The 72,089-nt window shown below is 43.8% G+C and overlaps 1 protein-coding gene across 1 annotated transcript; it reads left to right on the forward strand.

The window, feature by feature from the left end:
* Positions 1-15,097: 15,097 nt before the first annotated feature.
* Positions 15,098-50,030, forward strand: LOC142203826 (neuromedin-U receptor 2-like). Its single transcript, XM_075274897.1, has 4 exons — positions 15,098-15,823; positions 27,166-27,250; positions 34,927-35,052; positions 49,771-50,030. Exons 1-4 carry the CDS (start codon positions 15,098-15,100, stop codon positions 50,028-50,030), a joined length of 1,197 nt encoding a protein of 398 aa, XP_075130998.1.
* The last annotated feature ends 22,059 nt before the right edge of the window (positions 50,031-72,089 follow it).

Below are 72,089 nucleotides of genomic sequence, written 5' to 3' on the forward strand. Positions count from 1 at the left end.
TCCCTCATATTAACTCCTGTGTGGCTCACATAAGAGTTAATAACATGTGTGACATATGGGGGTACTATATAATGAAGATATTTACTTATCACCTCCATATGTCTCACATATCAGTATCCCTTATGTAAAGCACACAGGGGGTTAATGTGAGGGACAGGATGGGGTTCACTGCTATTAATATGAGGCACATTGAGTTGTAACCTGTAATATACATGACCAGACTTTTTATACACAACTGTGGATAAGAGTACAGACCTATACATTTCTAAGGACCCATATATACAGCCATTCTTTTTGTGGCTGTGTATCTGGGCCAAATTGAAGAGCTGAAAATTATAGAGCAGGTCCTATATCTGTCCTATACATTCCCTATATCTGTCCTATATATACCCTATATCTGTCCTATACCTCGCCCTATATCTGTCCTATATATACCCTATATCTGTCCTATACCTACCCTATATCTGTCCTATACATACCCTATATCTGTCTGCATTTGTGGCCCTGTCAATTAATTTTTAATGTTTATATCAGTGAAAACCACATGCGTGCCACTTGTATGCAGAAGGCGTAAGGCTGAGGCCCCACGTTGCATAAACGCAGCGTTTTTGTTGCAGATTTTGCGGCAGTTTATTTCAACCAAAGAATCAACCATTTAGAATCTATATTATTAACTATATGTATAATATGTACTGTTTTAGTGTCATTTTGTGCCATTTTGGTTGGTGGTGTGCCCCGGGATTTTTTAAGTGTAAAAAGTGTGCCGCGGCTCAAAAAAGGTTGAAAATCACTGGTCTATAGCACAGGAGAGGGGGTCGGTCGTCTTTTTGCAGTAGTGAATGTAATTTGCGTGTGATTCCTCTAAGCATCTCCAGGTGGGGGTTATATGTGACGACCAGGGGCACCCGGTTGTTTTCCTGTTTGGTATTGTATTTTAATAACTCTGATCTTAGTATTCTCGTAACCCTGGTGATTTGGTTTTCAATTGTTCTTGGATGGTCACCCTGCCTCAAGAATGTGCTTTTGAGGCCCCCAAGGTGTTTGTCTCTATCTGTAGAGTTTGAGCATATGCGATGGTATCTGATGGCTTGGCTTTAGACAATGGAGTTTTTTATGTGTTTCGGATGAAAGCTATCCCATCTTAGGTAGATAGGGTGGTCAATTGGCTTCCGATACAGCAATGTTTCAATTTTGTTGTCCTGTATCTTGATGACTGTGTCCAGGAAATTTATTTCAGAGAAGCAGTAATTGAGCGTCAGGTTGATGGTGGGATGGAATTGGTTGAATTGTTCATGGAAGGTTTTCAGCTGTTGTTCAGACCCAGTCCAAATGATTAGGATATTGTCAATAAAGCGATAGTAGGCCCGGGGCCTGGTGGTGCAGGTGGATAGGAAGTCACTCTCAAGCTTGGTCATGAAAAGATTAGTGTACTGTGGCGCCATTTTACTCCCCATTGCGGTGCCAGTCTGCTGCAGATAGATGCAGTCACCAAAAGAAAAGTAATTGTGGGTGAGTATGAATTTTGTGAGTTTCACCACCGATTCAGCGTTCATACCTCGCTTTTCTATGAAAAACTGGCAGGCATTTACACCGTCCTGGTGTGGGATGTTGGAGTACAAGGATTCTACATCCATGGTGGCCAGGATGGTTCCCTCTGGGAGAGGACCGGATCGTGGAAGGTAAGTAACATAGCTTTTTTATGTTCCCTCACCAACCCTGGGCTTCCGATCATTATACTTGGGGGTCTAAAAAAGACCCGGAGTATAGCAATGATGTTTGTGGGGCCCAGAGCATCACTTACTGATCCCTGCCAGGATCGGTAAGTAAATAGGGCCCGTTACCAGCTGGAGTAACTCCAGGCGGCATCGGCCTATTAAAAAGAAAAAAAAAAAAGCGGTAGCAACTGTTGTTCAAATTGTTTTTTTTTTCAAGGCTACTTACCTACTTTCACCATATGTTGAGCCGAGACAAAAGGTAAAACACATACCTATACACACTAATATTCTGTGTCAATACTTTTGATGCATTTATTGACTCCTCTTTGCCATGTATGAACTCCCAGCATGGCCTGACAACCTCCAGAGGTTTCACTTCTGTGGGCGAAGCTCAGATTAAAGATCACTGAAAGATTTATACAGTTTACTTTATTTGGCAGAATTTTGAATCTTCAATAAAACACAGTACTGTTGTTCTAGTTCCATAGCTATATATTAAAAGCTCTGCTGAAATCTGGATAAAAGTCTTTCAGATTTATAGCTTATGATGGTTCCCGCATTGTAGACTTTGGAGTAAGAGACAATTCATTGCATAGAAATCAGCCTGAAGATATGAAGCTGCCAAACACTGAAAGTCAAAATGTATTTTTCTTGTAACTAAAGGAACAAACATAATCTGCTATTACTTGTGAAGGATCCTTTATTATGGTGGACAACTTGAGGTTCGGCTCACAGCTACTTTTAGTGACTCATATTCTGCTATGCGTTCATGTACACACGTCAGCAAGGACAAAGTAGCTATAAGGACAAAGTGCTGAAAATATACATACATCTATAAGAATTAAAGGGATTCTATTACAGATGAGCGAGTAGTGAAATATTTGATATTTGTTTCAAGTAGCCCCTCAATATTTGAATATTTGACCGAATATTGAATCCCATTATAGTCTATGGGGAAAAAATGCTCGTTTCAGGGGAAACCACAATTCGACTAAGGAGAGTCACCAAGTCCACATTGACACCCCAGGAAATGATGCCAACACCTCTGGAATGCAACTGGGACATCAGGGGAAGCATGCCTGCGTGCACCTAACACACCCAAGTCTCAGTATTACCCCACATCACAGCGTATCAACTAGACACTTTCAAAACTCAATAGAACATCTATGGAAAGTGAAAAAATACCTGGAAACCTTCTTTCCTCTACATTAATATGGACGGAAACACAAATTTAAACCTAAAGAAACATTAGCAAGCGCTCATCACAATCCCTGACCTGATAGTTGCGTTAACCAGGGTGCAGGGTACAACGCAGACTAGGCTTGAGTACCAGGAACAAGTATTACAAGGGCTAGTGGATAATATTTCCAGCTGCTTTTCCACCAGCCAGTCAGCCACTACCTCCAGTTGTGTTCATACCCAAGGGTCTTCCCTCCTTCCTCTCAACATGCCCAATCTTCCTAGCAGAGTCATTTCACGCTTGCCTCCTCCTAGGAGCTACCAGAATAATTTCTTTGTCCTGATGACCAGGAAATCCAGCTGGGGGCCCAGGCCATGGTCAAGCTACTGCGGATGCAATGCCTACTGGTGAGGGGCAGCCAGCACTGTGCTCATCCACAATCCCTGGCTTGATGGCAACGTTAAGCAGGTCTGCAGGGTACAACGCAGACCAAGCCCAAGCACCAGGAACAGGTATTACAAGGGCTAGTGGATAATGCTTCCAGCGGCTTTTCCAACAGACAGTCAGCCACTACCTCCAGTCGTGTTCATACTCAAGAGATTTTTCAACGTATGCGCAGAGGACAAACTGAGTGCAATTTGCACTGTGCAACTCAAAACTGAGTAAGGGCTCTGAGTAAAGCAACCTGACCACCTCATCCATGCACCATCATTTGTAAGGCAAGCATTGGGCTCAGTGGCAGAGAGCAAGCGCAGAACAATCGTCGGCCGGCGTTGCCGACACTGACTCTTCCGCTATTTCGAGTGCTGGCGCTGCAGTCCAGACCACCAGCCAGGACACCTTCACATCTGCCTCTGACACTTTGGGGACTTCACCCTCATTCTCCCCTTTTCCTGCCTCTGCTCCTTTTGCTTGCACCATCATACGCCTCTCCTCAGCAAATCTCCATCTCCCAGATGTTTGATCGCAGGCAGAAATACAACGCAACCCACCCACATGCCCAAGCCTTAAACGGCCACATCTCAAAACTACTGGCCCTGGAGATCTTGGCGTTTATGCTAGTGCAGACTCAGGCCTTCCATGACCTGATGGCAGCTGTGGCACCTCGCTATGCTGCCCCTAGCCGTCACTACCTCTCTTGGTGTGCCGTCCCCGCCTTGCGCCATCATGTGTCCCGAAACATCAGTCGGGCCCTAAGTTCCGCGCTTTGCTGTAAGGTCCACTAGACCACCGACGCATGGACATGTGCATGTGGTCAGGAACGCTGCTTCTCTATAATGACAGGCTGGGTGAATGTAGTGGAGGCTGGGCCCAGCTCGCAAACTGGGGCGGCCTATCTTCTCTCCCAGCCCAAAATTCATGCCAGGTTTTCTCAGAAAGCCTACTCCTCCACTGCAACATCGACCCCTCCTGCGAGCTGTAAACGCTGCAGCACTGGCGTGTGGAGACGTCTGCCGGTCGTGCTGAAGCTCAGCTTGGCCGACAGAAAACACACTGCCCCAGAGGTGAGGGATGCCATCCTAGATGAAACGGCAATGTCTTTCTCGCCGATCCACCTGGGCCCAGGCATGGTCCTGTGTGATAATAGCCGGAACCTGGTAGCAGATCTGGAGCTTTCCAAACTCAAACACGGTCCACACATGGCACATGTTTTCAACTTGTTGGTGCAAAGGTTTTTAAAAACCTACCCCATTGTGCCTGATATACTGGTGAAAGTGCGGCCATTTTCTTAAGTCTAAAGTAGCCGCTGCTAGCCAGAAAACATTCAGAGCACACTCCTGTCTTCTTCTCAGTGTTGAATGAAAGAGGAAGAGGAGGAGGATGAAGTGGCATTTGATGTCACTGTCGCACACGCGTCTAGTGGGAAAGTTCAGTTTGAACCCAGCTCTGGAAGAAGACACGTAGAGAGGTCATTCCTGAAGAAGATGGAGGTGGCGCTGGAGATTTCTCTCACAGCATTGGGGACACCCCAGTGCTGTTTGAGCGCTGGGGACCGCCCCCAGTGCTGAGAGACAACTCATTTGCATACAGACGAAAACCAGGATTTTTACCGAACGGCAGCGTGGAGAAGACATCTTAAGGCTATTCCTACGTGTGACCAAGAAAAAAATGTGATTTTTAACGATAGAATCCCTATAAGTTCAGCCTTTTATAGTTACAAACCAAACTTCAATTGATCCAAAAGCAACAGATTGTACATGATATCACTTCAATAGATCTCATCTGCAATACCAGATTCAACCCATAGTCAAATGTGTGCTGTTTTTGAATGAAGGCAGATGTGGATTTTTTTTACTCTTGGACAAGTTCTACAGTTTATATGAGTGAAGTATTATTTAATTAGGACTTGTCACCAGGCCAAAGAAGAGCAGCGGACATCACCAGTAGAGTGCCAGACATTGTGGGGGAGACCCAAAAAAAGCACAGTGCCTTGCAAAAGTATTCATACCCCTTGAACATTTTCACATTTTGTCTCCTTACAACCAATAAGCTAAAATGTATTTTCTTGAGATTTTAAGTCATCGACCAACACAAAGTAGCAGATAATTGTGAAGTGGAAGGATAATGATACATGGTCTTCAAAATTGTAATCAAATAAAAATCTAAAAAGTGTGAAGTGCAAAAGTATTCAACCCCCTTATATCAATACTTTGTAGAGCCGCCTTTCACTGCATTTACATAAGCAAGTCTTTTGGGGTCTGTCTCTACCATCTTTATGTATCTAGAGACTGAGTTTTCTGCCCATTTTTCTTTTCAATCAAATTGGATGGAGAACGTCTGTGAACAGCAATTCTCATGTCTTGCCACAGATGCTCAATGGGATTTAGGTCTGAACTGTGACTTGTTCATTCTAACACATGAATATTATTTGATCTAAACCATTCCACTGTAGCTCTGGCTGTATGTTTAGGGTCATTGTCTTGTTGGAAGGTGAATCTCCTTCCCAGTCTCAATTTCTTTTTCCGCCTCCAACTGGTTTTCTTCCAGGATTGCCCTGTATTTAGCTTCATCCATCTTTGCATCAACTCTGTCCAGCTTCCCTGTCCCTGCTGAAGAAAAACCTTCTCTACATCCTGATGTTGCCCCCGCCATGTTTCACAGTGGGGATGGCTTGCTCGGGGGGATGAGCAGTGCTATTTATCTGCCAGCGCTTTGCATTTAGGCCAAAAAGTGCCATTTCTGTCTCATCTGACCAGAACACCTTCTTCCATATTTGCTTTGCTACCACACAACTTTACTGGATAATTGATACAATAAAGCAACTGGTAGCTTCCACAATAAATGGAGGTACAAATCTTACCCAGAGGGCCACTAAGGGGCAAGGGGTAAGCCTGACCTTTGGTCTGTCTGTCTCAATGCACAGTTACATTAGGAACCATATGCAAGTTTCAAAGGAATATAGCAAATACAACATAGACGGTGCACTTTATATTTTAGCACTTTCCATTGGGATTCTACACCTGCAGTTCACCTTCTTTTCTGCTCTGCTCAGTTTTAAGTGCCCTCCATCCTCCCCTCTTTCTTGTATGGTACAGTCCAATAAATTTGTATGCAGCAAGGTTTGTTGCCTGAGATGGTAAATGACTCAACTGAAAAGAAGGATCGCATAAATTTTCATACAAAAAAGCAATACTGAGGTTCTATATACTGAGAAAATAGCTACATAAAGAAAACAAAAATCACCGAAGTGTCACTTTCATATATATATATATATATATATATATATATATATATATATATATACAGTCCTATGAAAAAGTTTGGGCACCCCTATTAATCTTAATCATTTTTAGTTCTAAATATTTTGGTGTTTGCAACAGCCATTTCAGTTTGATATATCTAATAACTGATGGACACAGTAATATTTCAGGATTGAAATGAGGTTTATTGTACTAACAGAAAATGTGCAATATGCATTAAACCAAAATTTGACCGATGCAAAAGTATGGGCACCTCAACAGAAAAGTGACATTAATATTTAGTACATCCTCCTTTTGCAAAGATAACAGCCTCTAGTCGCTTCCTGTAGCTTTTAATCAGTTCCTGGATCCTGGATGAAGGTATTTTGGACCATTTCTTTCTACAAAACAATTCAAGTTCAGTTAAGTTTGATGGTCGCCGAACATGGACAGCCCGCTCTCAAATGATCTGAAAACAAAGATTGTTCAACATAGTTGTTCAGGGGAAGGATACAAAACGTTGTCTCAGAGATTTAACCTGTCAGTTTCCACTGTGAGGAACATAGTAAGGAAATGGAAGACCACAGGGACAGTTCTTGTTAAGCCCAGAAGTGGCAGGCCAAGAAAAATATCAGAAAGGCAGAGAAGAAGAATGGTGAGAACAGTCAAGGACAATCCACAGACCACCTCCAAAGAGCTGCAGCATCATCTTGCTGCAGATGGTGTCACTGTGCATCGGTCAACTATACAGCGCACTTTGCACAAATAGAAGCTGTATGGGAGAGTGATGAGAAAGAAGCCGTTTCTGCACGTACGCCACAAATAGAGTTGCCTGAGGTATGAAAAAGCACATTTGGACAAGGCAGCTTCATTTTGGAAACAAAAATTGAGTTGTTTGGTTATAAAAAAAGGCGTTATGCATGGCGTCCAAAAAGAAACAGCATTCCAAGAAAAACACATGCTACCCACTGTAAAATTTGGTGGAGGTTCCATCATGCTTTGGGGCTGTGTGGCCAATGCCGGCATCGGGAATCTTGTTAAAGTTGAGGGTCACATGGATTCCACTCAGTATCAGCTGATTCTTGAGAATAATGTTCAAGAATCAGTGACGAAGTTGAAGTTACGCCGGGGATGGATATTTCAGCAAGACAATGATCCAAAACACCGCTCCAAATCCTCAGGCATTCATGCAGAGGAACAATTACAATGTTCTGGAATGGCCATCCCAGTCCCCAGACCTGAATATCATTGAACATCTGTGGGATGATTTGAAGCGGGCTGTCCATGCTCGGCGACCATCTAACTTAACTGAACTTGAATTGTTTGTCCAAAATACCTTTATCCAGGATCCAGGAACTGATTAAAAGCTACAGGAAGCGACTAGAGGCTGTTATCTTTGCAAAAGGAGGATCTACTAAATATTAATGTCACTTTTCTGTTGAGGTGCCCATACTTTTGCACCGGTCAAATTTTGGTTTAATGCATATTGCACATTTTCTGTTAGTACAATAAACCTCATTTCAATCCTGAAATATTACTGTGTCCATCAGTTATTAGATATATCAAACTGAAATGGCTGTTGCAAATACCAAAATATTTAGAACTAAAAATGATTAAGATTAATAGGGGTGCCCAAACTTTTTCATAGGACTGTATATATATATATATATATATATATATATACAGTCATGGCCAAAAGTTTCGAGAATGACACAAATCTTATATTTTCACATGATCTGCTGCCCTCTGGTTTTTATGTGTGTTTGTCAGATGTTTTATCACATACAGAAATATAATTGCAATCATATTATGAGTAACAAAAGCTTATATTGACAGTTAGAATGAGTTAATGCAGCATTGCAATATTTGCAGTGTTGACCCTTCTTCTTCAGGACCTCTGCAATTCTCCCTGGCATGCTCTCAATCAACTTCTGGGCCAAATCCTGACTGATAGCAGTCCATTCTTGCACAATCAATGCTTGCATTTTGTCAGAATTTGTAGGTTTTTGTTTGTCCACCCGTCTCTTGATGATTGACCACAAGTTCTCAATGGGATTAAGATCTGGGGAGTTTCCAGGCCATGGATCCTGAGCCATTTAGTTATCACCTTTGCTTTATGGCAAGGTGCTCCATCATGCTGGAAAAGGCATTGTTGATCGCCAAACTGCTCTTGGATGGTTGGGAGAAGTTGATCTTGGAGGACATTCTGGTACCATTCTTTATTCATGGCTGTGTTTTTAGGCAAGACTGTGAGAGAGCCGATTCCCTTGGCTGAGAAGCAACCCCACACATGAATGGTTTCAGGATGCTTTACAGTTGGCATGAGACAAGACTGGTGGTAGCGCTCACCTCGTCTTCTCCAAATAAGCTGTTTTCCAGATGTCCCAAACAATCGAAAAGGGGATTCATCAGAGAAAATGACTTTACCCCAGTCCTCAGCAGTCCACTCCCTGTACCTTTTGCAGAATATCAGTCTGTCCCTGATGTTTTTTTCTGGAGAGAAGTGGCTTCTTTGCTGCCCTCCTTGAGACCAGGCCTTGCTCCAAGAGTCTCTGCCTCACAGTGCGTGCAGATGCACTCACACCTGCCTGCTGCCATTCCTGAGCAAGCTCTGCACTGCTGGTAGCCCGATCCCACAGCTGAAACACTGAAACACTTTTAAGAGATGTCCTGGCGCTTGCTGGTATTTCTTGGGCACCCTGGAGCCTTTTTGCCAACAATGGAACCTCTCTCCTTGAAGTTCTTGATGATGCGATAGATTGTTGACTGAGGTGCACTCTTTCTAGCTGCGATACTCTTCCCTGTTAGGCCATTTTTGTGCAGTGCAATGATGACTGCACGTGTTTCTTTAGAGATAACCATGGTTAACAGAAGAGAAACAATGATGCCAAGCACCAGCCTTCTTTTTTAAGTGTCGAGTGGTGTCATTCTTACTTAATCAGGACAGATTGATCTCCAACCCTGTCCTCATCAACACCCACACCTGAGTTAATGGAGCAATCACTGAAATGATGTTAGCTGGTCCTTTTAAGGCAGGGCTGCAATGATGTTGAAATGTGTTTTGGGGGATAAAGTTCATTTTCTAGGCAAATATTGACTTTGCAAGTAATTGCTGTTAAGCTGATCGCTCTTTATAACATTCTGGAGTATAAGCAAATTGCCATTAGGAAAACTGAAGCAGTAGACTTTGTAAAAATTAATATTTGTATCATTCTCAAAACTTTTGGCCATGATTGTAGACCCATATGAGAACCACGTAAGTGAATATGTTGTATTCACAAGCAGAAGTCCTTCACGTCTTATTGATCTCCCTGTTGCCCAGCTGTAGATCTTAGGCTTTTGTAATGTAATAATTAAATTCTTGGTTAAGTATTAAGGTTTCTTCCATATTTCTGCTGTATATTTGGACAGAGATTGTATCTTGTTTGGAAACTTCCCAATGCAATTTATTTATCTATCTCGGAGGAATTGTTCAATTTCTTTAGAATTTAAAATGGAAGTTCTTTGGTAAATACCCCACTGGGCAGGCATTGAACTAGCTCACTGAATATAAAAGGGTGACTATTGAAGCAAAGAAAGGTGTACAGTGGATACGCCACGTGAAGTTGAATCCTGTCTCCTAAATTTTTTAAAAAAATTATTGCTTTTCAAACAAAATATAAAAGATGTGTAGAAATAAATACGTATGGTAAAGTCACATGATCTTCAAAAGTGTAAACAATTTAAAACTACGCTATTGTTCAGATGTGTCCATCCTTAACTTAGCTCAAATTTGTTTATCCCTTTTCCACCATCACCTTTTCTTTTTTCTATATTTCAGTTTTTTTCACTCCACCTTCCAAAAGCCATACGTCTTTTGTTTTCCGCTTTAAACAACTATATAAGGGCTAATTTTTGTAGGAAAAATGTGCTTCACAATAACACCATTTGATATCCCATAGTGGGAAGTTTTTGTTACCAAATTAATATATTTTTAATATATTTTCAAAACTTGTAGAAAATACAAAAAAATGTATAAAAAATTATATAATTCATTTTTTCCCCCCAAATTTTCACACCATTTAGTTTTTTTGTTTCTTTTTTACTTTTATTACTAGACCCTTCCAGGGTGTTTGAACCTTAGTGGTCTGAAAAGGGTTAAATAACTTATTTCTCATTAAACCAATTCAATATGCTATAGCAACATTCTAGGAAACCATACTGTATATATCACAAGCACTTACATGGCATATTAAGCACCTATCATAAGCACTGACATTCTGAAATGCATAGAAAAACCTCTAGGTGGCCACACATAGACACCTACAAAAAATCACTATGTTAAACAGTTTAGCTATATGTTGTATAGAAAATTGTTATTTTATGACACACGTTTCTGGACATGTTTACACGATTTGCACATGTATACACTATACTGTATGTAATCACTATATTCCTCCTTTGCTATAATCTATTACAGGGGTGTAATAATTATGGTTGCAGGAAATGTGACCAGGTGCACAGGAGTAAAAGGGCTGTCTGAAGCAGCACTATCACCTTGTTAAAGGGATTTTTCAATCTCAAGGATCCTATCTATATTGGTAGCTTATGTAAATTGAAGACTTTTCCTAATTATTTTGCTTTAGAAATGCTGCTTTGTTTTTCTGCGATGTGAACTTATACCTCCTATTGTTTACATAGCGTTTCATGGACCTGAGCGATCGGACAAGTGACATCACTCACTGCTCTGCTGGCAGAACAATCAGTTCAGCTAATTGCAGTTTGCTGATTAAATCGAGTCTATCTCTCTATGTAAACACACAGATAACACTGACTCCATTCTCTACAATCATCTGCATATTATCTGATCTGCATAAATATTGTTATACTTCATAGTGTTCTGTTCTGCAAACTGAGTGGGAAATACAGAAAGTGAGAAGAGACAAAAGGCAAACTGTTGAAACAGTGAGATGGGAAAACCCTTTTAAGATGTGCAGGCACAGAGCTGTGCTGAGATGGAATCTAGTCCAGTAGCAGGTCTGGAAATGAGGGAGCACCCCCCCCCCCTCCTCCCACTGCCTGATGCGGACGATCAAAAGAATAACCATACCATGCCGTGCCCCCCCTCCATTTCCCTGCCTCCCTCGGTCTTCAGTTTGGGGGGGGGGGGGGAGGCTTTTGATAGAGGGGCTAGGTTGACCACTGGTTGGGAAATTATCATCTCCAAGAGCTCAGAGCCAGCTCACAAGGCAGTATACATGATGCCACTGCAGTCTGGGTGAAGATCACCAACAACAGATTACAGTCTGCTCATACAACAATGTAGGGGAAGATTATCTATACGAAATTATAGCCTGCTCACACGAAAATATAAATGGAAGACCATTAAATAAAATCACAGCGGAGTGTAGGGGATGATCATATACAAACAGTTCATAGCACAGTGTAGGGCAGGGGTCTCAAACTAACGGCCTGCAGGCCGCATGCGGCCCCCCGAACAATTTTGTGCGGCCCGCACAAGCCTAGGGACGCCGAATCCGAGTTAAATACACTAGCCGCTACGTTCTGGCTAGTGGACATATAGGCGCGATGTGATGACGTCACATCATCACATCGCGCCTACAGGTCTATTAGTGAAACTGCAGAGCGCGGCGGGGAGCGTTGGATGGTGAGTATAAGTGTTTATTTGTGTGTTAAAGAGGACCTTTCACCATTTTGCCCACAGGCAGTTCTATATACTGCCGGAAAGCTGACATTGCGCTGAGTTCAGCGCACTGTCGGCTTTCCTGATCTGGGCCCGGTGTGAAGAGCTTACGGTCCCGGTACCGTAGCTCTTCTATGGTCATAAGGGTGTTTCTGACACTCAGTCAGAGACGTCCTTCTTCACAGCACAGCCAATCGCGCTGTGCTGTGAGAGCCAGGAGCAACTCCCCCCCCCCCCCCCTCCCTGATAATGCTCGTTTATGGACGAGTACTGCGAGCAGAGGGAGGGGGCGTTCCTCTGTATAATCCTCCTACAGTCACCCGTAAATTATATGTCCCCCCTCTATCTCTCCCCCAGTTTCATATACACCCTTCATCTGCCCCCAGTGTCATGTCCCCCTTCCATCTCTGCCCCCAGATTCATGTCCCTCCATCTCTGCCCCAAGATTCAGGCCGCTGCCGCTGGCTCCTGTGTCACATCGCGTCTATAAGCCAGGAGCCGGCGGCAGCGGCGAAGCGAGGAGCTGACACAGGTCAGCTCCTCGCTTCAGCTGCATATGTGTCAGCGAGAGAGACATGCAGCGGCGAAGCGACCTGTGTCAGCTCCTTCCTTCAGCAGCATATGTGTTCAACTCAGATCTGCATCCTCTGGACGCAGATCTGAGTTGAAATCGGGACATACCTCCCTCCAACCGGGACCGCGGGACATGTCACACAAATCGTGACTGTCCCATGGAAATCGGGACGGTTGGGAGGTATGCTAGGGCAGGGGTGGGCAATTAATTTTCCCATGGGGCCACATGAGAAATTGTAACGGTTCTAGAGGGCCATGTGCGCCGTAGCAAATTTAGCTACATCCACTTCTATGCTGACTCCGCCCATTCTCAGTCATCTTTCCATGTGCCCCCACACAGTATAATCCTCCTACAGTCACCCGTACATTATATGTCCCCACATTTTAATGTTCCCCTCTAAATGTCCCACAGTATTAAGTCCCTCTCCTGGTGCCCCAGTATAAACTAGCAGAAATTAGAGGGGACATTAAACTGGAGCAGCCGGAGGGGGACATTAAACTGAGGGCAACTAGAGGCAGACATGTCCCCCTCCAGCTACCATGGTTTAATATCCTCCTCTAGCTGCCCCAGTTTAATATCACCCTCCATCTGCCCCTTGTTTATTTTCCCCCCTCCATGTGAATTCAGTTTAACTGCCCCCTCCTGCTTGCATGCTGCGGTGCAGGAGGCATGTACAGTTTAATTCCTTGCTTAGGCCGGGTTCACATCTGCGTCCCGGGCTCCGTTTTGCAGGTTTACGTTTCCTGCATGAAACTGGGCAGGAGACGGAAACCTGCAGGCATTTTTCAAACTCATTCATTTGAATGGGTTTGAAAAGTGTCCAGCTGTGAGTGCCTGTGAGCATTTTATTCTGTGAGGACATATAATGTCACTACCACTGATGTGGGACAGGTTAATGTCTGAGGTGTCATTTGGGGGAGACAGTTTAATGTCTGGGGAGACAGATTATGTGTGATGCCACTACATTATACTACTATGCGAGGGCTACTAAGGGGAATTACACTATGTGGGGGCATGGGGTGTGTCTTAGTGGTGGAGATGGGGTGTGGGGCACTTATGAAACCTGGATTCTGCACTGACGGTCCAACAGATGATGGCTGATGGTGGGTGTCCTAGCAGCGGAAAGCTTTTTGCTAAAGCAGTCCCTTGACCATCCTCATGGTGGGACTATTGAAGGAGTGTCTTTACCTTACCTTACCTTACCTTATCTCATTAGCCAATTACAAAATGCTCTCTTCAGTCATAAAGAAGATGAAGCATCAGGTGGTGGCAATTCATTGTGTTATCCTTGTAGCAGAGGAACGGACAGATCCTCCTGAGTAAGATACTCCCTTTATGTCTAAAGACGAGGACACAGGAATACAGGACTCCCTCATTAACTCTGCATAAGAATTCCTTAATAGGGTATATAACATGGTTTATTAACCAGACAACCCCATTGAATATCAGACCAGGCGAACATAACATGTACAGAATAATGAGCTTAGTCAGTCTTTACATCCAGTATTCCCCGGTAACAATGTAATTAGCGCAGAACCTACGTGGTAGGAATTAACCCCTCAATTGACAGCTTTGTTGAACTGTAGTCAATGAAACTTTGTCATGTAAAGCGAACCACCTGCAACAGCTAAAGTCTCGTCGTCTCAGATTTGTGAAGAAGCCAGCTTCAAGTCATTGTGAGAATATTGAATAATCTCCAGCACCCAATGAGCGTCCTTCAGGGGAGGAGAAATTCTACTGAAAAAGCAGAGATCTGTGCAAGGCAACTGGTGTACAGTATCACAGCAGCACAAACTGGGAGTTGGGCAGCATTTTCCCATCTGAAGACTCAAGTCTTTGTATGTAAAGTACCTGAAAAGAAGATTTTTTTATTTTTTTTTATTTTTTTTTTTTTCATTTTTGTTGTTTTTGTGAAATATTTTGGACCAGGTCTTCATTTTTTGCTTTTATTTTATTTTTTTACTTTTAGTTCATTCATGTTCCACCTTTGCATTCTCTAGTCCTTTACCTTTATTTGTATTAGACCTGTCTGTATATGTACAGTATCTGTTATCTTGCCTACTTTGTTACATTCTATCATTTGTGTCTTTTATGTGTCACGTGTGTGTATCTTAAGTCATTATATTTACCTTGTATCCATCTTCCTTGTCTGCCTATTGTTTTCTGCCTATTAATTGCCTATTTGTTATTCCCATTGACATATGCAATTTATTATTGATTAGAGCCAAACTGATTCTAGCTTCTTGACCTTATCAAGCCATAGTCATGGATGACCAGCAGAATATCAATTTTACCTGGCCAGGTAATATTTTTTCTTCAGACCACTCTTTTCTGAGGTATCTAAACAGCACTGAAGAATACTTGGCATATATGTGTGGGCCAAAACGTAGCCGCTTATCACTGCCCATGACTCTGGTGTACGCTGTGATCTTCTTGGTGGGGGTCAGTGGCAACATGCTGGTGTGTCTGGTTATCTTAAAGCACCATAACATGAGGACTCCAACAAATTATTACCTGTTCAGTCTGGCTGTTTCTGATCTTCTGGTCCTTCTTCTTGGGATGCCTCTAGAAGTCTATGAGATGTGGAGCAACTACCCTTTTCTTTTTGGTGCTTGGGGCTGTTATTTTAAGACAGTTCTTTTTGAAACGGTATGCTTTGCTTCTATTCTGAGTGTGACCACAGTCAGTGTGGAAAGATATGTGGCCATTATGCATCCCTTTCAAGCCAAGCTCAAGAGCACCCGAAGAAGAGCACTGAGAATACTCATCACACTTTGGATCTTCTCTATTCTTTTCTCCATTCCCAATACCACTACGCATGGCATCCTACTGCAGTATTTCCCCAATGGTAGCCTTGTACCCGACTCTGCTACCTGTACTGTGGTCCAGCCCTTGTGGATTTACAACTGTATCATCCAAATCACATCTCTGCTCTTCTTTGTACTGCCGATGGGAGTCATCAGTGTCCTCTACTGTATGATGGGCATTAAAGTAAGTCCGATGTCCTTTACTCATGACAACATGCCATACTTACACTTTGTGTTTGTGAGGTTATAAAGTAGACATACAAACACCATCCTTCATTACACATCAAGCTAAAAAACGATATATATGTGCAGAATTTCACTTTTTGGATAATGTCAGCTGAGAAAGATACCATCAATATTCATTTTGCTCAATAACTGTATTATCATCAGTGCCCAGGTTCCATTGTTCTGATCTGTTATAGGAGAAAAACAATGGAAATAATAGGATAGCCAAACATAACAGTGGACTTAAATAGATTCCATAAACTATAATGGGTCATTGGGTTTCCAGTTCCCTGAATGAAAAGTCCTACATGCAACAGATGCTGCAGTGTGGACTTTCTCAACATGAGACACGACATCATGACAGATACTGTAATACACAGAAACAATTGCCGTATTCTACAAATCACCATTATTGTATGGGTTTGTTTCAATGTAAGAAATACAGAAGAGGAAGACTTTAGTGCAACTGCTTTCTGTTCATTGAATACATGCGGTCCATAACTAGGCAAATGTTTATACATCAAATTTTTATTTCAATAAATAATGCATTATCTTCATATAGCAAAGCTGAATTTTAACTCTATATCTACTTTATGTCCTCAGTAGTATATTAATCTGATGGCGATGAGCAATAACATTTACATTATCATCAAAGTTTACGGTTTCTCATGACTAGTCTGTCTTCATTCATCCCATTCATGCTTTCATGCCTTGACATTGTTACTTGACCAGGTAAAATATTGCCATTTATAGTTATAGCTACAAAAGCTAAATTCATACGTGACAGATTTATTACAGAATGGTCCATTTATCTGAATCCATGTGCTTTATGATAATATACACCCATACGTATGAATGGAACTGATCTTCAGTCAATGAAATTTTGGTAACAAATCCGCAGCATGTGACTTCCCCCCTAGTAAATCCTGTACATATACCTGTAAAGCTGTATGAAATACATTGTGTTGTGCCTGATAACAAACTCAGCTCTGCCACATCAGTTATATATGGATTATAGAGCTGTTGCAATGCCGTTGAGATGCATTCATTGCCTTCTTTAGTATAGTCCTGTCTAATGTAAATCCTCCTCTGTGTTTAACCTCCTGTTGCTTGAGGAACCTGTAATATATTACCTGAGATAACTCCGCCAGATGGAAAACCTACATGTTATGTCAATGAATTCATTTTGCTGATATTCTACACTCAGCAGCTTAAGGTAACCACATAAAACAGATCCCATTAGTTGTAGTTTCCGCCTTCTGGACATTGCACAATGTCAAGACAATCATTTACGGCTCTGATAATGAAATTCAATGGTTATCGGATGTAATAAGCAAAATATCCTATAAAGCAGCAAGTGGGAAATATTGATAAACCAAAGGAAGTAAGTTCAGGTTTCTTGTGGCACAGAAGGCTTTGGAAACTATTATTAACCACTGTACAAATAGATTTCTTATAATCCGTCCACTGCTGTGTCCGTCACCATGTAACCCACAGTATAAACCATTCAGTTCTATAACCTGGGGGTGGGGGGGCTTTATATCAAGAGATTTTAGTTACCTATTTGTCTGTGAAAGTCAAGAACTGGCATTAGCGGAGTTTTATCAGATTAAAACACATAGATGGTTATTTCCAATATTGACTGTATCTAGTATTACAGCTCAGTCCCAGTCAATGTAACGTGATTGAGCTCCAATACCAGAGACAGCCTATAGACAAGAGTGCTGCTGCTATACTCTACTACCGATAAAAGGTTCTGGTTTATCATGACCGCCATGACTTGATTCTTACCATTCATCCATCCTTGCCTTGGCATTGTTAACTGAATCCAATCCTTTAATCAGTCTGTATACGCTAAAAATGACTAGTCTAAGCCCTACCAGCTGTTGCACAGAAAGGATGGGCAAAATTTGGTTCCACTGGTATTAAGACATAATATTGTCCGGGCTGGATCTACCTCTGAATGGAGAATTGTAGCATAGCTGAGTTGGTCACACTCACAAATAATAGTCACATCATAATGCAGATGTCATAATACGTTCTCATGGGCACTGAGGGAGGGATCAGAGAGCACATATGAAATTGGTTGTGGATAAAGTGGTGATCGCTGGTCCCAAGAGACCCAGGGCACATGCCAGGTGCTGGTGATACTATAGTCACAATGTTATTGGTTTTTGCAAGCTATCATCTTACAGCTTTGGAGAAGTATCATTAAATTTAGCTCTGCCATGTCTATATGTTAAGGGTCATAGGTGGGGTGATATTGAGTTCACATGGTTATTCTCTATGGGTTTGTAGGATTCCCTATTTTTAATATTAAAGGGGTATACCCAGGCAAAAAAAAAAAACATTTTTCAAAAAAGGTCTGTTAGCGCTATTAATGGGTTAATAAATGCACCCAAATACCTTAAACAGTGTTTTGAGTGATTTCTGGGTTTCTCTTGGAGCTCCTTGCATCTTCTGCATTTGTTCACATGTGTAGCTTCCTGTTCTGTTTTCTTACAACTACCACCATGCTTTGTGCTTCACCCAGAACTAACTCACATTACCTTCCTCTCACTCCCTCACACCCCCTCCCTATTTCCTAACCTAGCCCGCCCACTGATAGCCCTACCCAACTAACTAACTAACCCAACCCCCTCCCCAATCATACTTACCTGTTTTCTGTCCAGATCTTCTGGTCACGGGACATCACTTCCTGGGGAGCCATCGTCTCATCTTCTTAACATTTGTCAGCGCTTGCGCAATAGAGCTGGCATGCGCTGTAGCTGGCACTCTGGCTTTATTGCACAGGCATGGGTGGCCGGCAGATGTTAAGAAGAGGAGGAGGGAGATTAGTATAAGTGATGTCCCATTTCTGGAGATGGGGAAACGGAATGTCACCGGAAAATCAGAAAATGTTCCTGGGTCGGTCAAAATATCTAAATAGATAGATAAATAGATAAGGCAAGATACTAAGCAATATTCACTCATGGCACACATGAAATAAATTGATGGTCAACCTCAGTCTGTACCTGACTGTGGGAGAATGAGGTGTGAGAATCTATATAGAATAGAGGTTTTTTTTCCAGTTAGTGTATTCCACTTAACTCCAAGATATAGTAATGGTAGATACCATGTTAACATTTATAAAAAGGCTAGACACTTATCTAATAACAGGAAATAGAGAATTCTTATTAATCTAACTAAATTTAAAGGAACTAGATTTTTGTTGATGAGAAGTTTATCCAGGATTTTAGGGCTTGTTCACACGGCCAAGAGAGGGTGGATTTTGATGACGAATCCACCTCAAAATCCACCCCCTCACAATAGAGGTCTATGTAGACCGCTAGCGTCCTTTTTTCCATTCATTTGGGCCTACCCAGGAGCGGGAAGCCACGACTGTCGGAAGCAGGGACAGTCGCGGCAGGTGCATTTTGGTCCTATTCTGACGCGGCTTCCTATGTCAAAATCAGGACCAAAGTGCACAATCCCCAACCCCATGTGATGAGCACAAATGTATCCAAGGTTTCCAATGGGACAATATTAACAATCACAGGGACCACCGCTATTTAAATAATCCGATGTAACCTTTCACCACAACCTCAGTCTACTCATGTTGTTTTAGAGTGAGCGCCTTTTAGCAAATAACTGCACTTCTAAAACTTTTTAAATCAAGGCATATATAAATTGCACCGGCTGTGCACAGGGTCCTATTGCTCGAACAAACCATGTGTGGCTAATGAACCCCTATTTTAATCTATTCATGTATTCACACACACATCGTGTGAACAAGGTCCTATAACAGAGAGGACCAGCCTGTGGCTGGAACATACAGGTTCTACATTAGTAGGTGCACATCCAAATCGTACCCAGTGTATACACGGCCCAAGAATTCAGAAGCCTAAGATGCAACTGGGATGCTTAAAGTCGTCATACCAAGTTGTCTAGCCTCATTAGCGGTACGCTAGCAAATAACCGCACTTCTAAAGCTTTTTAAATCAAGACATATACTGTATAGATTGCACAGGGAGTGCACAGGGTCCTTACTTTCATGTAACCACTAAAACCACGAAAACACTATTATACTCTAGGATTTCTTCAAACCCCAGAATATTACACGTGGAGGCCCATGAGATGTAAGGGAAAATAACACATACCTTACCATACCTCTCCTGGGTACCTGGTAATCCCCTGTCTCGGCTCGCCCCATGTGATCATTGAAGCCCAATCATAGTTTGTGGTGATTACAAGGAATATAAAATCAGACAAAGACTGGAAGAGACCTGGAGAAGATGCCAGGAACCACTAGACATCGCAAAAATGCCCAGGAGAGATGAAAGGTGCAAAACCTGCCCTCACATACTGACCACTGACAGGATAGAGATACCAAACTCTAACAGGGAATATAAAATCCCAGGTATGTTCACCTGTAACACACCTAATGTGTTTTTAATAATTTGCACCAAATGTTCCACCGAAGCTCAGAATGAGAATTAATTCATATCGCCATACAATTAAACAACACAGAATGGACCTTCTCGTGCCAAAACATTTCTGCCACGAAGATCATAATATCACCAATGACATGAAAATTTTGATTTTGAGAGGGAATTTTAAATCAAGGAAACAGAGAAGGATTTATGAGTACAAGTGCATGACCCTATTTAACACTCTGGATAATGGAATGAATGCATCACATGGGTTCATGTCATTCTATACAAATCATTGAACTAAGACAGCCATAAAGATAAAGAACCTGGGAACTGGGAATTGTTTATATTTATATGTATATAGTAATAAGCCTCTTCCCCCTCCCTCCTGAAATCCTATCCCTGTGTATCCAGTTGTATATAAATATGCAGCCTTTAGAAAGTGTTATTAGATATATCTGAAGAAGAAGCCGAGAGCTTCAAAACGTTATATTCTGATGAGACCCCAGAATATAATAATAGCACCTCTGGTGCTATCTGAACAAGTTTAGTACACAACAAACCTGAGGATCGAACCTTACGAATATTTACAGAATGAGTCTTGGAAGGTTTGCCTGTATCTTCTTCTAAGATAATGGCTCCCCTCAGAAGCAATGTCCTTCTGTTCTGGACAGGCCTCATTTTAATATTTGTAATGGGACCATTTTCTTTACCACATGTCACTAAAGATGAGATCATTCTGGTGTTAAATAGGTTTTCCAATGAAGGTTTTTATAGAACATCCTCATGGATTCTTTCGTATTGACAAAGAACATTAATGAAAAGTGCCAGCACACACAGAATGGCAGGAGGCTGGACACCCTTGTTCTCAAGACTGTTGTAAAGACCAGTGGTTATGGAGACTGGGCACCCTTGTTCTCAAACTGTTGTAAAGACAAGTAGTTATGGAGACTGGGTACCCTTGTTCTCAAGACTGTTGTAAAGACCAGTGGTTAGACCCTATAAGTCTATTTAATTGTTTTAGGCCGCAGCCCCATGTTGCAAAAATGCAGTGATTTGGCCACAGTGGGAATGGCACTGCAAAAATCACAGCGTTTTACAGTATCTGCAGAGTGAATGGGATTTTGGAAAATCCCATCCACATGATACAGAAAAAAAAATCAGCTGGTGGTTTCCATATAGGAATAATAGAGGCAGAAATTCCGCAGAAGAAAACATTGTGAACTTTCTATAAAAAGCGCTGCGGAAAAAAGTGAGATGCGTGTCTACCACAGTCTTTCAACAGAGCTTTTTGTCCGTGGCTCGCTATGTGGGGCCTTAGCTTTAAGGTATCTTTGTGACTACAATCTGTTACAAGCAATTTGTAAACTATCACATGTAGTATGTAAACTAACATGTGAACAGCCCTAAATGACTGAGTTTTGATGATATTTGATGATAAAGATCAGACTCGCATATTTGTGTATGTTTTAGTGCTGTGACTACAGGACCCTTTGTGGCTTGGACCTAAGCGTCCACATTATCACTATAAAACTATGTATTGATCTACCTACCTATGAAATGCTATCTGCGTATCAGAGTGTATGCATGGTGTGACAGATCCAGTTTAAAGGAGAACATTGTACATTTCAGTCCTGTGTGATGGGTGATCCAGAGTGTTGGTGTGGACAGGAGAGCCAAGAGCTTATTGTCACCATACGTCTACTAACTTGTACAAGAGAAAGGAGGTGTGATCCAGAAGTAGATTTCTTCAATCTATAGCAAAGGGGGGACGTAAAGTAATGTGTGCCTGGAAGGAGACAACTAACAGCTTCAGTCTCCATTGGTAGCTGGAGACAACGCTCACCTCTGGCTCCCTCTGCAGGGCTGCCTTTGGCCCCTTGCTGCCTATGCTGCTGAGTCTGAACCTGCTTACGGGATCAGAGCTTGGTCCTTTTGCTCTGTCTCTGGGAACTTCCTAGTGGCTAACCTTGGCCTGGATCCTTTGATCATGTAAAGTCCTCCCTAGGTCTATCTTCCTTGCCCCAAGTGTCTGTCTGATCACAGAGACCTGTGAATCTCCCTCTTGCGGAGCAGCCAGGGGTGAGTTCTCTAAAGCAAAGGATTGTACTGAGATGGCATCACCATGGGGAGCCCTATAGTAGCTGTTGGTGCTTCTACTATAGTATGAAGCCATTATGCAGCTGTCATAGACACTGCCTGGCCAAAAAAAAAGTCGCCTTGTGCAACAAGGTACCGTTCCACCCCTGATACAATTATGAACTGTTCATGTCAGGAATTTGCATATATTCTTGAATATATATAATTGAGCTGTAGCCTGTCAAGTGCAGATCATAATTAAAGGTGTGAAGCGATGTCTACCAACGGAAGAGCTACCAGAGAAAGAGATGTTAGTGCCTTCAAGAAGGGGCAAGTCATTGGATTGCATCAGGCCAACAAATCAACCAAGGAGATAGCCGAAGTAACTGGTATCGGACAGAGAACCCCCCTCCAACCGTGGAAAGTGTGGGCGTAAGACTATACTCAAAACTGGAGGTCGTAGGTCCTTAAAGCGACTGGTGAAGAATAACCGCCGGAAAATCACCTTTGAGCTCACACAGATGTTCAACTCGACGGAGCGACACATTTTGGAGCGAACAATGCGACGAGAACTCAAAGGAATGAGTCTCAACAGTTGTGTCGCCACACGAAAACCATTGGTGACAGAGACCAACAGACGTCGGCGCCTGTCATTTGCAAGAGACCACAAGGATTGGACCCTAGAGCAGTGGAGAAAGGTCATGTGGTCAGAAGAATCACGTTTCACATTGTTCCAGAGTGATGGTCGTGTCCGGGTGCGACGAGAAGCACACGAAACACTGGAATGTGCTGGAAAGGAACCTGCGCTGTCACTCACCACCCCCAACGAATGTGCATAACCTGGGCTCCCTGATACTCGAGAATTGGATCAAAATCCCTGAGTCTACACTACAGAACATTATAGAAAAGGATAGTAGGATCTGCTCGACCAGGTAAATTAAAAAATAACTTTTAATCCGACATGGTTAAAAAACACACAAAAGAAAATAGATGTGAAATGACAAAAAAGAAGAAAAATGGTGATTAAAACCACATTCTGATAGCTCTAGCTAGAGCTATCAGAATGTGGTTTTAATCACCATTTTTCTTCTTTTTTGTCATTTCACATCTATTTTCTTTTGTGTGTTTTGTAACCATGTTGGATTAAAAGTTATTTTTTAACTTACCTGGTCGAGCAGATCCTACTATCCTTTTCTATATGCTTCAACTACAAAGTGCCTTAGTCAGAGGCCAGGATCGTGCACCCAGGAATTATAAGGACTTATCAAGCTAACTGGAGGTGGTGAGCTATATGCTTATTTTTCTTATCTATTTATACTACAGAACATTATAGACTCCATGCTGAGACGGATGCGTGCTGTTATTCGTGCTCATGGTGGCCCAACTAAATATTAACACTCGCGACTTTTTTTTTGGCCAGGCAGTGTAGATACATTATTACACTACATAAAGGTAATACCAGGGATTTATGGTTTTCAACAAATGTATTTATTCCTTAATATATATATATATATATATATATATATATATATATATATATTTGTGTATCAATTCCTATGCCGATAGTGACAGTGAAAAACGCTACAGAAAAATCCTTGATCCTCTGCATTTTTCTTCCCTGACGTTTCTTAGCCGCACTTCGCTACATGGGGCCTTAAGGCTTTTTCCGGGACATTCACACATACACAACGAACATGTTTCAGATTTAAATTTAACTTTACATTAAAATTATTTAAGATTTAAAATTTTCTTTAGGAGGATTCAGATCCTCAATATCTTTTGTACAACATATTTATTGACTTTTTTTTATAATATATTGTATATGGTTTCCAGAAATTCTGTGTTTCTTTTACAAATGACTGCTATGCCCCATATACAAGGAATGACACGTCTGTATGCCGCACGAGGATTTCCTGCTGCCTGACATTAGCAGCTTTCACCCATTGTTCATAAATAGCTGGTAAATGAAATGGCCGCTGACTGCTGATACCAGAGATGCCTTCCAGACCAGACTGCTCTTAATAAGCCACGGTCATTTGGTGAATGGCTCATTGTATAATAGTCATTTTGCTGGCGTTAATGGGAACACTGGCAGCCTCTAGGGCTGTAAACCTGTTGTCATAAAAGGCAGGAAAAAACAGGAATTAACTATTTGTATACATGAATCTATAGCCCGAATCAATGTCATGTCCTGGTCACCATTGTAATATGTATACACTGATCCCTGATTCTGCTTCCCGACACATCATTTCTAAGCATATGACATAATCTTGTGCAGTCACCTGTCATATCAGCATCTCCTATCTGTGCCATATCCTCTGCAAACAATAAGGTCCAAATTAGAGATGAGCAATTTTATCCACAGAATCTGCCAATATACCAGCCAACAAGATGCAATCACATCCAATGAATCTCAAACTGGACATAGTGTACAGTATACTAATGGCAGGTATATTGTAAATCCATTTGTAAACTGAGTGTTTCACTTGTCTGTTCTCAAATACCATGGGAAGAATATGCAAATCTGTCTTCCATTATGTAATTAGGAAGTCAGCTGCTGCCTCAGTGTTGCAAACCAATAGAGGGCGCTCACTGGAATTTGCAAACCTGTCTTCCCTGATATCCCCTTAACCCTGTTCTCAAATAGTCAACCCATGTACATGCCACTTACTGTACATAATAGCAGTGGTCTAGGATATTGCCCCCGTGTCCCATTCAAGTAAATGTGAGGAAGGTGCAATATCCTACACTGCTGCTAATAAACATATGATGTGCAGGTAGCCAACCAATTTAGACTGCGAAAAGGGCGCATCAGTTGGGTACCGAAAGTGAGTGTGATTTAGTTTATTATTTTGAAGCAATTTTTATAGTAGCACCTACAATACCATCCTATATTCTTACAGGGAGCCACCTTGATAGTAGTCTTCTCTAGACATAATATTGCCCACAAAATCTATAGGAACTGGCCCATGGAAAGGAAGTAGAGGGGGAAACAACCACCAAACCCTGTCCTGGTTGGCAAGATCTGGCACTAGAAGACCCGCTTTGATCTTAGTTTTGGGGTACCCTTTCTTCTAATAATCATTACAGTATTATCTATAAGCAGGTGAATCTCAGATTTCACCTTAATTCATTGCACACTGTGCTGTCTTACATTATACTTTTTGGTATCATTCTATTCAAATTTGTAGGGAAAAATGTTTATTAACCACTTGCTGACCTCCCATTGACCTTATATACCTGAGCACTTGGAAGTGAGCTCTGCAAAAGCAGACCAGGATCTAGCCGCTGGAAGTTACTTGTCAGTCCGCGGGACTGGCCTCAGTCATAGGGCGGGTTCACACTTGCAGGTTTGCAGGTTTCAGTTTCCTGCCCGAGAAACTGGACAGCAGGTAGTTTCATTTGTAAACCCATTCATTTGAATGTCAGACAGGCAGGACTTTGTGTCCAGTTAAAAAAAAAAAAGGCCAGAATTCGCTCACGGGCGCTCACAGCCGGACACTAAATGCCAGGTTTCCATCTCCTGTTGGCAGAAGTCGAAAACCCACAAAGCGGAGACCGGGCACAGGTGTAAAACCGCCCTTAGCTGGATACTTCACACTAGGCCATGCTACTATGGTAACGTGTAAACTATCCGGTAGCGTCCTGTAGCTGCTAAGGAAGCCGCGCTACCCTATAGTTTATACATTAACGGAGCAAAGTGGCCTAGCACAAAGTATCCAGCCTCGGTGTCTAGCGGCTCGCTATGTCCGCTCAGATACTTGTGCCATACCCACCTGCCCCGCAGAGCATCCCTGCCAAAAGCCTTCACATCTACATAATGGAGCAAGCCTATAATCCCACCCCATATGACCAAGGCCCCTCCCCTACCCCACCCCCACCCTGCCGGGGATGGAAAAATGTTTTTGCTTGAAGCCGGTCCCTGGTTCAAAAAAGGTTGGGGACCACTGCCCTATAGGATCCAGCTCTGCGTGTATACTAGGAGGATGTATTAAAGTAAATGGAATGTGTATGTCCTCCCCCCAAAAATTTATTATGACCTTAGTAGGGGCACAATGTATTAAGAAAAAGAAAATATAATGTTTGGGTTAATTTTTTTTAACCCAAAGTTTTATATTTGGTCAAACTTTTCAATCATTTTTGTTGTGTTCTGTGATAAAGAGATTACGCTGCTACAGCTTAACCAATTGCAGAAGTTCAGGTAAAAAAAAAAATAAAAGATATATAACAAAAAAGGAAAAAATTCTAAAAGAAAAAAATATAAAAATGAAGCTTTATGTATCACTGAAAAAAAGATACTCAAAAAAGTTATAGCCTTCAAAATTGCATGTACTAAAAGAATGAAAATGTGTCCAGTTATGAACCAGGAAGAATAGTCCAGTTATGAAGTGGTTAAAGAGGTTGTCTTCTTTGGATAATCCATTTTGACAATTGAAAATTAGCTTATCACAGAGTGTCCTGCTGCTTAGAACCCCAATGATCACCTTGTAACAGGCATTCTGTTCACCTGCAGTGCCACCTCAGGGGAAATAAAGCATTACACATTTTGGGTCCTCCAGAGCAAATGATTATTTTTGAAATTGCTTTAGTCCTAATTTTTCCATCTCTATATCATTTATTGTATATGATATATAGTACATAGCATGATACACAAGATTTTAGCTGTTCTTGCAGGAATGTTTTATTTGACTTTTGTGCTGACTTTCAATATTCCAAAGCCTGGACTCATATATTACTGTCAGGCGATTGGCGTTCATGTAAGTCAGCTGTTTCATGGATTTTTTTTCTTTCTTCACTTTATCTTGTTCAGCTCAGGGCTGATCATTCACTTGAAGCTGACAAAATGTCTGTAAACATCCAGAGACCATCACGGAAATCAGTCACAAAGATGCTGTGTAAGTATGAAATGAACTTTAATATTGCCGAGTGTTCAATAGAGATGAATAGAAAATGTTTTCTGTAACCACCAAAGCAAATATGTCTACAGGATCGAAGATGACTAACAACGTGCTGAAAAAAACATATATTGTATAGCAAATTATATGTTGTATGTATAAATTGCTATGTTCCATAGTCTGTACAAAGAACTCAATATATCAATCCATTCCCAACATCTACAGTGGTTGTTGGGAATTTAAATATGGTGCAGACTCAGGAGCTGAATGCACGCCATAGCTGGCAATAGCTGGCTTTGTGACACAGCAAACACCCAGTGGTAGTGTTCATAATTGGCTATGGTAAATTGTGACAATTGCATAATGTGAGATCAACCAGAGGGGTGGCTACCCTTACAAATCGTTATTTTGGTGGCTCAATGGTTAGCACTGTTGCCTCGTAGCGCTGGAGTTGTGGGTTCAAATCCAGCCAGGGACAACATCTACAAGGAGTTAGTATATTCACTCAGTGGTTTCATGGGTTTCTTCCCACACTCCAAAGATGTACTTGATAGAGAACTTAAATTCTAAGAACTACTTGGAACAGTGTTGACAATATCTGTTTAATCTATAGAAATATATATATATATATATATATATATATATATATATATATATATATATATATATATAATGTGCAAAGGTGACAGGCATGGGTGCTGGAATCAAGCATAATTAAATATGTATAAGAGTGGCATGGCCAATGGAAATCTTTTTATAGAGCAGAAAAGTCTGGCTCAGAGCCCAAAAACAGGGGTCCTTAAGCTACATTTCTGGCAAACAGCCAACTGAACCTGCTGAAATAATCATAACAATTGTTTGACAATTAGCATCATTATACCGCTCACATATACTAGTAGATTCTTAGAAGCATTATACTGACTATACAATAGGCCTGTCTCTCATGAAAGCCTCAATATCTCTGTACCTCTGTCCTATCCTTTAGGTATGGTTGTTCTGAAGATGATAGGGAGAAGAAAATCTATGCAGAAATATCTGAAAGGAATATTTCAGGAATTAGTTAGATGCGCCTCATAATGACACCAATAAAACTACAGCTCCTCCTGCAAAAAAAAAAAAAAAGAGCCTTTATATGGCTTTGGAGATATTTATGGAAATATAAAATATGTATGTGTTGGAATCTAAGTAATGCAAAGTACATTTTTGAAAAGTTTTTTTAAATTAGTGACAGTGACAATTGTCCCTGTCGTGACGGGAAGATAATATGTAGCATGGCATTTTAAAGTGACAAATAGAGATGAGCGAACAGTAAAATATTCAATATTCGTTATTTGTTTCGAATAGCCGCTCAATATTCGACTATTCAAATGAATATTGAATCCCATTATAGTCTATGGGGAAAAATGCTTCATTTCAGGGGAACCCACAATTCGACTCAGGAGGGTCACCAAGTCCACTGTGACACCTTAGGAATTGATGCCAACACCTCTGCAATGCAACTGGAACAGCAGGGGAAGCATACCTGGAAACCTTCTTTCTTCCCCATATGGATGGACAGAAACCCAAATTTAAGTTAAAGAAACATTAACAAGCACCCCTTTAAATCACGTTGCCCATGACAACCACAGATGGAATAGGTAATGGGAAATCCAACAGTACCCACCCTTAACTGTCATTGTGGATGTGTGTGTGTGTGTGTGTGTGTGATGTGGTAAGACCTTCCAAAATTCACTTTTATGGCCCTTAAGGTGAGCCCTTCCAAATTAAGTTAGATGCCCTTAAGCTGAGCTACCAGCAGAGATTCAGGCCTTTGAGGTGACTTCAGCCTTTTACCAGCAGAGTTTTAGGCCCTTTAACTTAGTTCAGCTTTGCACCAGCATTGTTTTTGGTCCTTGGAGTGAGTACAACCTTGCACTAGTAGAGTTTGAGTTTTTGGCCCTTGGAGTGAGTAGAGCCTTGCACCAGCAGTGTTTTTGGCCCTTGGAGTGGGTTGAGCCTCTAACCAGCAGAGTTGGGGGGAATCTGGGTGGATTGAGCCTAGTAGGAGCAGCATTGTGCAATGCTGATGGTGGAGGAGTATGAGGAGGAGGAGGAATTGTAGAGGGTGAGCACACACATGAAACTTCATGTTGGGGTGCTTGACACCGGTGGACATGAAAATGATGGGTCTGTCCAGTTGCTGTTCATTTTGATCAGCGTCAGCACTGTCAGCTGACCGCCGGCTGCGCTTATCTGTAATTATGCCACCGGCTGCGCTGAAGAACCTTTCCGAAAGCACGCTGGCGGCAGGGCAGGAAAGGACCTCCAATGCATACAGCGCAAGTTCCAGCCACAAATCCAACTTGGAGACCCAATAAGTATAGGGCGCAGAGGGATCATAGAGGACAGGGCTGGGGTCGGCCAGGTACTCCCGCAACATGCGCCTATACCTGTCCGTCTTGGTGACACTAGGCACCTCAGTGGTGGTAGTTTGGCGAGGGGGTGCCAATAACATGTCCCAGACCTTGGAGAGTGTGCCCCTGCCGGGTGTGGACCGGATGGCAGTTGTTAACCTGTTGGAAGAACTTTCCTCTCTGCCGCCAACGAGAGTTGATGGAAACATCTCCATCATATTCTGCACCAGTTGCTTGTGGCAATCACTGATGTAACTGGCCCTCCCCTCTACCGGAATAAAATTAGAAATATTATTTTTATACCAGGGGTCGAGGATCGCAAAAATCCAGTAGTCGTTGCTCTCCAGGATTTTAACAATGCGTCAGTTGAAAAGCACCCCAACATGTATTCAACCAAGTGTGCCAGAGTGTTACTTGGCTTCCCCCACCGGAATGGTCACTCTCCATTTCCTCCTCTTCTTCCTCCTCCTCCTCCATTTCGCCCCAACCGCGCTGCAGCAATGGGACGCACTGAACTTCCCCGCTAACCTCCTGTGTGACAATGAGATCTGCCACTTTGTCATCCTCCTCCTCCAGGAGTGTGCCCTGACTATCCTGCTGGGATGGTTCTGCTCATAGGAGCAGCATCCAATGCATTATCCATGATGGAGATGAGGGATTCTCTCATCACACACAGGAGCGGGATTGTTACACTCACAAGTGCGTCGCCAGAGCTGACCCTCTTGGTGGACTCCTCAAAGACACACAAGATCTCGCATAAGTCTGCCATTCATGGCCACTCATAGTGCAGAAACTGCAGGAGCTGACTCTGAGGAACCCTTGGGTTTTGGAGATGGTACTCCATCAAGGGTCTCTGCTGCTCACACACTCTGCTAAACATGTGGTATGTCGAGTTCCAGTGTTTGGGGACGTCGGACACAGCCGGTGTTCTGGCAGATGGAGGCGTTGCTGGAGGCTTCAGAGGCTATCAGCGGCTACTGTAGATTTGCGAAAGTGGGCGCACAAGCACCGCATTTTCACCAGTAGCTTTGGTAAATTGGGGTACGTTTTTAAAAACCGTTTCACCACTAAATTGAAAACGTGGGCCAGGCATGGAACGTGTTGGAGGTTGGCAAGCTCCAGAGCCGCTACCAGGTTCCAGCCGTTATCACACAGGATTATGCCTGGGCCCAGGTGCAGCGGCGAAAACCATGTTGAAGTCTCATTGAGGAAGGCATCCCTCACCTCGGAGGCAGTGTGCTGTACCCCAAGTTGATGAGCTTCAGCACGGCCTGCTGACGTCTCCCCATGCCAGTGCTGCAGCATTTCCAGCAGGTAGCTGGGGTTGATGTGATGGCAGAGGAGGAGGAGGAGGAAAAAGGTGGTTGTTCAGAGCTCCTGCCAGGAATATTGGGCGGGGAGACAAGGTAGGCCACCACAGTTTGCGACCCGGTCCCAGCCTCAACTACATTCAGCCAGTGTGCCGCTATTGAGATGCAGCGTCCCTGTCCGCATGCACTTGTCCACGTGTCGGTGGTCAAGTGGACCTTTGTGCAAAGCGCGGAATTAAGGGTCCGTCTGATGATGCATGACACATGCTGGTGCAAGGCGGGGACGGCACAGCGAGAGAAGTAGTGACGGCTAGGGACGGCATAGTGAAGTGTCGCACTTGCCATCAGGTCACGGAAGGCCTGAGTTTCCACAAGCCGGAACGGCAACATCTCCTGGGCCAGGTGTTTGGCTTGGGCATCTGGGTGGGTAGCGCTGTATTTTTGCCTGCGCTCAAACGTCTTGGAGATGGTGGATTGGTGGGAAGAGGCGCGTGATGGTGCAGGAGAAGGAGCTGAGGCAGCAGAAGGAGCTGAGGCAGGAAAAGGGGAGGATGAGGGAGAAGTATCCAAAGTGGTGGAGGCAGATGTGGAGGTGTCCTGGCTGTTGGTCTGGACTGCAGCGCCAGCACTGGCAACAGTGGGAGAGACAGTGGCAACAATACCGGATGACGATTGTCCTGGGTTTGCTCTCTGCCACTGAGCCCAGTGCTTGCCTTTACAAAGTGTGCAAACCGCACTTTATTTGTCCTCCGCACATACATTAAAAAATTTCCACATCACCAAAGACCGTGGCCTTGATGTGGGAGTTTTTCTAGGCTGGCTAGAATAGGGGGCCCTGCTGGCTGTGGCCTGGCTTCAGTGAAGCAGCTGTCCTTTGCCTTTGCACATGCCTCTGCCTCTAGCCACCCTCTTTGGTGCTGCACTTCCCTCCACATCTACACTGCTTTCCCCGCTTGACATCCCCCTGTCCAGGTCGGGTCAGTGTCCTCGTCGTCCACGACCTCCTCTTCCAATTCTTCTCTCTGCTCCTCCTTCTCCTGCACACCGACCATGGCAACAGGCTGCCCTGATGGCAACTGGGTCTTGTCATCGTCCTCACTGAGGGCCAATTACTGGTCAACAACAACAACAGGAGATGGCGGATGCTCCAGTGTTTGGGCATGAGGACATCAGGACACAGAAAAACACTGCTGGATTGAGCATATATTTCTGGACAGAATTGCTCTGTATCGCTGTTATGGGGGGACACCGCCTGCAAAGCTTGGTTGAGCATCTTTTTCTGGACAGAATTGCTCTGTATCCCTGTTAGGTATTTGTGGGGACTCCGCCTGCAAAGCTGGGTTGAGCGTATATTTCTGAACACAATTGCTCTGTATCCCTGTTATGGGGGAGACATCGCCTGCAAAGCTGGGTTGAATGTCTATTTCTGGACAAAATTGCTCTGTATCGCTGTTATGGGGGGACACCGCCTGCAAAGCTGGTTTGAGCGTCTTTTTCTGGACAGAATTGCTCTGTATCCCTGTTAGGTATTTGTGGGGACTCCGCCTGCAAAGCTGGGTTGAGCGTATATTTCTGAACACAATTGCTCTGTATCCCTGTTATGGGGGAGACACCGCCTGCAAAGCTGGGTTGAATGTCTATTTCTGGACAAAATTGCTCTGTATCCCTGTTAGGTGTTTGGGGGGATACCGCCTGCAAAGCTGGGTTGAGCATATATTTCTGGACAGAATTGCTTTGTATCCCTGTTAGGTGTTTGTGGGGACACCGCCTGCAAAGCTGGGTTGAGCGTCTATTTCTGGACAGAATTGCTCTGTATCCCTGTTAGGTATTTGTGGGGACACTGCCTGCAAAGCTGGGTTGAGCGTCTATTTCTGGACACAATTGCTCTGTATCCCTGTTAGGTGTTTGTGGGGACACCACCTGCAAAGCTGAGTAGAGTGTATTTAGCCGGAGCTAATTGCTCTGTATCCCTGTTAGTTTTCGGGGGGGAGACCCCGTGGAATGCTTGACTCCTCTCCCTGCAGTATAGCTCTGAAAAGAGCTGTTGTTTTTCTTCCGTTTTTCCCTGCCTACTAGAAGCTAATACCTAACTAGCCTTCAGCAGATCTCTCTCTCTCTCCCTATCTCTCACTGCAAATGTCACGAAGATGGCGGACGCTATTCTTATAAATAGAGGTCACATGTTTTCGGCAGCCAATGGGTTTTTTCATTTTTTTTTTTCGATGCCTCCGTTGTCGTTGTTCCTGTCCCACCTCCCCTGTACAGTTATTGGTGCAAAAAACGCGCCAGGGAAGGTGGGAGGGGATACAAATTTTTACTGCAGTTGCTGCGTGGTATTCAATTGGAATCGAATACCTTGAACGGCTGATATTCGATCGAATACCTATTCGATCGAACGGCTTTCGCTCATCTCTAGTGACAAACCATTGATGTAAACCAATAGTGTGAAAGTTTTTGTATCTAATTTTTTTATCACTTGGCAATACATTATATGAGCAGTTAAACAGTGCTCTTGGGAAATACAACTTATCCCTCAAAAAACAAGCCCTTATACAACTATATAACTGTAAATATTTAATGTTATGGATTTAAAAGGCAGGGAAGGCTGTGGTGGGAAAGGTTTAAACAACCGGTTTATAAGACTAAGAATAGATAAGAATTCACCGTTAAAGGAGTATTCTAGTAACAAGACTGGGAGTACTCCTACCAAGACTCCTACGAATCACTTTGCACCCCAGTTTGAAAAAAGTGGCGGATGGGAAATGTGACTACTCTATTAATTTCAAATAAAACTGCACTTGGCTATCTTCACTAACATGACCAGAACTGCAGCACTCTTTTCCGAGCTGCCACTCCTTTCAGACTGGATAGGGAGAAACTTCTTGTTACTATAATACCCTTTTAGGGTATGTTCAAGTAGCGAAAAATGAAGAGGAATTCTTCTTTATTTTCCGCTGCTGCCATTTTCACCCGTGGTTGGGATGCTGATGCAGTGCAACAATATTCAATCGTGGCTTCCCGCTGCTAGTTAGGCCCGGATGAATGGGCCTAATCAGCAGGGAGTCTCGAGCTTCAGAGTCCGCAGCAAGATTGAGCAGGACGCTTTTTTGTTCCACGTCCTGCTCCGATCTCTGCCTCCCATATAATACAATGGGAGGTGGATTCCAGGAGGAATCTGCCCCGATTAAGGGCCGAAATCTGCCCCCAAATCCATGGCAAATTCCTCCATGTGAACACAGCCTTAAGAGGTTTCCCCACAAACACAAACCACAGGACAGGGAATATATTGCAGATCAGTATGGTTTAGATTGCTGGAGCCCCCATATATGATATAACAGTAAACGCTATAATGTATATTTCAGTTATGTTAAGGGGCAGATTGGTTCAGGTTGTGTAGCAATAGCCCCTTTTGTCCATGCCATACTCCAGCCATGGCATTACCTCTCCTCAAAGCTGCTTAGTAAAATAATAATACTGAAAAAATGTTGGCCATGTATTAGTGATGACATAAATGTAATAATGTAGCTGAAATGTTCTGTATGTTTTGTGATATCATCTGCTGATAATCTAATACTTTTTCAATAGGCATGCTCAAACTAGATTTATTAGAACCAAGTATTACTTCTAAAAAGAAGAAAAACTTACTGCCTATGTCCCTAGTGTGTTGAATACATAAATGACACTGTCACTAAGAATGTCTCTTATTATAAAAGTATGTAAATGAGTTCTACTCCGAAAGAAAGAAACCAGTCTCTTGGTGTGACTTACTGGAGGTAGCTACCCTGCACAGCAGTGCTACAAACCCTTGAATGAGTCTTGTAATATGACTAAGGATATCATCAAACCAGAAACTCCTAGTACTCAGATATTATAAGAGAAAGGACCCCTAATGTGTAATCCTCTGCTTTGTGTATAACATGAACCCAATTTGTAACTCGCCTTCATACTATGATATTGTCTGTTTTCTTCTCAGTTGTCTTAGTCATGGTCTTTGGCATCTGCTGGGCCCCCTTCCACGTGGACCGGCTTTTCTTTAGTTTTGTTGTGGATTGGACTGAACCCCTTGCCAATGTCTTTAACCTCATCCATGTTGTTTCCGGTAAGTTCTGTAATGCATTTTTAAATCAATTTATAACTTTATATGTGTACATGATATTATATACATACATCGAATTGACCCAAAATCTGGACTTACTTTTAACATAGATTTTGACCTTGGGATTCCAGTATCCTACCAGTTTTCCAGACTGTTTTTGACTATATTTCTGGCTAGAAATACCTAAGTAGGAACAGAAGTCATCTGCTTAGCAATAAAACTTGTTTAGCACTAAACACACCAAAATGTCCTCATATAACTGAAGGCCACGTATAAGCACAGAACAAACACCATAACTTCCCAAGAAGAAAAAATGGACAAAACCAGAAAATGTTGGTTATTACATCTGCCCTGCTTGAATTTTAATATTTCTCAAATATTATATTATTTTTATTATCTTTGTGCAATTCTGTTTTTGGCCATTTTTTCTTCTTGGCAAGTTATAGTGTTTGTTCTGTAACAATAGAACTTGGCCATCAATCCTACGTGATTCAGAAGTGAAAGATAGTTCTGCAGTCAGGGATAGATAAGATCAACAACTGGATATTGGTGTACCAAATTAGGGGCCAAGGTATAAAAACATATCAGGTTTAAGACTAGCAACAAAAAGTGGAATAATCTGGCAAGGCAATAGAGACGCCAAGACAATACAGGACAAAATGTAGATATTATACTACTGTACTACTGTATAATACTACTGTACCTATAGGTGCGCCCAGCCCTACATATGGTATTAGATTTGTATATAGACACATCATTTGCCTTTTCATCTTAGAAGTTAGTTTCCAAATTCACTGCACTGTGACTACATTTAATCCAGGATAACGCATATGCAGACATTGTCTGTGGCTTCTTGGCTACTGCTGAGAATTGTTCAGAACCATGAAACCCTCTGGTGTCTTGATATGGAGCGTGTCATGATTAAACGTCTGAGATCTCATGAATAGCCAGACTTTCCTTTAATAAGAAATGTTTTGACACCTGCTAAATTTTGGCCTTCGATAAAGGAATCTAAGGAAAAAAAGCAAGTATTTATCTATCTATCTATCTATCTATCTATCTATCTATCTATCTATCTATCTATCTATCTATCTCTCTATCTCTCTATCTCATATCTATCTATCTATCTCTCTATCTCTCTATCTCTCTATCTCATATCTATCTATCTATCTATCTATCTATCTATCTATATCATATCTATCTATAAATCTATCTAGATCATATCTATCTAAGTATCTATCTATCTATCTATCTATCTATCTATCTCATATCTATTTATCAATCTAAGTATCTATCTATCTATCTATCTATCTATCTATCTATCTCTCTATCTCATATCTATCCATCTATCTATCTATCTATCTATCTATCTATCTATCTATATCATATCTATCTATAAATCTATCTAGATCATATCTATCTAAGTATCTATCTTTCTATCTATCTATCTATCTATCTCATATCTATTTATCAATCTAAGTATCTATCTATCTATCTCATATCTATCTATCTATCTATCTATCTATCTATCTATCTATCTATCTATCTCATATCTATCTATCTATCTATCTATCTATCTATCTATCTATCTATCTATCTATCTTCTTAACTATCTATCTATCTATCTATCTATCTATCTATCTATCTTCTTATCTATCGATCTATCTATCTATCTATCTATCTATCTATCTATCTATCTATCTATCTACAAATGCAGAAATTGCAGCAGCTCTCTTTGATAGAGATCAAATTGGATTGTTAAATATCTGCACATATAAATAAGCTTATATGATTTAGAAACTACACCTATAAATTACAGGTTCTTTGTCATACATATTTCTTTTCAATAGTTTTTCTTAAAGTTTTTCAAAGAAAAGCGAATGGGGGCGGAGCGAAGGGGCGTGGCAGAGCGGCATTAGCAGGCAGAGAGCAGGCATGGAGAGGACCTGCTCTCTGCCTGAGAGTGAGGGGAGGCCGCTGGAGCAGCGCTGCTCCAGCGGACTCCCCAATCCACCGCTCGGTGATGCTAAGCCAGTCCAGGACAGCTTGTCCTGGACTGGCTTAGGTAAGCAAAAATGCCGCCCTCCCCGGGGCCCTGGCATAGCACCGCCTGAAGCAGTCGTTTCAGGTCGCCTCATGGGAGGTGCGGCGCTGGGTGGAAGCCACATACCCTTTGCAATAAACATACACAAAATTCAGACAGCACATCCCAATCTATCTATCTATATTCTTAGTGAATGAAGGGAGACAATAAAGGCTGAGGTTTTTATCTTTTAAATCCAAAAAACTCATTCATCAAAGACATAAGGTTTTTGCTTTGTGGTTATTAAAAAGTTTCCTAAAATAAACCAAAAACAACAACCATTTTTTCTGTGTAGGAAAATGATTTGAGAGCTATGATTGTTTATGCAGGGAAAAATAAAGTTTACAGTACATTTCCTGCACTGGATTAGCTTTATCTCTCTATATTATAAAAATGAATTTCTGTCTGTCTGTCTTTCTGTCTGTTCTCTATTGCAAACCAAACGACTGTACCGATCTTCACCAAACTTGGTACAGAGATACTGCAGGTATCCGGGAAGGTTTTAGACGAGACTCCAACTCGCTCGGATGTACCGTTGCTGAGATACAGCATTCCAAACACAATGCCCTTCCACCCTTAGCCAGTACAAAACTGCAAGTCTTTCACTCATATTCCAACTGCAATACTCCACATGCACAATACAACACTGATATCCAAACTGAGATACACGTATAAGAGGATTAGATACACAGATCAGCACACAGTATCACACGCCAGAGGATTAGATACACGTGTCTGCACACAGTCCCACACACCAGAGGATTAAATACGCGCTTCTGCACACAGTTCCACACACTGAAGGATTAAATACGTGCGTCTGCACACATTACCACATGCCAAAGGATTGGATAAACGTGTCTGCACATGATTCCACATGCCGAAGGCTTAGATACACGCGTATGCACACAGTTCCACACACCAGAGCATAAGATACGCGCATCTACACACAGTTCCACACTCCAGAGGATTAAATATGTGCGTCTGCACACAGTTGTACATGCCATAGGATTAGATACACACGTCTGCACACAGTTCCACAAGACAGAGCATCTCAGCACACAGTACCACATGGGGGAGGATTAGATACTCGCGTCTGCACACAGTACCACATGCTGTAGGGTTAGATACGCACGTCTACACACAGTTCCACATGCCGTAGGATTAGATACGCACCTCTTCACACAATACCACACAGGGGAGGATTAGATACGTGCGTCTGCACACAGTACCACACGACCGAGGATTAGATATGCGCGTCTGCACACAGTTCCACATGCTGAAGGATTATATACGTGCGTCTGCACAAAGTACCACACAGGGGAGAATTAGATACACACCTCTTCACACAATACCATACAGGGGAGGATTAGATACGCACATCTGCACACAGTTCAGCATGCCAGAGGATTAGATACGCATGTCTTCACATAGTACCACCGTCAGAGGATTAGAAACGTACGTCTGCACATAGTACCACATGCCGTAGTATTAGATACGTGCATCTGCACACAGTTTCACATGCTGGAGGATTAGATACGCGCGTCTGAACACAGTACCATATGACGGGGGATTGGATACATGCGTCTTCACACAGTATCACATGCCAGAGGATTGGATACGTGCATTTGCACACAGTTCTACACACCAGAGGATTAGATAAGCACGTCTGCACACAGTACCACATGCCGTAGAATTAGATTTGCGTGTCTGCTTACAGTTTCACACGCCAGAGGATTAGATACGCATGTCTGCACACAGATGTACACACCATAGGATTAGATACAGTAACCTCAGAGGGGTGGGGGAGTTTTCTGCCGAGCTTTACAAATATAGATCCTGTGGCTTTCTGACACATGTGGAAGCTGTGAACACTAGCATATGGAAAGGGAGGCAGGACACGTGACCTAGGGTCAGTACAATGACAGTATAGCCCCCTCTCCTAGCTTTATTGTCTCACTAGAGGTAAAAGTAATAGCCTTGCTGTACATGTTTTTTACACAATTTGGGTGGTTTTAATAGTAAAAATAAAAGTGATGTTTTATATTTATATTCCTATGGGTGGACTTGTCAATCCCTTTTCTGTGAAGTATGTATCTAATCCTGCCCCATGTGGTAATGTGGGCAGACGCAGGTATCTAATCCTCACCTATGTGGTATTGTGTGCAGTGGCACATATCTAATCCTCTGGCATGTGGTATTGTGTGGAGAGGTGCATATCTAATCCTCTGGCATGTTGTACTGTGTGCAGAGGCACATATCTAATCCTCCCCATGTGGTATTGTGTGCAGTGGCGTGTATCTAATCCTCCGGTGTGTGGTATTGCCTACCACCACGTCAACAGAGAGAGGAGGTTCTAATCCTCTGGCATGTTGTACTGTGTGCAGAGGCACATATCTAATCCTCCCCATGTGGTATTGTGTGCAGTGGCGTGTATCTAATCCTCCGGTGTGTGGTATTGCCTACCACCACGTCAACAGAGAGAGGAGGTTCTGACAGCTAGATACCTGTTCAGACACTCAGTGGAGGTATGATTCATTGAATAACTATGTTTGCTGACTTTACACATTTCATCTTTACTGATAAAGAATCATCAGGGGTTTAGCCTTCAGCAAACTCATAACTGATAGCAGTAACAACTGCTGTTCATTAAATTAGCGGATGGTGATCTGACCGCCGGCAGGGCCGCCACTACACTGTCAGTTCTCCGTTTACTAAAGTCCACCACCATCTCCTTGGTCTTCCCAGCATTAATCCTGAGGTGGTTCACCTGGCACCATTCAACAAGTCCCGGTTTAAATCTCTCTATTCCCTATCGTCACCATTAGTCATAAGGCCTACTATTGCAGAGTCATCGGAGTGCTTCTGTAAGTAACACCTGGATGAGTTGTGCCTAAAGTCAGCAGTGTACAGTGTGAACAGAAATTCGGCAAGAACTGTACCTTGTGGTGCCACCGTACTACAGATCACAGTGTCAGACAGTCCTGGGCTCTCACATACTGAGGGCGGTTTGTGAGGTAATCTAGTATCCAGTTGGACAGATGATGGTCCACTCCAACAAGGTCGAGCTTCTCCCTCAATAGCCCTGGCTGAATGGTGTTGAACGCACTGGAGAAATCAAAGAACATTATTCTCACAGTGTTCCCGGGTTTCTCCAGGTGAGAGAGAGCTCTGTGAAGAAGGTGGAGGATGGCGTCATCTACCCCAATGCCCGGCCGATAGGCAAACTGGAGGGGGTCCAGAGCGGAGCACACTAGAGGGCGTAGGTGTGTCAGGACCAGTCTTTTTAGGACCTTCATCAGGTGGGATGTCAGTGGTACAGGTCGGTAGTCATTGTAGTCCATCGGGTTGGGTTTCTTTGGGACTGGTACCACACAAGATGTTTTCCACAGTTGAGGTACCACTCCCAGCTTTAGACTCATATTTTTTTATTTTTTTTAAATGTAGATTGTGAGCCCCACATAGAGCTCACAATGTACATTTTTCCCTATCAGTATGTCTTTTTTGGAATATGGGATGGAAATCCATGCAAACACGGGGAGAACATACAAACTCCTTGCAGATGGTTTTCTGCCCTTGGCGGGATTTGAGCACCAGGACTCCAGTGCTGCAGGGCTGCAGTGCTAACCACTGAGCCACCGTGTGGCCCCTAGCTTTAGACTCATATTGTACATGTGCCTAATAATACCACCTAGCTGGTCACTACACATTTTAAGAAGCCTTATGCTTAAACCATCGGGTCCTCTGGCCTTGTCTGCTTTAATCTACTTGATTTCCCTACACACTTGAGACTCCTTGAGGATCAGATAGTCATATTGCAGTTGACTGCAGGTCTGTGGGGGTTGGGTCATGGTGTGTGAGGGGAGGGAGGTTGGCTGACATGCTGGTGAAGGGACAGTTGGTTTGTAGTCAAATCTATTGAAGAATAGATTAAGCTCGTTAAGCCACTTCCTGTCACCTTCTGTCTGGAGCCTTTTGTTTGTGTCCAGATATAGCCTCCAGACTGTCCCACACCCTCGAGATTCTACCTTCCCCCATCTTCCACCTGTAGATGGCTTTCCCTTCTCTGATCAGTTATAGTGATATATATATACAGTATAGTGACAGATCTTTCACAAAAGTAATCTTTTCCACACTTATGGGGGACAGTTCTACCTAGATGCTAGAACGCTACTATCAACACTAAACAGCCTTTACACTTAGGCTGCAAAAGACAAAACACCCATTGTGAATGCAGCTAGATATTGCCACTGGTCTAATGTGCTGGCCAAGAAGTCCACAGGTTCAAGACATGTATTCTTCAAACCGCCATGGCACTCACATGACACCGTTTGGAAATTTTCTTGACCGAGAGACCTCTATCGATGAGCAGGAGGATGCTGTTTCTCTTTTCTTCTTTTTTTCTCTTCATCATGACTGATCCTTTAATTGACCCATGATTGGGTCAATTGGGAATCCACCTAATAACACACTGAGGTATTAGGGAATGTGAAAATAGTTTGTAATTTGAAGAATACAAGAAAAAGATTTTTCTACCACCAGGAGCAAAATAGTAACAATGCATCTACATGAAAAGAATCTGCATAACTATTCATTTGCTAAACATTTGCAAGTCAAATTTATGTAAGAGATAGCCAAGATGATTGTCTATAAAATTGTGGTAGTGTCACATTGGAAGCTGTAGTGGATGGTGAGATATGGAGCCTGAAACTCAATAGTTCAAAACATTGTTACCCTTTTGCTCATCAGGTTAAGGCAGGGGCAGCTAGAAAAATAATGATACACACCATCAAAAAGTAGTGGGATCCACCAACTGTTATGGCAGTAACTGCAGTCCCAGCAATTTAAGTTAAGTTGATGAACATCCAGTTGACTGGGTGCCTATTGCTGATTTTTGGACACACATTCCGTTAAAGATGCTTGATCAGACCTGGGCAACGTACGGCCCGCGGGCCACATCTAGCCCTCTGACTGCTTCTATCCACCCCGCATAGCTAGTGGAAGTTTTTTCGAGGACCTGTGATGATGTCATCACAGCCTATCACCAGGATAGGCTATGACTCGTTAGTGGGCGGAGCCACACGGGACTGTGTGCTTCCTGCAAGCTGCCGGCAATGGAGGCTGCTGGATGATACAGAGAGAAGAGACAGCATGTGTGAGCAAGAGGGGGGAACTAGGGGCAGATGTAGGGGGTCAGTTAAACTTAATGCACATGTAGGGGGGACATTAAACTAGGGGGCAGATGGAGGGTGATATTAAACTGGGGCAGCTGGAGGAGGATATTAAACCATGGGCGGTAGCCGGAGGGGGACATGTCTGCCTCCAGCTGCCCCAGTTTAATGTCCCTTCTAGTTTCTGCTGATTTATACTGGGGCACCAGGAGAGGGACTTAATACTGTGGGATATTTGGAGGAAAACGTTATAATGTGGGGAGCCATAATGTTAGGGTGACTGTAGGAGGATTTTACTTTGTGGGGCACATGGAAAAATGATTGAGAATGGGCGGAGTCAGCAGAGAAGTGGGTGGAGCTAAATTTGCCACGACTCGCATGGCCCTCTAGAACCGTTACAATTTCTCATGTGGCCCCATGGGAAAATTAATTGCCCACCCCTGTGCTTGATGGTGGAATGGAGGAGGAAGAGAAGCAAAAGGTGATGACGATGGCTGACAATATGTAGATGTGATTGTGGCCTGGCTACAAGAACGATTATGGGGATAATGAGTATGCCTTTTCATGTGAGTATAGAGAGACCTAGTTCCTACATTTGTGTCTGAACAGCCATGGCGTATCTTCTGTTTGTGAATCTTAAAAGCTGCCATGGATTTGTAATTTGGTAATTTTCTGAAAGAACATGCAAAGTGAACACTACCAACAACAATGGAAACGTATCTACCAGTGCCGCCACTAGCATCATCTTCAATGCCCTAGTTTTTGCAGTATTTGCGTAAACTTGGCTCATTTCTATCACTGATGCCATCACTTTCTTTCTCCAATGTCTTCTCGTCACTCTGACCCAGTTTCTTTGTGCAGTCCACAAAGGAATCAATGTAATCAACTTCTCCACTTTTTTTCTATTCATTATCATGGTCATGGGATTCATAATTTAACCCTTTAGATTTCCCCCAAGTACCCCTACCTGTACAGCTATCAGCACCTCCTCTGTCTCTTCCACATCAAGATGCTGATTTTACTTATCCAACTTATCAAGAACAGGAAGACTAAGAGGAATGTCTTTCTCAGCAGCCCTTCAATATCGTCTCTTTTTGACAAGGAAGACGTCTCACTAGGGATTAGGTACAGTAAAGATAGACTTGATGGATCAGAAAGGTCATTCAGGATATTAGGTTTAACAATGTCTGAGGTGGAGGAGGATTACACTGAACCATGACTTAAAGTCATGGCATCACTGTCAGATCTATTCTGCTTTGTTTGAGCTGAGCAGGTAAAATAATCAAAATGTATGCTTCATTCTCCGGAATTACAACAGTCTTGTTTCTACTGGAGGAGCTGCCAAGACCAAAAGTAGTCTTCATCTTGTGACTCGCATTCTTGTTGTTACTTGCAGAGGTGGATGGCATGACAGTAGATCGGGTATTTCGACTTCATCCTTGACCTTGTTCCCTGCCCTGTTTTTTTTAGACATTTTGGTGCTTATCTTTGTTTAGTATGAATAAATTCTATGGTGGTAAATAGGTAAATACGGGCTACAAACCCCCCCCCCCCAAAAAAAAACAAAAAAAAACTGGCATTATACGCAAGAAATTATTATGTGTAAGACTGTGATCAGTTTATAGAAATTTCTGGTATATGCAGCCTACAAAACTGGTACTGAGCCACAAGAAGGGATTGAATGTAACACTATTGATGTTATGTAAGACTCGCCTATACAACTGGCATTTAACCACATAGAATTATTCTATGTAACCCTAAATGGTCTCCATAATTTGGTAACGAATGTAGCTCATAAAGAACTCTGCAACTGTGCAATTATCCACAGAGAATAATGCAAAGAAAGGGTTAACAAAAATTATTTTGCTGCGAAAGAGTCGCAGACTGTATGCAATTCACCAAAACACACCCTGACAATGAATGTGACTTAGGAAGGACACATTACTTGAGGAAATAATGCAAAAATGTATAACAAAATATTATTACAGAAAGGGTTTTTGTATTTTTTTCCATTGTTTCTGCAGATCTGTCCTTGTTCTTCCACTGCTTTCGTCTCCATAAAACAGCAACTTTCTGTGTATAAGCTTTTATAATACATATACCTTGTAATACATCATCAATGTGACCTTTCCACCCACAGCCCTCCATGATTGATTGAGATGCTGATGCAAGGGATTATGGGAAAGCCTGCCTGGGTAACAGAATTAATGATCATCCCCCTCTCTGCATCTTCCTAATATTTTACATGGCATGTGGGTTCTCTCAAAAGGAATTAGAAAAGTTTTGGTTTCATTAGAAACAGAAAGTTTCGAGAAATTTGCGCGTAATCGCCCATCTGTGCTCATACATAACTAGGAATCGATTTCCAGTTGTGTAAATGTAGCAAAAGAACAATCATTACAATATCTGTTCTTCTGCTGCTTCCAGGCCGACAATGATGTAATTCATTTTGAGTGTCCATTGTTTCCAGATCCTTCCAATGTGCAGAGATCCAGAGACTTGCTTATCCTTTGTACGTAATTGTGCCGAAGCGGGAACTGCGCCCGTCTTCCTGTATCTGCTAGTTGTATGTCATGTCATTGCTGTTGTCACTCTACACATGCAGCTGTTATTATGATTTAATGAGCATCAAATGACAGACATGGGTAATATCTAAGTTACAGTGAGAAATGATAAGGCCTTGGGCATGATAAAGCTATGGACTCCTTTTATTATATGCTACTAATGTTAGACACATCACATGACATGCATAGAATAGACCAAAGTGACATTTGTATTCGTCATAGCTAGGGTTGAGCCGATCTTGACTTTTCAGCATCGATTTTAAAATCCGATTTCCGATCATTTTTCATTTGAACCCGATCTCAATCCCATTATGTGACTCGGCTGAGTTACTGCGGTCATGTGACCGGCACGTCACTGACGCTGCCGGCACATACGCAGTAAGACTCCTCTGGATGCCATTATAGCACGGGTGCGCAATCCAGCCTCATCAAGCCCCTATATTAAGGTGTCATCTGTCCAGGTATGTCACATTTCCTGCTGAAGCCCTATGTGGAGAAACGCGTAAGGGTGTCATCACATCCGTGTCCTTGTCATCTCTTCGGGTCTACTATTGATTGGAAGCATGGCTACCGGTAATGTCTGCTGACCAGGGTTGAGCCGATCTTGACTTTTCAGGATCAATTTTAAAATCCGATTTCCGATCATTTTTCATTCAAACCCGATCTCGATCCCAATTCCGATCCCAATGCAAGTCAATAGATTTTTTTATTAATTAGAGATCGGATTTTAAAAGCAATCCTATTCACTATACAGCATGGAATCTAGTAATTGAACGCTTTAATTGTTAGAATCCACGCTGTGTAGTAAATCACTAAGTAGCCAGAGGATTTTTTTTTTAATCATCTGGCTACTTAGTCCCCCCTGGTGTCCACTTACCTGCAGAGATGGCTGCTCCGGTGTTCTTCTTCGCCTCGCTGCCGCTCCACGCTGCTCTTCTCGCCTCGCTGCCCCCTGCCTCCCAGGTTAGAGTGTGGGCGGGTTTGGAGAGTGTGGGCAGGTACTGGGAGGGGATGTCTCCCGCCCTGTACCCGCCCACACTCTCCTAAGCCACAAGCCCCGCCTTCCTAGCGCTTTAAACCTGGGAGGCGGGGCAGCGAGGCGAGAAGAGCAGCGTGGAGCGGCAGCGAGGCGAAGAAGAACACCGGGACCGGAGCAGCCATCTCTGGAGGTAAGTAGCTACTAGAGATGTTACTTTAGTCTCTCATTAGAATGAATGGAGGCAGCCGGCGCGCAGGGGGTTAAGGCTGTGTGCCGGCTGCTTCCATTCATTCCTATGGAACCGCGGCGGAGCCTTCACACTGAGTATACACTATATACTCAGTGTGAAGGCTAAGCAAAGCATTGTGGGAAATACTACCTATCTCGATCCCACCTAAAAAGATTGTGTTCAGAAATCTGATAGCGATCGTGAAATTTTCTCGATCGCCGATCGGAATCCGATCTTTTTAGAACACGATCGCTCAACCCTAGTCATAGCAACTGTAATAAGTTTCCTTTATTTGGCCCTAACCCAGTACAGTAGATGCATGGGATAGTATCATTAATATTAAAAGTTACGTTGCGATTTTTCAGCAACTATATACAAAAAAAAATATGAAGCAATTCTCAAATTCGGATACAGTTACCACAGTTTTTTGTCTATAGCTCTAAAATGAATAAACAAAAAAGAATTCTAAAATCAATATTTGGTGTAACCTTTTTTTTTTAATGTAGATTGTGAGCCCCATATAGGGCTCACAATATACATTTTTCCTGATCAGTATGTCATTGGAGTATGGGAGGAAACCCACGCAAACACGGGGAGAACATACAAACTCCTTGCAAATGTTGTCTCTGGCAGTATTTGAACTCAGGACTCCAATGCTGCAAGGCTGCAGTGCTAACCATTGAGCCACCACTGTTGCCCCCTATTTGTAACCTTTGTCCTTTGCTTTCGAAACAGCATTCTTCTTCTTGGTATTTGCAAACAGTTTTTGAAGGAATACCACTTGGAGGTTGTTCCAAACATCTTGGAGAACTGACCATCAATTTTCTGTGCAGTTGCTTGTTAAAATCCCTCTTTGTGTTCATGTAATTTCTGTATTTATATAGTGCACTTCCAGCACATTCCATGGCACTATACAGACAGTGTCAGTCACAGTCCCAAGTAGGGACATATCCTTCTGTCTCTTCATGGAACCCCAGACACACTCAATCATTTTGAGATCAGGAATCTGTGAAGGTCACATCGTCACTTCCAGAAATGCTTGCTCTTCTTTGTGCTGAAGATCTTATGTTCTCAATGACATTGACTATAAGTTTGGGGTTGTTGTCCTGCTACAGAATAAATTTGAAGTCTATCAGTTTCTTTTTTTCAGTTACTGGACATCTAAACTATGCAGTCAATTTCTGCAAGAAGCTGTCACATTGGAGGGGGGAATAGGGTTCAGCCTAATACTCTGCTGGTAAGAGGCTGAAGTCACCTAAATGGCCTCAATCTCTGCTGGTAGCTCAGCTTAAGGGCCTCTAACTTAATTTGGAAGGGTTCACATTAAGGGCCAAAAACGTGAATTTTTGAAGGTCTCACCACATCACACACATAAACATTGACAGCTAAGGGTGGGGGCTTTTGGATTGCCCATTGCCTATGCCATCTGTGGTTGTCATGGGCAACGTGATTTAAAGGGGTGCTTGTTAATGTTTCTTTAGCTTAAATTTGGGTTTCTGTCCATCAATTTTGGGAAGAAAGAAGGTTTCCAGGTATTTTCCCACTTTGATAGAGTTTTTTTTTGAGTGTGGAAAGTGTGTAGTTGATAGGCTGTGATGGTGGGTTAAAACTTCGACTTGAACTTGTTAGATGCCCCCAGACATGCTTCCCCTGCTGTCCCAGTTGCATTCCAGAGGTGTTGTCATCATTTGCTGAGGTGAGGTGTCATAGTGGACTTGGTGACCCTCCTGAGTCGAATGGTGGGAACCCCTGAAACAAAGCATTTTTCCCAATAGACTATAATAGGGTTCGATATTCCATCGAATAGTCGAATATTGAGCAGTTATTCGAAACAAATAACGAATATCGAATATTTTACTGTTTGCTCATCTCTAACAATTAATAACATATGTAAAATGATCACAATATATCTGCTCGGCTAACTTAATCTACAATTTAGTATTAAGGAACACCACTGTACCGCCTTTGTCAGAGGAAATAATAGTTAAATCCTTATTGTCCCTCAAGGAAAGAATTGTTTTGTACTCAGCAACTGATAGATAACTGACAAGACTACAATCCGCCTTCCTATACAGCTCAACCAAAGAAAAAAGATTGAAAGAAAAAATAAAAAAAACAACTTTTGTACCGTCCAGGTCCACAGATACATCATCTCATGTACAGAAACGGGTCCTAACTGTAAGAGATCTAATAAAACAATTCACGGATAGCACCAAACAAATCCAAAGGCGGCATGAACGTATGTATGTGCTGGAAGTTTGCACTTCAGATTAAAGAGATTAATAGGAAAACTGACGGTGTGCAAAATAAGATTAATACTTGTATTAATGATAAACTCAGACACGTAGTATATTGCACTGACTGTAGCGGGTGTATTATAATACATATTGGCTGAATGAGATTGGAAAGAAGTGGCTTTATTAATCCCTTGTATAAAGATTCTACTTCTCTAACTCAGAGAAGGTTAAGAAAGCTATTAAGGGAAGGGCCTGGAGAAACTGATTTTGGGATCTCATGATGAATACAATGTGACCAAATAGTTCAAATGTCATAAATGAATTGACTTTAAGTTATTAAATTGAAAAGTTAAACACGTTTTTGTGCTGATTGGTTTTATTTTATGACGTGGTTTCTAGTAACTGAATATTCTCCAATGTGACCAAGGGGTCATTAATCCAATTTAGCGTATTTCAGGTGTGCTTTTTCAATTGCAGCCTTACTATGACTAAATTAGGATTAAAGGGGTTTCCGGGATAAAATGATACTTTTACCCTAAACTAAACACCCTCCCCCTAACAACTAACTTACTTTACCAAAAATGTATATTTACCTAGATCGTCGGGACAATTTTGACGTTCTGTTTCCCCTTTTATGGAAACGAAAAGTCACCATGATACTTGTCTTCCTGTATGGATCTCCTAGTCATGCAGCATCACTTCCTTCAGGGAGGCAAACTCCCAAGATCTGGTTAGGAAGACAGGTAGGTATGATGGGGTGGGGTGGGCAGGCTGAGTTAGTTAGATAAGAAGGGTTAGTTGTGGTCGGGCTCACTAGGGAAATGGAGGGGATGTGAGGAAATTAGAGAGGGAAGGATTGAGAAGGAAATGTAGTGTGCGTCAGCTCTGAGTGAAGAGCAATGCTTTATTGTAGTTGTAGGATAAAAGAACAGGAAACTACACCATGTCAATAAATGTAGAAGATGCCAGGAGCTCCAAGAGAAACCCAGGAATCACTCAAAACACTGCTAAAGGTATTTGGGTGCACTTATTAACCCATTCATAGAACTAACTGACCCCTTTTTTTTAATAAAAATAATAACTTTTTCCCAGAAGACCCCTTGAGTTAGTTGCTTGGTGTAGTCTCATCACACTGTTTTTTCCACTTAAGAACTTCTTGGAACAAAAGGTCATTATTACAATGGAGTGTTGGCTACCTTTTACAATGTGGGCTTTTGTAACAGAGGTAGGATAGATGTCTGCTAAACTCTGCACCTGGGACCTGAGCTATGTTTTTCTTAAGTTTGCTATAAAAAGAAACTAGCGCTTCTATATTTGAAAGCATTCTTACTTTGCAGCATTTTTTCCTTTTGTGCTTAAAACTTTTGCCTAGTACTGTGTGAGTGTTTGATACAGAATATGATGTATAAATGGATCCCAGAGATAATGAACATCCCCTTTGCTTTCTCCTTCATCTCCTAGGAGTCTTCTTCTATCTGAGCTCTGCTGTCAACCCCTTGATCTACAACCTTCTCTCCAGGCGCTTTCGCTCGGCCTTCAGAAACTTTCTGCCTCCTCTCTTCAAACACTGGGCTCCCAAACTGCCCGTGCAGGTGCTTGTTCCCCAGAAGAGCGCATTGATCTTGACCAAACGAACCCGCAAAGACTCCGCTGAAGAAGGAAGCCCTTCATTTCCGCATCGTACCTCGGTCTGCAGCTCCCATCTCTCTACTGTTCTGTGACTGGCCACCTGGGCCAGTGGTTCTTAACATGGACGTTGTATATGTCAGTGGTCAATGATAAGGGAAGTGACTTGTCCTAAGAATAATTTCATTATTTCAGATTGCTTGCAGATCATCACAGGCAACAGTGTTTTCTGGTACTTTAAGCCTTACGATAAATGTATTCTTCGATGTAACTGAAAGGTACACCTATAGGACAAAGATAATAGACATTGGGGGGATTTATCAAGTGCTGCAGAATTCCAGAGTAAAAAACTTACAATATTGTAATCTTATTTGTACATACATTTTATTTGAAGGTGGGTGGGAAAGTATATGCGGTTACCTTTCTAGCTTTCTGTACACCAGATTTATCAATGGCATCATTGTCTATGGGTCTATAGAATCACTGTGACACTGTCTGAAAAACAGGACCCAGGAGTACCCCGACTATAAGATGGAGCGGGGGATACAATTTACTGTTTAGAGCCATACTACATTCTCTTTTAGGTTTTCCTTTTGAGTATGACCAGACCCACAATTGGGTCTATAGAAGGAAGGCCGATCTGGGATATTTCCGAAGATGACAGTGGTCTGGATTAGAGATGAGCGAGTACTCTTCGGATCAGCTGATTGGAACAGCACGCTCGCATAGAAATGAATGGACGTAGCCGGCACGCGGAGGGTTAAGAGGCCGGCCGCTGTCAAAGCGGAAGTACCAGGTGCATCCATTCATTTCTATGAAGCGTGCTGTTCGGATCGGATGATCCGAACAGTACTCGCTCATCTCTAGTTTGGATCTGTGCCCTGAGATCATCATCAATTGCTACGACAAAAGGGCAATAGAATTTTATTGAGTGACAGCGAATGAAAGTTTTTTCACAATAGACCTGGAGATTCAAACAGGGACATAGTTTTACAAAATTGTGGGTCAAAGACTTTACCACTTAAGGTGACACTAGTATTATAAGAAATTATGATATGCTTATAAATCCAAAAAGAAGACAAAGGAGCACTGCATGTCCATGTCTCATTTGTTGTACCAATTGTTGAGATTCATGGGGCACTTCACTGTGTCTCATGTCAAAATGTTTCAGACTGAACCTCCTCTTTAAGGCTATGTTTACACTAGTATTCCATGATGCCAGTGTGTACACAGCCTTAGCTTTCTATGAGTGTTTCCTCATCGGTACATATATTGTGCTTTATAATTCATTTGCAGCACATTTACTGTATTCTAATTGTAAAATGTCATTTTGCCTTTATTGAGCATTTGTAATTATTGGTGTAACAGAATATCTCCTTGTCTGATATCATTGTATTATATACATACCTATATCTCATCTCATAATGTTGGGGTTCTGTCTCTTTAATTCCTAAATTATGGACTGAGGGTCCCTATGTTCTTGAGAAATACAACAGTTGGACCTTTTTCGCAGTCATAGTCAAGCATGGCGTCACTGCTTAGGTGTATACTCTGTTTCTAGCTTCCTTGTTGAATGGATCTAAATGGTACCAAGCAGCTTGATGCCATCAATTTCCAATAAGCCTTCATCCATAGCTACTGCTCATAGCAGCACAAGAAGCTGGTTTAGGGTGACTTCTGAGAAGATTCCTGGGGTGTGCAGTCTTTCTTGGTGCTGTACCCCTTCATCTTCTCAGAGGTCGGCGGTTCTATATATCTGTAGTCAGATTCTCTGTAAATTGCATAAACATACACATACATGCAAGATTTTAACTAAAGATTTAGAGATCTGAATATATTGGAATCAAAAGACGACTGAACGCTGTGCTTGACTTGAAATTCAATATAGAAAGCTGAGATTTCAGATGTTGTTTGTCAGAGTCCTTGCTCTGTACAGTTGTATTTACCTCCCTACATACAGAACATACACATGTCCACTTTTACTTCTCTGTCAAAGTCACCTCCAAATAATAATTTACATCCTCCAGAGGACCTTTTGGTAGAGGCGTACATAGAAACTCTTGGGTGCTGATGCAAAATCTGTAACAGGGTTCTCACCATAGAGAATAATACTAGTGTGTTATTGTGTTGTAATGAGGTCTATGGGCCCCCCAGCTTCCAGGGCCCAGGAACAACTCTGACCTCTGTGACCCCTATAGCTATACTACTGTCCCCTGGTACTCGACTTGACTAGTTTGACCTTGGTAGGTGTGCTTCAAAAGGAAAGTCTACATGGTAGATATAGATCATGGTGGAGCAACTATCAACATGTCCCAATCTATGCAGACCAGAAGTTATTTCTGAGTTCATCTACACTGCATGTTACATCATTCTCAGTGCTTTCCCTCAATTTACATATAACTATGTCTTATTATCACTAATTAGAGCACTGTAATTCATTTACAGGCGGCCAATTCACTTCTTAATATAGCTGCTATCTCAATGATGAGTGCTCAGATGGAAGTGATTTTTATTCCATCCCAGTACGAGTTATTTACTGTGTAGCATTATAGCTAATTGCAGACAGGTGCATAGTCTTCTATGACATAACCCTATGGCTGTCACCACTTGACAGAAGTTGTAGTTTTGCAAGAAATGGAGAGTGTGACAAGAGTTTCAGTTAGTTATCCAGGAAAGAGCGCCCTCTTTGTCTAGGAGGAGAGTGTAGAGTCGCAGTCTAAGAAGACACAGTGGGTATAAACAGCAAAACTCCTATATGAGACAGTCTCTTACAGCTTAAGTATAGGCTAATAGATATTAGAACCTCCGACCCAGCACAGAGCTGGAGCCAAGGGGAGAGACAGATGACGGACGCTGGGATCACACCAGCGCCTGAACTCCGTTTTCAGGTTTCCATCTTCTGCATGCAGAAGACGGAAACCTGTCATGCCGAGTCCGGCTGTGAGTGCTGGTGAGCGTTTTATGCGCTCCGCGGCAAAACTGTTTTCTTTTTTAAACCGGACACAGAGTACTGCATGTCCGACTCTGTGTCCGGTTTAAAAAAAAACAGTTTCGCCACAGAGCGCATAAAACGCTCACCGGTGCACACGGCCGGAGACTTTTCAAGCCCATTCAAATGAATGGGCTTGAAACATGCCGGCAGGTTTCCGTCTCCTGCCCCTGTTTTTGCAGGAAACGGAAACCTGCAGAAGGGAGTACGGGCGCAGATGTGAACAAGCCCTGAGGGGGACACATGGAGACACAGAAGTGACAATACTGCGTCACTTTGCTCAGCCTCAGTCAAGGCTGCATTCAATTAGGAAGTGTGAGTTCAGTACCAGACTTGTAAGGCCTATGGGGCAATCTGAAGATAGTTACCCTTTGATTATCTGTCACTGAAGGGGATTAGGTTTATACATGCTCCAATGCAATACAGAAGTAAAGACTGGTTGTCAGAACCAACCATAAGGACACACGAGAGGAGAAGGAGACTCTCCTGACAGGTGTGCTGCAGCCAATATATGGACCTCAGAATATGTCTATACTGTTGTTTGTGTGTTCACAAGATCCATATACTATTCTGTTACATAATTGATAGTAAAACATTATCCCAAAGAACCAGCTGTTATTGAAGTACGTCACCAAACCTGCGTTCCATTACATGCGGTGCTAAGCAACAGGATGGATACGGACCCATTGTCAGAAAAGGTAATGTCTTTCCTGAATGATACATAGTCCATAGTCCCGGTGGGAGCTTTGCTGAATTATCTACCTGAGTTCCACAGCTTTACTGTACTGCTGACGGACTGGAAAAAGAGACTGGACAGGGAAGCAAGGATACACAACTAAATTTGAAGACAAAATTAGCCTTCAGAAAGACAGTGATGCTGCCCCCACCTCCAGACAAATAGAAAAAAATGGGCATTCTTTTTGGAACATGTACACAACATTTTAGAAAAGACACATGGACCATACAGCCAAGTGTTATACGTTGATCTATGCTTCTTCGCAAAATCTATACAATTGAACATGAGGACCGAGGAGTGTAAGCTCACTAGCCTATTAATAGAAAGCTCTGTGACATAGTAAACTTACTTTTCTTGTGTAAAAGTGCCATCTTGCTCCTCAGAAAATGAACTTATATTCAATATGCAAATTCAATGTTCAGGGCACTCTGCATGGGGCCACACCTGCTGGAACACCCATTTTCTGTATTGGTCACCACCCAGCAGGGGTGTTTTAATGCATTGGAGGGTTCTACGCAAACTTTTTGAGAGTGGCCCCCCAATAACTCCCCATAATTTAGTTTTCTCTGCCCCTTCAACCACCAATGTTACATAAAAAAAATAACGCTCACTGAACCTCGTTCCCATTGCACTTCCCTGCCACAGATATCATCACCCAAAGCTGATAGCTCCAGGGGCCAACATTGTATGCAACCTATATCGATGTCCTGTGTCAACAAAGATAGAGCTGAGATCACTGCCTGCCGCTTAGAACAGTGGGATAGCACCCGAAATGTGGCACTGTCCCTCTAGATTCAGGGCGGGTGAGGGGCCCAACTGTAAGGCCTGGTGTGGCTGCACCATTGACAGTATGGTTAAAACGGCCATGCCACCCAGCGCTGACTATAAAACAGAAAGATTGACACGTCCCATGGACAGAGATTTGCAGCGACCTCTAAAGAAAATAGGTGCTCCAGCAGGTGTAGCCCCACCCTAAGTGCACCAAACTGATCAATTTCATATGGGATAAAGCATATACATGGTTCACAAGCAATTTTGGTGCTGGTAGACTCCCCTTAGAAAGTGTTCCAAGTTCATTGATGTCTCTGTGTATAAGATAAAGCCCAGAAATAAAACAATGTAATAACATGAAAAAGGTACATTGCTTTGTGGTTACCCATGATAGAAAGGCTTTAAAACTGCATAGTACATGTCATTGTATACAGGTAACTGAAGGCAACACATCGAAAATACATTAAAAAAAAAACAAAACAAAAAATAAAAAATTTTACAGCTTGTACTTGGATTATTTGCATCATTTTCATTAAAGGGGTTGTCCCATCACAAGGATCCTATCTATACTGCTTGTTAATGTGGATGTAAGACTTTTGCTAAATACACTGCTTCAGCAAAACTGCTTTGTCTGTCCACTATCTTACTTTATTCAATTTTTTGTGGCCACAGCCCTGACCTAGCTGATCCTGAGTCAAATGATGTATCTGCTGCTCTCAGGGGGGAGGGGGGAGGGGCTAAGTGCAGGGAGCCAGCCTGTGTATCTAGCTAATCCTGTGTCTGCACCACGTGACCTAGGTCCTGCACTCAGATAGAGGAGCTGCTTTCATTTCTTCTGTTCTCCCAGTTATCAGGCTAGCTAATTCAATTGTGTTCATTATGGCAGAGACAGGCAGTGTCTGTATGTAACACAGAATGGAGTTGCTGCTGCCTGTACTTCATAGTTCAATGTGGGTGGGCGGAGCTACACGTGAATTTGGGGGCGGAGCTAAACGGCAGGTTGCCTGTGAAACCCCGCCCACCAAATGATGCCAGAAACCAGGAAGAAAGAAGATTTTACAGGAGTGAAGACTGGTGAGTATGTGAGGTGGGAATACCCCTTTAAAGTAGCATTAAAGTAACATAATAGACCATCAAATCTCATAATACATTATTATATCTTGAAAATCAGATATATATTCAGTAGTGACCTTACACTTTGTTTCCTTCCATTATAAAGAACCATGTTATCAGCTCGGACGCCTTGTAGACAGAAATCAGAGCAGAATATTGTATATCAGATCTCATCAAACATGGTCACCTACAAAACAAATCATAGATAGGAAATTGTTTTCAGTGTATGGAATATTCTAGGAGACAACCTGCTCAGCATGGAAGAATATCATAAGAAAAGTAAGACTACAGCACCAGACATGTCAACTCACCAGGGATTGCCGGTTTTTAGTTTCCCTCACATGGTCACCCAATGAATAGCTTCCTTTACCTGGCTCACTGCGACATCACCTTTAGTACAGTGAATATTAATATAGGAGTTTGAAAGTTTATTCATTAGGTATCTGCAGGGATTTGAACCCAAGACACTGAGAATATAAGGCTGCTACATTACTGACTGAACTACAAGGTCTATTAGCTATATAGAGATATAAACCATGGAGCCAAACACTCTAGTAGATCTTAACTGAGGAAGGTCTTTCGACCGACGTCCTATATTTTGTGATCTACTGTTTCTTTTTTGTACATCTCCGATACATGGCGTGTATACGACGTATCAACCTACAGTATATTTTCAGTGTGTGGATTTCACTTGTTAGCTATATAGAGACATCTCTACATGTCACTACATTGCAAGCTTAAAAATATATCTTCTAAGCTTTTAAACTTATGATGTCCTGGAATATAGACATATTTCTCTAGATATCAAGTAGGGAAAGAAAAAGCTTGGTATGAAAAAAACACGGCTAATGAAAATATAGTGTTAATATTAAATGAATATGAATATACACACATACAGTCCTATGAAAAAGTTTGGGCACCCCTATTAATCTTAATCATTTTTAGTTCTAAATATTTTGGTGTTTGCAGCAGCCATTTCAGTTTGATATATCTAATAACTGATGGACACAGTAATATTTCAGGATTGAAATGAGGTTTATTGTACTAACAGAAAATGCGCAATATGCATTAAACCAAAATTTGACCGGTGCAAAAATATGGGCACCTCAACAGAAAAGTGACATTAATATTTAGTAGATCCTCCTTTTGCAAAGATAACAGCCTCTAGTCGCTTCCTGTAGCTTTTAATCAGTTCCTGGATCCTGGATGAAGGTATTTTGGACCATTTCTTTCTACAAAACAATTCAAGTTCAGTTAAGTTTGATGGTCGCCGAACATGGACAGCCCGCTCTCAAATGATCTGAAAACAAAGATTGTTCAACATAGTTGTTCAGGGGAAGGATACAAAACGTTGTCTCAGAGATTTAACCTGTCAGTTTCCACTGTGAGGAACATAGTAAGGAAATGGAAGACCACAGGGACAGTTCTTGTTAAAGGGGTATTCCCATCTACATAATTATTTTTAAATTTGTAGATAATTAAAAGTTAAACATTTTTGCAAATATAAGTAATTAAAAATTCTTCAGAGTTTTAGGATTTTCTCTAACTTTCTTAGTGGTGACAGTCTTTTATCTTGATCGGTTGCCGTGGATACGACCACTAATGCAGAAACTTTCTATGGTCTGGGACTTGTCAGGAGCCCAGCTATGATTTTCTTATTGTAGCCGGGTTATCAGGCAGGGACACTACATGTATCAGAAGATATCCCGGCCACAATAAGGAAATCATGGCTGATTTTCTGACCTTAGAACGTTTCTGCATTGGTGGTCGTATCCATGGCAACCGATCAAGATAACAGACTGTCACCGCTAAGAAAGTTAGAGAAAATCCTAAAACTCTGAAGAATTTTTAATTACTTATATTTGCAAAAATGTTTAACTTTTAATCATCTACAAATTTAAAAATAATTATGTAGATGGGAATACCCCTTTAAGCCCAGAAGTGGCAGGCCAAAAAAAATATCAGAAAGGCAGAGAAGAAGAATGGTGAGAACAGTCAAGGACAATCCACAGACCACCTCCAAAGAGCTGCAGCATCATCTTGCTGCAGATGGTGTCACTGTGCATCGGTCAGCAATACAGCGCACTTTCAGGGTCGGACTGGGATGTCTAGGGCCCACCAGTGGAATTGTTTCTAGGGGCCCACCGCCAGGACCCTGCAGATCAGCAGTACCGAGACAGGGCGGTTAAAGGTAATAACATGTTGGGAGCCATGCTACTCACGCACTATACCATGCGCACTACATATACCTACTGCTACAGCCTGTATGGCAAGTGAACAGCGCGGCTCCTAGAAATGTTAGCATTACCCGTAGCTGAAGTGTCCTGGAAAAGCTGATCTGCAGAGGTCCTGGCTGTTGTATCATCGCAGATGTAATATTGATGGCCTATCCTAAGGACAGACCATCAATATTAGAAAGATGGATAAATCCTTTAAAGTGGTTGTCCAGGAATTGGAGCAACTCATGTGGTGGGAGGGAGGTGTAAAATAAAAAAACAAATAAATAAAAAAAGAATACTCATCTGTCCTTAGCGGTTAAACGGTTTTGCGGCGGAGAGCATAAAACGCACACCGCCGCACCCGGTCTGACAGCTTTCTGTCTTCTACATGCAGAAGACGGAAAGCTGAGAACGGACTGCTGAACGCTAGTGTGAACCTAGCGTCAGCCTAAAGCCCCATGTAGCAAGACAAAGCAAAAAGCGCTGCGGGAAAAACCCCGGCGGCAACACATCAGTTTTTCCTGCAGCGCTTATTGCAGAAACTCCGCAGAGGTTTCCTCTGCCTCAAAATCCTGACCAAAAAGATGGCTCCCATTGAAATCATTTATTGGGCCTAATCTGGAGCAGAGTGCGTGACTGGATGCCGGTGCATCCAGTCGTGGCTACCCGATTTTTGGTCTGGAACCTGAGGCGGCCTCTGCCTCAGGTTCTGGACCAAAAAACCCCGTGTGAACTTAGCCTTATACCTATAGTGAAACTGCAGGTGTTTCTGAAGATATAAGTGACATGCTGCAATTTCCAAAACCGCAACAGTTTTGGAAATTGCAGTGTGTCCGCCGTGTGTGTTTTTCTGCAATGTGTGGATGGGATTGCACTCACTATATACCTGCACACTCAGGCCTGGTTCACATCTGCGTTCAGTAATCCATTCGGGGAGTCCGCATGGGGACCCTCCCAAATAGACTACCGAACGCATTAGCAAGTGGTATGCAGTGAAAGCACACATAGACTATAATGGGGTCCATGTGCTTTCCGTGCGGTGTCTGCATACAACATGCGGACAGAAAAGTACTTTACAATCTACTTTCCTGTCCACATGACTCATGCGGACACCGCGTGGAAAGCAAACAGACCCCATTATAGTCTATGCGGTCCGCGTACTTTCACTGCACACTGCTTGCTAATGCGTTTGGTAATCCGTTTGGGGGGAAGGGGAAGGGGGAGGGGGTTCCCATGCAGACTCCCCAAACAGATCACCGAACGCAGATGTGAACCAGGCCTTATACATATACCATATATACTCACACATATACAATACAATATACACATACAATACTATAGCACATATACATTTATATACATTCATATACCATATAAGTCATATATATACTTGTATGAATACTATATATACACACACACACATATATACATACACATTATTATTGCATACAGTATATACTCACACATACCTGTATACAAACATACAGTACTCACACAGTATACAAGTCACATACTTTACACAAATGTACACATATATACATATTAAACATACAGATTTTACAAAGAGTTTACTCACCTATTCCAGTAGCAGTCGGCTCCCTGTCCTCCCCACACGCTGCGATGTAACAGGACTCAGAGTGAGGAGGAGGGGGGAGGGGGAGGAAGTGCGTGCGTGCGTGCGTGCAGCAGGGGAGATCTCACAGGACAGCAGCTGCAGGTAAGTGAAGGGAGAAGCTATTAGCTGAGGCTGAAGAAAGACACGTTGTCCTCTGATGTGTACTTCTTCAGCATCAGCTAATGGGGGCCCCTGTGTGTGGAGGCAGATGCATTGGCCAGGTGCCCGGTTGGGGCCCCTGGCCATCCCGATCGGGCCCCGACCAATGCATCTGCATTGGTAAAAATCAAAACTTTAAGTCAGGGCTCGGGGGCCCACCGGGGGATTCCCCGGTACACCGGTGGGCCAGTCCGAGCCTGCGCACTTTGCACAAGGAGAAGCTGTATGGGAGAGTGATGAGAAAGAAGCCGTTTCTGCACGTACGCCACAAATAGAGTTGCCTGAGGTATGCAAAAGCACATTTGGAGAAGCCAACTTCATTTTGGAAACAAAGATTGAGTTGTTTGGTTATAAAAAAAAGGCGTTATGCATGGCGTCCAAAAAGAAACAGCATTCCAAGAAAAACACTTGCTACCCACTGTAAAATTTGGTGGAGGTTCCATCATGCTTTGGGGCTGTGTGGCCAATGCCGGCACCGGGAATCTTGTTAAAGTTGAGAGTCGCATGGATTCCACTCAGTATCAGCAGATTCTTGAGAATAATGTTCAAGAATCAGTGACGAAGTTGAAGTTACACCGGGGATGGATATTTCAGCAAGACAATGATCCAAAACACCGCTCCAAATCAACTCAGGCATTCATGCAGAGGAACAATTACAATGTTCTGGAATGGCCATCCCAGTCCCCAGACCTGAATATCATTGAACATCTGTGGGATGATTTGAAGCGGGCTGTCCATGCTCGGCGACCATCTAACTTAACTGAACTTGAATTGTTTGTCCAAAATACCTTTATCCAGGATCCAGGAACTGATTAAAAGCTACAGGAAGCGACTAGAGGCTGTTATCTTTGCAAAAGGTGGATCTACTAAATATTAATGTCACTTTTCTGTTGAGGTGCCCATACTTTTGCACCGGTCAAATTTTGGTTTAATGCATATTGCACATTTTCTGTTAGTACAATAAACCTCATTTCAATCCTGAAATATTACTCTGTCCATCAGTTATTAGATATATCAAACTGAAATGACTGCTGCAAACACCAAAATATTTAGAACTAAAAATGATTAAGATTAATAGGGGTGCCCAAACTTTTTCATAGGACTGTATATATTGTGAGGAATCGCTCAGGTAGATGCTTGTAGCAGTGCAGGAAACAGGGGCACAGACACTGGATTGCACGCAAGTTCAGGCTTTATTCACATGTAACGCATACACTGCTTTTGCAAAGCCACAGGATAAACAAACCAAAACTTTTTTCGGCAGAAAAACTAACTTAAACGTAAGGAAAGTTTTCCCTGACTATACAGGAGACTGGCTAGCAGTCTCCCACCTTGGCAACAACAACGGGTGGCACAGTACCTGCTTCAGAGGTCCGGTCTGGACAGTTCAACTCTGTCAGTGTGGTGCCATACTGCTAGTCTTCACACTCAGACTGTTATTAGGGCCTGATTAGTCAGCTGACCTCCCTGGTGTGAATCTTTACCAAACACTAGAGATGAGCGAACACTAAAATGTTCGAGGTTCGAAATTCGATTCGAACAGCCGCTCAATGTTCGTGTGTTCGAATGGGTTTCGAACCCCATTATAGTCTATGGGGAACAGATACTCGTTAAGGGGGAAACCCAAATCCGTGTCTGGAGGGTCACCAAGTCCACTATGACACCCCAGGAAATGATGCCAACACCTCTGGAATGACACTGGGACAGCAGGGGAAGCATGTCTGGGGGCATCTAACACACCAAAGACCCTCTATTACCCCAACATCACAGCCTAACAACTACATACTTTACACACTCAATACCACCTCTCTGACAGTAGGAAAACACCTTGAAACATGTGTATTTGGCACTTGCAGTGAGGAGAGCTTGTCACCAGCAGTGAATTTGGCCCTTGTAGTAAGTTGAGGTTGGCACCAACATTTGTTTTGAAAATCAGGGTGGATTGAGCCTCTAACCAGCAGAGTTTGGGCAAATTCATGGTGGAGGGAGACTCTAAACACCCCAGTTTGGGCAAATTCATGGTGGAGGGAGCCTCTAAAAACCCCAGTTTGGACCAATTCATGGTGGAGGGAGCCTCTAACCAGCCCAGTTTGGGCAAATTCATGGTGGAGGGAGCCTCTAACCAGCCCAGTTTGGGCAAATTCATGGTGGAGGGAGCCTCTAACCAGCCCAGTTTGGGCAAATTCATGGTGGAGGGAGCCTCTAAACAGCCCAGTTTGGGCAAATTCATGGTGGAGGGAGCCTCTAAACAGCCCAGTTTGGACCAATTCATGGTGGAGGGAGCCTCTAAAAAACCCAGTTTGGACCAATTCATGGTGGAGGGAGCCTCTAAACAGCCCAGTTTGGGCAAATTCATGGTGGAGGGAGCCTCTAACCAGCCCAGTTTGGACCAATTCATGGTGGAGGGAGCCTCTAAACAGCCAAGTTTTGGGAAATTCATGGTGGAGGGAGCCTCTAACCAGCCCAGTTTGGACCAATTCATGGTGGAGGGAGCCTCTAACCAGCCCAGTTTGGGCAAATTCATGGTGGAGGGAGCCTCTAAACAGCCCAGTTTGGACCAATTAATGGTGGAGGGAGCCTCTAACCAGCCCAGTTTGGACCAATTCATGGTGGAGGGAGCCTCTAAAAACCCCAGTTTGGGCAAATTCATGGTGGAGGGAGCCTCTAAAAAACCCAGCTTGGACCAATTCATGGTGGAGGGAGCCTCTAACCAGCCCAGTTTGGGCAAATTCATGGTGGAGGGAGCCTCTAAGCAGCCCAGTTTGGGCAAATTCATGGTGGAGGGAGCCTCTAAACAGCCCAGTTTGGACCAATTCATGGTGGAGGGAGCCTCTAAAAAACCCAGTTTGGACCAATTCATGGTGGAGGGAGCCTCTAAACAGCCCAGTTTGGGCAAATTCATGGTGGAGGGAGCCTCTAACCAGCCCAGTTTGGACCAATTAATGGTGGAGGGAGCCTCTAAACAGCCCAGTTTGGACCAATTAATGGTGGAGGGAGCCTCTAACCAGCCCAGTTTGGACCAATTCATGGTGGAGGGAGCCTCTAACCAGCCCAGTTTGGGCAAATTCATGGTGGAGGGAGCCTCTAAACAGCCCAGTTTGGGCAAATTCATGGTGGAGGGAGCCTCTAAACAGCCCAGTTTGGACCAATTCATGGTGGAGGGAGCCTCTAAAAAACCCAGTTTGGACCAATTCATGGTGGAGGGAGCCTCTAAACAGCCCAGTTTGGGCAAATTCATGGTGGAGGGAGCCTCTAACCAGTCCAGTTTGGACCAATTAATGGTGGAGGGAGCCTCTAAACAGCCAAGTTTTGGGAAATTCATGGTGGAGGGAGCCCCTAAAAACCCCAGTTTGGACCAATTCATGGTGGAGGGAGCTTCTAAACAGCCCAGTTTGGGCAAATTCATGGTGGAGGGAGCCTCTAAAAAACCCAGTTTGGACCAATTCATGGTGGAGGGAGCCTCTAACCAGCCCAGTTTGGACCAATTCATGGTGGAGGGAGCCTCTAAACAGCCAAGTTTGGACCAATTCATGGTGGAAGGAGCCTCTAAAAACCCCAGTTTGGACCAATTCATGGTGGAGGGAGCCTCTAAACAGCCAAGTTTTGGGAAATTCATGGTGGAGGGAGCCCCTAAAAACCCCAGTTTGGACCAATTCATGGTGGAGGGAGCCTCTAAACAGCCCAGTTTGGGCAAATTCATGGTGGAGGGAGCCTCTAACCAGCCCAGTTTGGACCAATTAATGGTGGAGGGAGCCTCTAAACAGCCAAGTTTTGGGAAATTCATGGTGGAGGGAGCCCCTAAAAACCCCAGTTTGGACCAATTCATGGTGGAGGGAGCCTCTAAACAGCCCAGTTTGGGCAAATTCATGGTGGAGGGAGCCTCTAAAAAACCCAGTTTGGACCAATTCATGGTGGAGGGAGCCTCTAACCAGCCCAGTTTGGACCAATTAATGGTGGAGGGAGCCTCTAAACAGCCCAGTTGGGGCAAATTCATGGTGGAGGGAGCCTCTAACCAGCCCAGTTTGGACCAATTAATGGTGGAGGGAGCCTCTAAACAGCCAAGTTTTGGGAAATTCATGGTGGAGGGAGCCCCTAAAAACCCCAGTTTGGACCAATTCATGGTGGAGGGAGCCTCTAAACAGCCCAGTTTGGGCAAATTCATGGTGGAGGGAGCCTCTAAAAAACCCAGTTTGGACCAATTCATGGTGGAGGGAGCCTCTAACCAGCCCAGTTTGGACCAATTAATGGTGGAGGGAGCCTCTAAACAGCCAAGTTTGGACCAATTTATGGTGGAGGGAGCCTCTAAAAACCCCAGTTTGGACCAATTCATGGTGGAGGGAGCCTCTAACCAGCCCAGTTTGGGCAAATTCATGGTGGAGGGAGCCTCTAAACAGCCCAGTTTGGGCAAATTCATGGTGGAGGGAGCCTCTAACCAGCCCAGTTTGGACCAATTAATGGTGGAGGGAGCCTCTAAACAGCCAAGTTTTGGGAAATTCATGGTGGAGGGAGCCTCTAACCAGCCCAGTTTGGACCAATTCATGGTGGAGGGAGCCTCTAAACAGCCCAGTTTGGACCAATTAATGGTGGAGGGAGCCTCTAAACAGCCCAGTTTGGGCAAATTCATGGTGGAGGGAGCCTCTAACCAGCCCAGTTTGGACCAATTAATGGTGGAGGGAGCCTCTAAACAGCCAAGTTTTGGGAAATTCATGGTGGAGGGAGCCCCTAAAAACCCCAGTTTGGACCAATTCATGGTGGGGGGAGCCTCTAAACAGCCCAGTTTGGGCAAATTCATGGTGGAGGGAGCCTCTAAAAAACCCAGTTTGGACCAATTCATGGTGGAGGGAGCCTCTAACCAGCCCAGTTTGGACCAATTAATGGTGGAGGGAGCCTCTAAACAGCCAAGTTTGGACCAATTCATGGTGGAGGGAGCCTCTAAAAACCCCAGTTTGGACCAATTCATGGTGGAGGGAGCCTCTAAACAGCCAAGTTTTGGGAAATTCATGGTGGAGGGAGCCCCTAAAAACCCCAGTTTGGACCAATTCATGGTGGAGGGAGCCTCTAAACAGCCCAGTTTGGGCAAATTCATGGTGGAGGGAGCCTCTAACCAGCCCAGTTTGGACCAATTAATGGTGGAGGGAGCCTCTAAACAGCCAAGTTTTGGGAAATTCATGTGGAGGGAGCCCCTAAAAACCCCAGTTTGGACCAATTCATGGTGGAGGGAGCCTCTAAACAGCCCAGTTTGGGCAAATTCATGGTGGAGGGAGCCTCTAAAAAACCCAGTTTGGACCAATTCATGGTGGAGGGAGCCTCTAACCAGCCCAGTTTGGACCAATTAATGGTGGAGGGAGCCTCTAAACAGCCCAGTTTGGGCAAATTCATGGTGGAGGGAGCCTCTAACCAGCCCAGTTTGGACCAATTAATGGTGGAGGGAGCCTCTAAACAGCCAAGTTTTGGGAAATTCATGGTGGAGGGAGCCCCTAAAAACCCCAGTTTGGACCAATTCATGGTGGAGGGAGCCTCTAACCAGCCCAGTTTGGGCAAATTCATGGTGGAGGGAGCCTCTAAACAGCCCAGTTTGGGCAAATTCATGGTGGAGGGAGCCTCTAACCAGCCCAGTTTGGACCAATTAATGGTGGAGGGAGCCTCTAAACAGCCAAGTTTTGGGAAATTCATGGTGGAGGGAGCCTCTAACCAGCCCAGTTTGGACCAATTCATGGTGGAGGGAGCCTCTAAACAGCCCAGTTTGGACCAATTAATGGTGGAGGGAGCCTCTAAACAGCCCAGTTTGGGCAAATTCATGGTGGAGGGAGCCTCTAACCAGCCCAGTTTGGACCAATTAATGGTGGAGGGAGCCTCTAAACAGCCAAGTTTTGGGAAATTCATGGTGGAGGGAGCCCCTAAAAACCCCAGTTTGGACCAATTCATGGTGGAGGGAGCCTCTAAACAGCCCAGTTTGGGCAAATTCATGGTGGAGGGAGCCTCTAAAAAACCCAGTTTGGACCAATTCATGGTGGAGGGAGCCTCTAACCAGCCCAGTTTGGACCAATTAATGGTGGAGGGAGCCTCTAAACAGCCAAGTTTGGACCAATTCATGGTGGAGGGAGCCTCTAAAAACCCCAGTTTGGACCAATTCATGGTGGAGGGAGCCTCTAAACAGCCAAGTTTTGGGAAATTCATGGTGGAGGGAGCCCCTAAAAACCCCAGTTTGGACCAATTCATGGTGGAGGGAGCCTCTAAACAGCCCAGTTTGGGCAAATTCATGGTGGAGGGAGCCTCTAACCAGCCCAGTTTGGACCAATTAATGGTGGAGGGAGCCTCTAAACAGCCAAGTTTTGGGAAATTCATGGTGGAGGGAGCCCCTAAAAACCCCAGTTTGGACCAATTCATGGTGGAGGGAGCCTCTAAACAGCCCAGTTTGGGCAAATTCATGGTGGAGGGAGCCTCTAAAAAACCCAGTTTGGACCAATTCATGGTGGAGGGAGCCTCTAACCAGCCCAGTTTGGACCAATTAATGGTGAAGGGAGCCTCTAAACAGCCCAGTTTGGGCAAATTCATGGTGGAGGGAGCCTCTAACCAGCCCAGTTTGGACCAATTAATGGTGGAGGGAGCCTCTAAACAGCCAAGTTTTGGGAAATTCATGGTGGAGGGAGCCCCTAAAAACCCCAGTTTGGACCAATTCATGGTGGAGGGAGCCTCTAAACAGCCCAGTTTGGGCAAATTCATGGTGGAGGGAGCCTCTAAAAAACCCAGTTTGGACCAATTCATGGTGGAGGGAGCCTCTAACCAGCCCAGTTTGGACCAATTAATGGTGGAGGGAGCCTCTAAACAGCCAAGTTTGGACCAATTCATGGTGGAGGGAGCCTCTAACCAGCCCAGTTTGGGCAAATTCATGGTGGAGGGAGCCTCTAAACAGCCCAGTTTGGGCAAATTCATGGTGGAGGGAGCCTCTAACCAGCCCAGTTTGGACCAATTAATGGTGGAGGGAGCCTCTAAACAGCCAAGTTTTGGGAAATTCATGGTGGAGGGAGCCTCTAACCAGCCCAGTTTGGACCAATTCATGGTGGAGGGAGCCTCTAACCAGCCCAGTTTGGGCAAATTCATGGTGGAGGGAGCCTCTAAACAGCCCAGTTTGGACCAATTAATGGTGGAAGGAGCCTCTAACCAGCCCAGTTTGGACCAATTCATGGTGGAGGGAGCCTCTAACCAGCCCAGTTTGGGCAAATTCATGGTGGAGGGAGCCTCTAAAAAAACCCAGCTTGGACCAATTCATGGTGGAGGGAGCCTCTAACCAGCCCAGTTTGGGCAAATTCATGGTGGAGGGAGCCTCTAAACAGCCCAGTTTGGGCAAATTCATGGTGGAGGGAGCCTCTAAACAGCCCAGTTTGGACCAATTCATGGTGGAGGGAGCCTCTAAAAAACCCAGTTTGGACCAATTCATGGTGGAGGGAGCCTCTAACCAGCCCAGTTTGGGCAAATTCATGGTGGAGGGAGCCTCTAAACAGCCCAGTTTGGGCAAATTCATGGTGGAGGGAGCCTCTAACCAGCCCAGTTTGGGCAAATTCATGGTGGAGGGAGCCTCTAAACAGCCAAGTTTGGACCAATTCATGGTGGAGGGAGCCTCTAAAAAACCCAGTTTGGACCAATTCATGGTGGAGGGAGCCTCTAACCAGCCCAGTTTGGACCAATTCATGGTGGAGGGAGCCGCTAAACAGCCCAGTTTGGACCAATTCATGGTGGAGGGAGCCTCTAACCAGCAGAGTTGGTGGAAATCAGGGTGGAGGGAGCCTCTAACCAGCAGAGTTGGGGGAAATCAGGGTGGAGGGAGCCTAGTATTAGCAGAATTGTGCAACGCTTATGGTGGATGAGTATGAGGATGCGGAGGAATTGGAGAGGTTGAGTACAGACATGGAGTTTCATGTTGGGGTGCTTTACACAGGTGGGCACAAAAATGACGGCTCTACCCAGTGGTGGTTAATTTTTATCAAAGTGAGCCGGTCGGCACTCTCAGCTGACAGACGGGTGCGCTTGTCAGTGATGATGCAACCGGCTGCACTGAACACCCTCTCAGATAGGACGCTGGCGGCAGGACAGGACAGCACCTCCAAGGCATATAGGGCAAGTTCAAGCCACAGGTCCAACTTCAACACCCAATACGTGTAGGGCGCAGAGGGGTCGGAGAGGACAGGGCTGTGGTCGGAAAGGTATTCCCGCAACATGCGCCTATACTTCTCACGCCTGGTGACACTAGGACCCTCCGTGGCGGCACTTTGGCGAGGGGGTGCCATCAAGGTGTCCCAGACCTTAGACAGTGTGCCCCTCGTTTGTGTGGACCGGTGAGAACTTGGTTGCCTACTGGAGGAACTGCCCTTCCTGCCGCCAACGTCACATGCTGGAAACATCTCCATCATATTCTGCACCAATTGCCTGTGGCAAGCATTGATGCGATTGGCCCTCCCCTCTACCGGAATAAAAGACGAGATGTTGTTTTTATACCGGGGGTCAAGGATAGCAAAGATCCAGTACTGGTTGTCCTCCATGATTTTGACAATACGCTTGTCGGTTGTAAAGCACCCCAACATGAACTCAGCCATGTCTGCCACAGTGTTAGTTGGCATGACTCCTCTGGCCCCACCGGAAAGTTCAATCTCCATTTCCTCCTCATCCTCCATGTCTACCCATCCGCGCTGCAACAATGGGACGATTCGAAGTTGCCCGGAAGCCTCCTGTATCACCATCACATCATCGGACAACTCTTCTTCCTCCTCCTCCTCCTCCTCCTCCTCCATTAAACGCAGTGAAGCGGACAGATGTGTGGACCTACTCTCCAGCTGTGACGGATCGGATGCTATCCCTAACTCCTCTGTGTGATCTGAGTTATCCCTGATGTCAATTAGGGATTCTCTCAGAACACACAAGAGCGGGATTGTAAGGCTCACCATCGCATCCTCAGAGCTCACCCTCCTTGTGGACTCCTCAAAGACCCGTAGGATGTCACAAAGGTCTCTCATCCATGGCCACTCATGGATGTGAAACTGAGGCAGCTGACTTTGTGGCACCCTAGGGTTTTGTAGCTGGTATTCCATCAAAGGTCTCTGCTGCTCAACCACTCTATTCAACATCTGAAACGTTGAGTTCCAGCGTGTGGGGACGTCGCACAAAAGCCGGTGTTGTGGCACATGCAGGCATTGCTGGAGAGATTTTAAGCTAGCAGCGGCTACTGTCGACTTGCGAAAGTGGGCGCACATGCGCCGCACTTTCACCAGTAGCTCTGGAACATTGGGGTAGCTCTTTAGGAAACGTTGCACCACTAGGTTGAAGACGTGGGCCAGGCATGGAACATGTTGGAGTCCGGCAAGCTCCAGAGCTGCTACCAGGTTCCGGCCGTTATCACAAACGACCATGCCTGGGCCCAGGTGCAGCGGCTCAAACCATATTGCCGTCTCATCGAGGAGGGCATCCCTCACCTCGGAGGCAGTGTGCTGTCTGTCCCCCAAGCTGATCAGCTTCAGCACAGCCTGCTGACGTCTACCAACGCCAGTGCTGCAACGTTTCCAACTCGTAGCTGGGGTCAATCTAACAGCGGAGGAGGAGGCGGTGGCGGAGGAGGAGGCGGTGGCGGAGGAGGAGGCGGTAGAGGAGGAGGAGGAGGGGGGTGTTCTTCTCGTGTCCCTGCCAGGAATGTTAGGCGGGGAGACGAGGTACACCGGGCCAGTTTGGGAAGCAGTCCCAGCCTCAACTACATTCACCCAGTGTGCCGTCAGTGAAATGTAGCGTCCTTGTCCGCATGCACTTGTCCACGCGTCGGTGGTCAAGTGGACCTTTGTGCAAAGCGCGGAACTAAGGGCCCGCCTGATGTTGAGTGACACGTGCTGGTGCAAGGCGGGGACGGCACACCGGGAGAAGTAGTGACGGCTAGGGACGGCATAGCGAGGTGCCGCAGTTGCCATCAGGTCCAGGAAGGCGGGAGTTTCAACAAGCCAGAACGCCAACATCTCCTGGGCCAGCAGTTTAGCGATGTTGGTGTTCAAGGCTTGCGCGTGTGGGTGGTTAGCAGTGTATTTCTGCCGCCGCTCCAATGTCTGAGAGATGGTGGGTTGTTGTAAAGAAGCGCCTGATGGTGCCTTTGATGGTGCAGGAGAAGGAGATAAGACAGGAACAGGGGAGGATGAGGGAGAAGTCAACAAAGTGGCGGAGGCAGATGAAGTGGTGTCCTGGCTCGTCCTCTGGAGTGCATCGCCAGCACAGTCAGCAGTGGCAGTGGCAGAGGCAGAGGCAGTGGCAGAGGCAGTGGCAGTGGCGTGAACGGCAGGCGGCCTTTGTCCTGCCGTTGCTGCCTGCCACTGATTCCAGTGCTTGGATTCCAAATGACGGCGCATTGAAGTGGTGGACAGGTTGCTCTTCTCAGAGCCCCTAATCAATTTCGAGAGGCAAATTGTGCAGACAACACTATATCTGTCCTCGGCGCATTCCTTGAAAAAACTCCACACCTTCGAGAAACGTGCCCTCGAGGTGGGAGTTTTTCGGGGCTGGGTACGAACTGGAACATCTTGGGAGATTCCGGGTGTGGTCTGGCTTCGCCTAAGCTGCTGACCTCTGCCTCTGCCTCTAGCTACCCTTTTTGGTGCTGCACCTGCCTCAACATCCACACTACTTTCCCCGCTTGACATCCCCCCTGTCCAGGTCGGGTCAGTGTCCTCATCATCCACCACTTCCTCTTCCAACTCCTGTCTCATCTCCTCCTCCCGCACAATGCGCCGGTCAACTGGATGCCCTGACGGCAACTGCGTCACATCATCGTCGATGAGGGTGGGTTGCTGGTCATCCACCACCAAATCGAACGGAGATGGAGGAGACTCTAGTGTTTGAGCATCTGGACACAGATGCTCCTCTGTTAGGTTCGTGGAATCGTGACGTGGAGAGGCAGGTTGAGGGACAATGAAAGGAGCGGAGAACAGCTCTGGGGAGCAGGGACAGTTTGGGTTATTGTTCTGTAAAGCTTCGGAATTTTGGGAGGAAGGAAGACAAGACTGTTGGGTAATAGGAGGAGAGGAGGCAGAGTCTGACTGGCTGCTGGACAATGTGCTGTAAGCGTTCTCTGACAGCCATTGCAAGACCTGTTCCTGGTTCTCGGGCCTACTAAGGTTTGTACCCTGCAGTTTAGTTAATGTGGCAAGCAACCCTGGCACTGTGGAGTAGCGCAATGCTTGCTGCCCCACAGGAGTAGGCACGGGACGCCCTGTGGCTTCACTGCTACCTTGCTCCCCAGAACCATTCCCCCGACCTTGCCCACGGCCTCGTCCACGTCCCTTTCCGGGAGCCTTGCGCATTTTGAATTCCTAGTTAGAAATTGGCACTGTATACCAGTAGTAAAAATTGTGGGTGCACGTAACCCCAATATATTCTTTGAATTACCAGTCAGAAACTGGCACTATATGGCAGTAGCAAGAAATGAGGGCATTTGTATTCCCAATATATTCTTTGAATTCCCAGTCAGACAATGGCACTGTATACCAGTAGTAAAAATTGTGGGTGCACGTAACCCCAATATATTCTTTGAATTACCAGTCAGAAACTGGCACTATATGGCAGTAGCAAGAAATGAGGGTATTTGTATTCCCAATATATTCTTTGAATTCCCAGTCAGACAATGGCACTGTATACCAGTAGTAAAAATTGTGGGTGCACGTAACCCCAATATATTCTTTGAATTACCAGTCAGAAACTGGCACTATATGGCAGTAGCAAGAAATGAGGGTATTTATAACCCCAATATATTCTTTGAATTCCCAGTCAGACAATGGCACTGTATACCAGTAGTAAAAATTGTGGGTGCACGTAACCCCAATATATTCTTTGAATTACCAGTCAGAAACTGGCACTATATGGCAGTAGCAAGAAATGAGGGTATTTGTATTCCCAATATATTCTTTGAATTCCCAGTCAGACAATGGCACTGTATACCAGTAGTAAAAATTGTGGGTGCACGTAACCCCAATATATTCTTTGAATTACCAGTCAGAAACTGGCACTATATGGCAGTAGCAAGAAATGAGGGTATTTATAACCCCAATATATTCTTTGAATTCCCAGTCAGACAATGGCACTGTATACCAGTAGTAAAAATTGTGGGTGCACGTAACCCCAATATATTCTTTGAATTACCAGTCAGAAACTGGCACTATATGGCAGTAGCAAGAAATGAGGGTATTTATAACCCCAATATATTCTTTGAATTCCCAGTCAGACAATGGCACTGTATACCAGTAGTAAAAATTGCGGGTGCACGTAACCCAAATATATTCTTTGAATTACCAGTCAGAAACTGGCACTATATGGCAGTAGCAAGAAATGAGGGTATTTGTATTCCCAATATATTCTTTGAATTCCCAGTCAGACAATGGCACTGTATACCAGTAGTAAAAATTGTGGGTGCACGTAACCCCAATATATTCTTTGAATTACCAGTCAGAAACTGGCACTATATGGCAGTAGCAAGAAATGAGGGTATTTATAACCCCAATATATTCTTTGAATTCCCAGTCAGACAATGGC

The sequence above is a fragment of the Leptodactylus fuscus genome, chromosome 5 (genome assembly GCF_031893055.1).
Source record: "Leptodactylus fuscus isolate aLepFus1 chromosome 5, aLepFus1.hap2, whole genome shotgun sequence".
NCBI classification, from domain to species: Eukaryota; Metazoa; Chordata; class Amphibia; order Anura; family Leptodactylidae; genus Leptodactylus; species Leptodactylus fuscus.

Bases quoted from the DNA above. Each gene is read 5' to 3' on its own strand.
- LOC142203826 (XM_075274897.1), top strand. From the start codon at position 15,098: ATGGATGACCAGCAGAATATCAATTTTACCTGGCCAGGTAATATTTTT. The intron at 15,824-27,165 runs GTAAGTCCGATG...TATCTTGTTCAG, and splicing joins ACTGTATGATGGGCATTAAA to CTCAGGGCTGATCATTCACT. The intron at 35,053-49,770 runs GTAAGTTCTGTA...TTCATCTCCTAG, and splicing joins CCTCATCCATGTTGTTTCCG to GAGTCTTCTTCTATCTGAGC.